The 72,089-nt window shown below is 47.2% G+C and overlaps 1 long non-coding RNA gene across 1 annotated transcript; it reads left to right on the top strand.

Annotated features, from left to right (window-relative positions):
- Window positions 1-46,965: 46,965 nt before the first annotated feature.
- Window positions 46,966-47,749, top strand: LOC138504685 (uncharacterized). Its single transcript, XR_011279899.1, has 2 exons — window positions 46,966-47,250; window positions 47,361-47,749. It is a non-coding gene; the product is annotated as an uncharacterized lncRNA (long non-coding RNA).
- The last annotated feature ends 24,340 nt before the right edge of the window (window positions 47,750-72,089 follow it).

Raw genomic sequence — 72,089 nt, 5'->3', positions numbered from 1 at the left:
CAGAACCTTCTTGAAGTTCTTCAAGGTTCTCCCTCTGCCGGGCTCGCACCCTTCTTCCCAAAAATCAAAATGTTAACCAAAAGATTTTGAGACTATAGAGTCCCAGAATGCATTGGTGTCATGAGCACTGCTCCCGAGAAGCCAAGTCAAGCCCAGCATCCCCGGAAGCAGGCTCACGACCCTCGTCCCCGGCTCCAGCAAACCCCTATTGGGGCCCTTTGGACCATGTCCTGGCGCCTCTGGTGCCAGGCTCATAAGGAACCTCAGTCCCGGCGCCAGGGGCGCCGGGCTCATAATTCTTGCAAAGGTGCTTGGGTGGACCTACCTGTAGCAGACCATGCTGCATACTCACCTTTGCAAATGCTGGCAGGATGACGTCCCCAGCCTTCTGCTGGGAGGAACTATTCCCTGAACTGGGACTACTTTCTTACCTGGGTGGGGCTGGTGCCACTCCTTAGCTCTGGAACACAGGAACTCTTTTACCTGGGCGAGGATGAGGAAGAAGACACCCAATCACTCCAACACTATTTAAACCACACCCGATTGGGAAAACGTGCTTCGCGTTATTCTGCATCTGCAGCAGGACGCTCACCGAGTCAGCTCCAGCATTCCAGTGACATCTCCAGCTTCAGCTCAGCAACCTGTGGAAGAAAGAAACGAGCACTATACTTACCATCCAGGAATCCAGACACCGGCAGAACCTGCAAGCAAAAGAAACATAAGGTTAGCAAGTTGCAACACGTTCGCAGCCGCGCTCGCTTACCTGATCCATCTGTGCTTTCACAGATTCTTCGCGGCCTTCTCTTCAGCAGCCTATCGGCACCTGTAAAGACAAAGAACATTGTTAAGTAGGAATTGGGTGAAGGCGGCCGCATTTACTTTTCTTACCTGCTTTTGTGCGCGTATTACGATCTCTTCAACCGCAGCAGCCTGGCACCTGAAAACAAGAAAAGACATTATTTAAGTGCCATTAAAGACTGCAAGAAAGCCTAACACTTACGTGTTTCCCCACGTGCATCCGCAACTGGGAAAACGCCCGCAAGGTTCCGACACCTGCAAATAAGAAAAGAACATTGTTAGAGGTGCTATAAAAAGGTCACAGATCATTATACTCACGCACTTCGCACATGCAACGGCAACGGACGAACAACGCCCGCAACATCTCAAGACCTGAAAACAGAAAACAAGGGACATTATTGAGGTGTCATTGAAATTACCATACCTACGTACAACCGCACGTGTCGCGCTCTCAGTGACCACGCCCTCAGCATCCAGGCACCTGAAAAAGACAATGCAAAGACTTCATTAAAGGTGCCCATCTCTTCAAGACTATAAACTCTTTATACCTACTGGCATCCGCTCGTGCAGTAACGGCGGCATCACCTTTTGACATCTCAGCACCTGTGCCACTTCTAAGGCCACAAAAGACTTTGAGGACCTCCAGTGACGTAACTGGAACCCACGCACCCCTGCATAAATCGCAGGTTGGAGAGCCCAGCATTTATACGCCTAAGGTGAGAGTTCACCAGGACATTGGACTTTCGGAGAGTAGGCGATTAGTGAGGAGGAAGTCCAGCCAAATGGTCATTAACCCTTTTTTCTCTTCCGCCTGCAGAAACCTTACCCTGCAAGCCAGACGGTCAATAAGAGGAAGCCCAGTCCAGAGAGTCATCCGAGCTCTACGCTTCTCAATTGAAGAGACTATAACAGTTCAGCCGGGTCCAGCGCCTCCGTGGGAATCAGGTGAGCGTTACAGAACGCGAAGCCCTCCAATAACCTCCTACCCAGGCGCTATGGAAACTTCCGACACTGATCAACTGGCCCAGTTACTAGGGGAATTAAGAGCTGAAGTACATGCTGCCCGCCAGGAAACGAATGCCCTGAGGAGGGAATTTATTATGTCCAAAGAACAAACTGATGACCTTGCCAGACAGTTATCACAAACACAAGCGGGGCAAACCCCTCTACCTAATTCAGGAGGGACCTATACCCCGGCGGCTTCAGCCAATCCTGTTCAAATCAATCTGCCCGGAAATGTGCCTTTGGCTCCGCCCGAACGCTTCTCTGGTGACCCTAAGAGGTTTGCGGTGTTCATAAATCAGTGCCGATTGCATTTTCTTTGTAGACCAGCTGCTTTTCCGACTGATCAGACTAAAGTAGCCATTGTGCTTTCGTATCTTAGCGGCAGCGCCGCTGATTGGTTGATCCCTCTGGTTACACAGGATGACCCGATCTTCCAGGCCAATATGGAAAGACTTTTCGCAAGACATTCCCAGGGGCAGGCCCTGGACAACGAACTCCTTTCCCTACGGCAGGGCAATCTGGATCTTCTGGCTTATATTGCGTCATTTAACAGACTAATCGTAGAAACTAGATGGCCCGAGGACAAGAGGATCACGCTTTTCCACAGGGGTTTGCGTGGCGATGTCATGATCTCTGCTTCCAAAAGGTCAGGGTTTTCCCAACTCCCTTGGAAGCAGATCCATAACCCAGGTTCCGAGTGCCAACCAGTCCCAATTGGGACCTTTTGGACCCAGTCCTGGCGCCAGTGGCACCAGGCTCATAAATATGCCCAGTCCCAGCGCTGGAAGCGCCGGGCTCATAATGCTTGGGTGGACTTACCTGCAGCAGACCATGCTGCTTACTTGCCTGCCAGTTGAGCCTCTGATCCTCTTCTGTTAGGAACTACTTTTCCTGTTGGGTGGGGCAGGAGCCACTCCCTAGATTCAGAACACTGGAACTCTTCTGGAAAGCAGGAACTCTTTTCTTACCTAGGCGTGGCTGTGGAAGGAGACACCTAAGCACTACAGGAGGCTATTTAAACCACACCCGATGGATGAATCTTGCTTTGCGTTATTCTGCATCCTCTGCAGCAGAACGCTCATCGTGTCTTCTGCATCTGATCCTGGGCCTAAGGAAAAAGGCTTACCATCCTGAATCCAGTCTTCAGCAACACCTATAAAGACAAGAAAGAACAGGTTAGCATTACGGTCTTCAGTGACAGCTCTTCACTTGCCTGGTCCATCGGCTGTCACCAACGCCTCGCGCTGCATTCCGGCATCTGAAAGACAAAGGCTTACCTACTCTTCGTGCGCTCCGGAAGTCTTCACACTGCATTCCGGCATCTGAAAGACAAAAGCTTACCAACTCTTCGCACGCTCCGGAGGCCTTCGGCGCTGCATCCCGCATCTGAAAGACAAAACAAGGTGCGTTTAAAGACATTGGGGAACTTTAATACTCACGTGCCATTACTCCTTTCCACATCTAACCCAGTGGGTATTCCGGCACCCTGCAGCCGCTCCGAACTTGTACCTGCAAAATAAAAAGACAGTTAGAGCGCATCGTGAAGCAGGCAACAAGCGCTTACTTACGTGCTTCCAGACGCTTCTATTCATCACACGGGCTCCATCTTCAACTCACTTCAGCCCGTCATCCGCCATCGCCGGAACCCTGCAAAACAAGAAACATCATTACTAAAGACTTTAAAGACATTAGAATTACTCGAAACTTACCGTTCGTGCAGTAAACGACGGACAGCAGTCCTCTGAAGTCAAGAGGCCTGCTCCCCTTATCCAGTGAAGAAACTGGTTACAGCACCCTGCCCCGAGGCAGATGGAGAGCACGGCGTTCACTTACCTAAGGTGAGAGCGTTAACCTTTGGGGTTGTACAGGAGAAGAGAAAGGGAAGAAGAGAGAGACATTCAATAACCCAGTTCCTTAATCCCATATTTTCTATCTGCAGACATTTTACCCTTCGAGTCAGACATACAGTGCACAGAGGTCCAGCCCAAAGAGCCAGCCGTGTGTTACACATCACCTTTGAAGATACGGTATACGCCCAGTCAAGACCGGCGCCTCTACGGGAATCAGGTGAGCGTTACAGAACGCAAAGCCTACCACAAAACTCCCGTCCAGGCGCTATGGAAACCTCGGATACCGACCAGCTAGCCTAGTTACTTGGGGAACTAAGGGCAGAAGTGCATGCAGCCCGTCAGGAAACGAACGCTCTAAGAAGGGAACTGATTATTTCCAAGGAGCGAACAGATGATCTCGCTAGACAATTGCTACAGTCACAAGCCGGACAGACCCCGTTACCCACTTCTGGGGGAAATCTTCCTTCTACATCCTCTATGAATCCAGTGCAGATCAACCTACCTGGGAATGTACCTCTGGCTCCGCCCGAACGATTTTCTGGTGACCCAAAGAGGTTTGCAGTATTTATCAATCAGTGCCGGTTGCATTTCTTATGCCGGCCAGCAGCCTTTCCAACTGATCAAGCTAAAGTAGCTTTCGTGCTTTCGTACCTTAGTGGCAATGCGGCAGACTGGTCGATCCCTCTAGTAAATCAAGATGATCCGGTCCTCCATGATTTTCAAGCTTTTCAGCTCAGTATGGAAAAACTGTTCGCAAGACATTCACAGGGGCAGGCCTTGGACAATGAGCTTCTTTCGTTGCGACAAGGTAATCAAGACCTTTTGGCTTATATTGCGTCTTTCAACAGACTGATAGTGGAAACTCAATGGCCTGAGGACAAAAGGATTACGCTGTTTTATAGAGGTCTACGTGGAGAGCTCAAAGATGTGTTAGCCCAAGTAGTGAATCCCCCACAAGATTGTTCGGACTATATAGACTTAGTCGTTCAAATAGATCACAGACTGCAGAACAGGAAGGCCGATCGTTCCAAGTTTGATGCTCGAGTATTTTCCAAACCGCCAACTCCTTCCAAAGGAGTAGACTCCGGGGAACCCATGCAAATAGGGGGTCTGAAAGGTCCTCTAACACAAAAGGAGCGGGAAAGGAGAAAACAGTTGCAATTATGCCTCTATTGCGGAAACTCAGGGCACTTTCTTCGAGACTGTCCGGTGAAACCTGCCAAGAAGGCAGTAGGAGCTGCAGTTACCAAAGTTACAAACTCTGAGCAGGGAAACGACCTCGCCCGACAAGAATAGAGGTCCTCTTGCCGAGCGTGAAAACCAGTTCCGTGACCTCGCATTTCGTGATACCTATGGTCCTCATTAGCCCTGATAATCCGAATCGATTACAAGCAATTGAAGCTTACGTCGACAGCGGTGCCATCGGCAATTATGTGGATCATGAAATGGTTTTGAGGATGAATCTAACTCTTTGTCCCAAGGCTGTAAAGGACGTCATTACTACGGTGGATGATACAGAGATAGCCTCCGGGCCAGTAACGCATACCACTCAAGAGGTGACGCTAGTAAGTCAAGATGGACACCATGAGAAGATTGTGTTCGATGTGATCAAGGCCCCTCAGTTTCAGATTATTCTAGGAATACCTTGGTTAGAGAAACACAATCCTCTGATCGATTGGCGAGCAAGAACGGTCCAGTTTCCAGAATGTGTCTCTACTTGTCACCCTCCACCTGGTGTTGCACTGGCAGCAATTTCTTCAGAGACTCCCCAGTTACCTCCCGAATACCTAGAATACCAAGATGTTTTCCGGAAGGATCAGGCTAACTCTCTACCTCCTCATAGGTCTTATGACTGCCAGATAGACCTGATACCTGGATCTACTCCTCCTTGTAGTAGAATTTATGCCCTCACCGAGCCTGAGAACCTTCACCTTCGACAATACCTGGATCAATACCTGGCAAATGGGTTTATTCGTCCTTCCAAGTCCCCTGCTTCTTCAGCTTTGTTCTTCGTTCCAAAAAAGGAAGGAGACCTTAGAACTTGTATAGATTATCGCTCCCTGAACCAGATCACCGTTAAGAATAGATATCCGTTACCTTTGATCCCTGAACTCCTGGACCAAGTCAGAAAAGCATGCATATATACAAAGCTGGATCTTAGAGGAGCTTACCACTTGGTACGAGTAAAAGAGGGCGATGAATGGAAGACGGCCTTCCGCACCAAGTATGGGCTATTTGAATATCAGGTCATGCCCTTTGGACTTTGCAATGCCTCGGCCGCCTTTCAATATTTTATGAACGATGTCCTCAGAGAGCTCATAGATGTGTGTGTTGTTGTTTACATTGACGACATCCTCGTTTATTCTTCATCGGAATCTGAACATCGGAAACACGTGAAAATGGTCCTCGAAAGATTGCGTCAACACAAACTTTTCGCTAAGTTGGAAAAATGTGTTTTCAACGTGACTGAAGTTGAATTCTTGGGATTCATATTATCACCTGGCGGAGTGCGTATGGATTCAAAGAAGGTCAATGCAGTTCTCAAATGGCCATCACCATCCTCCGTAAAAGGTGTGCAAAGCATGTTAGGCTTCGCTAACTTTTACCGCAGGTTTATCCCCGAATTCTCTCGAATAGTCCAGCCCATCACTGCCTTGTTAAAGAAAAACAAACGTTTTGAATGGTCTACCGAGGCGGAACAAGCTTTCCAGGATTTGAAGACTAAATTTATCTCTGCACCAATCTTAAAACACCCTCGCCCCGAACTCCCCTACATCGTGGAAACTGATGCTTCAAGCCTTGCCATGGGGGCAGTTCTATCACAAAAGGACCCGGTAACCAATCAGTTGCATCCCGTGGCATTTTGGTCCCGCAAATTCTCGCCTCCTGAAATCAATTACACGATTACTGACAAGGAACTTCTGGCTATCAAGTCTGCCTTTAAGGCTTGGCGGCATTATCTGCTGGGGGCCCGACACACCGTTACTGTGATTACGGATCACCGAAACCTGCAATATTTGAAAACCGCAAAAGCCCAATCCTCTAGACAACTCCGTTGGGCATTATTCTTTGCCGAGTTTGACTTCATAATTACCTATCGACCTGGTACAAAGAACGGTAAAGCTGATGCCCTTTCTCGGATGGGAGTGGAAGAACACTTGATCAACCCTAAACCTGTACCAATCATTCCCGAACAAAGAATTCTGGGTGTAATCGCCACAGAATCCATAGAGGAAGTTAAGGATAAAGCCAGGCAACTTGTAACTCCAGCAGACATACAGAATTGGCATCTGCAGGGAAAGGACTTTGCAGTAAAGGACAACTTATTGTATTTCCAAGAACGATTATACCTACCCAGCACAGATTTACAGAAAAAAGTAATCTCTTGTTATCACGATTCTTTAATGGAAGGACATCCCGGTATGGCCAAGACCTCAGAAAAGATCAAGCGCTACTTCTGGTGGCCGTCTTGGAAAAAAGATATCAGAGACTTTATAATGTCCTGTGGAGTATGCGCCCAAAACAAGAGTCAAAAGGAAAGACCAGCAGGCCTCTTACACCCTATTGACATCCCACCTCGCCCTTGGCATACGCTTTCTATGGACTTCATCACCGATCTACCTCCATGCTCCGGATACAATACGATTCTAGTAATCGTGGACTTATTCTCCAAGATGGTGCATTTCATTCCGCTCAAAGGCTTGCCAACAGCAGCAACTCTGGCCCGAGAATTTCTCGAAAACATCGTCCGACTGCACGGTTTTCCTTCGGTTCTAATTTCGGATCGAGGTAGTCAATTTATTTCTCATTTTTGGCGAAGTTGCTGTCGGTCGGCTCAAATTGATGTGAGACTATCGACCAGTCACCACCCTCAGACCGACGGACAAACCGAGAGGACCAATCAAACTCTGGAACAGTATTTACGCTGCATGCTGCAACAAACTGAAAAAACTTGGAAAGACATCCTTTGGATAGCCGAATATGCCTACAATAACTCTGTCCATTCGGGAACTGGGAAAACCCCGTTTTTTCTTTTGTACGGCAGTCACCCTCGAACCTCGGAGTTGGATCCCCTCCAAGATCTTGAAACACCAGCAGTAGACTACCTGCATTCTACAATCACCCAAGCCTTTAAGGAAGCTGTTTCTCACCTTCAAAGGGCAAAAGAACAATACAAGAAAGGAGCAGATCAACATCGGAAGGAAACCCCTCAATATCAAGTAGGGGATCAAGTCTGGTTATCCACCAAATATCTACCTCTAAAAGGGCCACGCACATTCAACCCAAGATACCTTGGTCCCTATTCCATCACTACCATAGTAAACCCAGTAGCGGTCAAGTTGGGCTTGCCCCCGCACATGAAGATAAATCCGGTCTTCCACGTCTCTCTATTAAAACCCGTGCAACCTCAAACCCGACTAACTAAATCTCCAAAACCTATCCTACTTGATGGAGAACTCAAGTTTGAAGTCAAAAGCATTCTAGACTCCAAGATCTCCAAATCTAAACTATTTTACCTAATTGACTGGAAAGGCTACGGCCCCCAAGAGAGATCCTGGGAACCTGCTGAATATGTCCACGCTCCTCGCCTAATCAAAAGATTTCACCGAACATTTCCTGACAAGCCAAAACCCCCGGAGAAGCCCGGTTTGGGAGGGGCCTTGAGGGGGGGTACTGTCATGATCTCTGCTTCCAAAAGGTCAGGGTTTTCCCAACTCCCTTGGAAGCAGATCCATAACCCAGGTTCCCAGTGCCAACCAGTCCCAATTGGGACCTTTTGGACCCAGTCCTGGCGCCAGTGGCACCAGGCTCATAAATATGCCCAGTCCCAGCGCTGGAAGCGCCGGGCTCATAATGCTTGGGTGGACTTACCTGCAGCAGACCATGCTGCTTACTTGCCTGCCAGTTGAGCCTCTGATCCTCTTCTGTTTGGAACTACTTTTCCTGTTGGGTGGGGCAGGAGCCACTCCCTAGATTCAGAACACTGGAACTCTTCTGGAAAGCAGGAACTCTTTTCTTACCTAGGCGTGGCTGTGGAAGGAGACACCTAAGCACTACAGGAGGCTATTTAAACCACACCCGATGGATGAATCTTGCTTTGCGTTATTCTGCATCCTCTGCAGCAGAACGCTCATCGTGTCTTCTGCATCTGATCCTGGGCCTAAGGAAAAAGGCTTACCATCCTGAATCCAGTCTTCAGCAACACCTATAAAGACAAGAAAGAACAGGTTAGCATTACGGTCTTCAGTGACAGCTCTTCACTTACCTGGTCCATCGGCTGTCACCAACGCCTCGCGCTGCATTACGGCATCTGAAAGACAAAGGCTCACCTACTCTTCGTGCGCTCCGGAGGTCTTCACACTGCATTCCGGCATCTGAAAGACAAAAGCTTACCAACTCTTCGCACGCTCCGGAGGCCTTCGGCGCTGCATCCCGCATCTGAAAGACAAAACAAGGTGCGTTTAAAGACATTGGGGAACTTTAATACTCACGTGCCATTACTCCTTTCCACATCTAACCCAGTGGGTATTCCGGCACCCTGCAGCCGCTCCGAACTTGTACCTGCAAAATAAAAAGACAGTTAGAGCGCATCGTGAAGCAGGCAACAAGCGCTTACTTACGTGCTTCCAGGCGCTTCTATTCATCACACAGGCTCCATCTTCAACTCACTTCAGCCCGTCATCCGCCATCGCCGGAACCCTGCAAAACAAGAAACATCATTACTAAAGACTTTAAAGACATTAGAATTACTCGAAACTTACCGTTCGTGCAGTAAACGACGGACAGCAGTCCTCTGAAGTCAAGAGGCCTGCTCCCCTTATCCAGTGAAGAAACTGGTTACAGCACCCTGCCCCGAGGCAGATGGAGAGCACGGCGTTCACTTACCTAAGGTGAGAGCGTTAACCTTTGGGGTTGTACAGGAGAAGAGAAAGGGAAGAAGAGAGAGACATTCAATAACCCAGTTCCTTAATCCCATATTTTCTATCTGCAGACATCTTACCCTTCGAGTCAGACATACAGTGCACAGAGGTCCAGCCCAAAGAGCCAGCCGTGTGTTACACATCACCTTTGAAGATACGGTATATACGCCCAGTCAAGACCGGCGCCTCTACGGGAATCAGGTGAGCGTTACAGGCGAACTCAAAGACGTCCTAGCCCAGGTCGTGAATCCCCCTCAAGATTGTTCAGAGTACATTGATTTAGTGATCCAATTGGATCACAGACTACAAAACAGAAAGGCAGACCGCTCCAGGTTCGAAACTCGAGTATTCTCTAAGCCACTAACTCACACCAAAGGAGTTGAAGCCGTAGAACCTATGCAAATAGGGGTCGTAAAGGGTCCCCTAACCCAGAAAGAACGCGACAGGAGACGACAATTGCAGCTATGTCTCTATTGTGGAAATTCAGGACATTTCCTCCGAGATTGCCCGGTGAAACCTCCGAAGAAGACAGTGGGAGCTTCTGATAAGAATTCCGAAAAGCCCGAGCCGGGAAACAACCTCGCCCGACAAGTGTAGAGGTCCGCTTGCCGAGCGTAAAAACCAGTTCTTTGACCTCGCACTTCATAATGTCAATGGTCCTCATAAATCCAGAACGACCGGATCGTTTGCATGCCATTAAAGCATACATTGATAGCGGAGCGATTGGAAATTATGTAGACCGCGAGATGGCTTCCAGGATGAACCTACCCCTTTGTCCTAAGGTAAATAAAGACGTCATTACCACAGTGGATGGTACGGAAATAGCCTCCGGACCGGTAACCCATACCACCACAGAAGTGACGTTATTAGGCCAAGATGGACATCGGGAGGTAATCGTGTTCGATGTGATCAAGGCCCCTCAGTTCCAAATAATTCTGGGGATCCCTTGGTTGGAGAAACACAATCCTCAAATTGATTGGCGAGCAAAGACGATGCAGTACCCAGAGTGTGCACCTACTTGTTATCCTCGACCCAGTATTGGCCTAGCGGTAGCAACATCCGAAGGACCGCAATTGCCTCCAGAGTATCAAGAATTCCAAGATGTCTTTCAGAAGGAACAGGCTAATACCCTGCCTCCCCACAGATCTTACGACTGCCAAATAGACCTGATACCTGGAACCACTCCCCCTTGTAGTAGAATTTACGCCCTTACCGAGCCTGAAAATCTTTATTTGCGACAGTATCTGGACCAGTACCTGGCCAATGGATTTATCCGCCCATCAAAGTCTCCTGCATCCTCGGCTCTGTTCTTCGTACCTAAAAAAGAAGGTGACCTTAGAACCTGTATTGGTTATCGTGCCCTGAACTAGATAACGGTAAAGAACAGATACCCCCTACCTCTGATTCCGGAACTCCTTGACCAAGTTAAGAACGCCTGCATTTATACAAAGCTAGATCTCCGGGGAGCCTACCACTTGGTACGGATTAAAGAAGGCGACGAATGGAAGACGGCATTTTGCACCAAGTATGGACTATTTGAATACCAAGTGATGCCCTTCGGACTATGCAATTCACCAGCCGCTTTTCAGTATTTTATGAATGATGTCCTCAGAGAACTCATAGATGTTTGTGTAGTCGTCTACATAGATGACATCCTTGTGTACTCATCTTCAGAAGCAGATCATCGGAAACATGTTAGAGCCGTCCTTGAAAAACTCCGCCAACATAAGCTTTTTGCTAAGCTCGAAAAATGTGTTTTTCACGTCACGCAGGTCGAATTTCTAGGCTTTATTCTGACACCCAAAGGAGTCCACATGGATTCGAGAAAGGTGGACGCTATCATCAAGTGGCCATCACCTACTTCCGTGAAAGGTGTCCAAAGCATGTTAGGTTTCGCCAACTTTTACCGCAGGTTTATTCCAGAGTTTTCATGAGTGGTGCAGCCCATCACCGCCCTCTTAAGAAAAAACAAACATTTCGAGTGGTCAACAGAAGCAGAACAGGCCTTTCAAGAGCTAAAACCCAAGTTCACCTCAGCACCCATACTGAAACACCCACGCCCAGACCTCCCTTACATCGTTGAGACCGACGCCTCCAGCTTAGCAATGGGGGCGGTTCTATCACAGAGAGATCCGGAAACTAACCAATTGCACCCCGTGGCATTCTGATCTCGCAAGTTCTCGGCGCATGAAATTAACTACGCCATCACAGATAAAGAGCTTTTAGCAATTAAGTCTGCTTTCAAGGCCTGGCGGCACTATCTCCTTGGAGCCAAACACACTGTCACGGTAATCACCGATCATCGAAACCTACAATACCTGAAAACCGCCAAAGCTCAGTCCTCCAGATAGCGTCGCTGGGCACTTTTCTTTGCCGAATTTGACTTTGTAATTACTTATCGCCCCGGCAACAAAAATGGCAAAGCGGATGCCCTTTCCCGGATTGGAATGAGAGATAATATTGTCAATCCTGAACCTGTGGCAATAATTCCAGAACAGAGAATCCTGGGCCTGATTTCTTCACAATCCATCGAAGATTTCGAAGCAAAAGTTAAACAACTTGTGACCCCTTTGGACTTACAAAACTGGCAACTGAAGGGAAAGGACTTCATCATAAAAAAAGACCTGCCTTATTTTCAGGGACGACTATTCCTACCACATGCCGATTTACAAAAACAGGTAATCTCTTGCTACCATGATTCCTTGATGGAGGGCCACCCAGGCATTGCCAAAATCTCGGAAAAAGTCAAGAGACACTTCTGGTGGCCGTCATGGAGAAAAGACATAAAGGAGTTTGCGATGTCCTGTGGTGTGTGTGCCCAAAACAAAGGTCAGAAGGAAAGACCAGCAGGTCTCCTGCATCCGCTAGACATCCCGCCACATCCCTGGCATACCCACTCCATGGACTTCATCACCGATTTACCCTCCTGTTCCGGATACAACACTATTCTAGTAATTGTAGATTTGTTTTCTAAAATTGCCCACTTCGTTCCACTAAAGGGCTTACCTTCAGCTTCAGTTCTAGCACGGGAATTCCTTGAAAATATTGTAAGATTGCACGGCTTCCCTTCGGTTTTGATCTCAGATAGGGGGAGCCAGTTTATCTCTCACTTTTGGCGAAGTTGCTGTCGTTTAGCTCAAATCGATGTGAGACTTTCAACCAGCCATCATCCCCAGACCGACGGACAAACTGAGAGGACAAACCAAACTCTGGAACAATATTTACGTTGTATGCTACAGCAGTCGGAAAGTAATTGGAAAGAAATCCTTTGGATAGCCGAATATGCTTACAACAACTAGATCCATTCAGGAACCGGAAAAAGTCCCTTTTACATTTTATATGGGATTCATCCTCGAACCTCCAATCTCAACCCGCGCCAAGATCTTGGAACGCCTGCCGTGGATCAACTTCACAATGCTATCACTCAAGCTTTCAAAGAAGCGACAATCCACCTACAACAGGCTAAAGAACGGTACAAAAGGGGAGCAGACCAACACCGAAGAGACGCCCCTCAATACCAGGTTGGAGATCAAGTTTGGTTATCCACCAAACATTTATCACTTAAAGGACCTCACACCTTCAACCCAAAATATCTGGGACCATATCCAATTACAGCCATAATAAACCCAGTGGCTGTCAAATTGGGTTTGCCATCCCACATGAAAATACATCCAGTGTTTCACGTATCTCTACTAAAACCTCTGCAACCTGGAACCAGACTGAATAAACCTCCAGAGCCTATTCAAGTAAATGGAGAACCTGAATTTGAGGTTAAAAACATCCTGGACTCCAAGATCATCAAGTCAAAATTATACTATCTGATCGACTAGAAGGGTTACAGACCTCAAGAATGATCATGGGAACCCTCTGACCACGTCCATGCTCCTCGTCTAGTCAGAAAATTCCACCGAACTTTTCCCAATAGGCCAAAACCTCCAGGGAAGACAAGTTTGGGAGGGGCCTTGAGGGGGGGTGCTGTCATGAGCACTGCTCCCGAGAAGCCAAGTCAAGCCCAGCATCCCCGGAAGCAGGCTCACGACCCTCGTCCCCGGCTCCAGCAAACCCCTATTGGGGCCCTTTGGACCATGTCCTGGCGCCTCTGGTGCCAGGCTCATAAGGAACCTCAGTCCCGGCGCCAGGGGTGCCGGGCTCATAATTCTTGCAAAGGTGCTTGGGTGGACCTACCTGTAGCAGACCATGCTGCATACTCACCTTTGCAAATGCTGGCAGGATGAAGTCCCCAGCCTTCTGCTGGGAGGAACTATTCCCTGAACTGGGACTACTTTCTTACCTGGGTGGGGCTGGTGCCACTCCTTAGCTCTGGAACACAGGAACTCTTTTACCTGGGCGAGGCTGAGGAAGAAGACACCCAATCACTCCAACACTATTCAAACCACACCTGATTGGGAAAACGTGCTTCGCGTTATTCTGCATCTGCAGCAGGACGCTCACCGAGTCAGCTCCAGCATTCCAGTGACATCTCCAGCTTCAGCTCAGCAACCTGTGGAAGAAAGACACGAGCACTATACTTACCATCTAGGAATCCAGACACCGGCAGAACCTGCAAGCAAAAGAAACATAAGGTTAGCAAGTTGCAACACGTTCGCAGCCGCGCTCGCTTACCTGATCCATCTGTGCTTTCACGGATTCTTCGCGGCCTTCTCTTCACCAGCCTATCGGCACCTGTAAAGACAAAGAACATTGTTAAGTAGGAATTGGGTGAAGGCGGCCGCATTTACTTTTCTTACCTGCTTTTGTGCGCGTATTACGATCTCTTCAACCGCAGCAGCCTGGCACCTGAAAACAAGAAAAGACATTATTTAAGTGCCATTAAAGACTGCAAGAAAGCCTAACACTTACGTGTTTCCCCACGTGCATCCGCAACTGGGAAAATGCCCGCAAGGTTCCGACACCTGCAAATAAGAAAAGAACATTGTTAGAGGTGCTATAATAAGGTCACAGATCATTATACTCACGCACTTCGCACGTGCAACGGCAACAGACGAACAATGCCCGCAACATCTCAAGACCTGAAAACAGAAAACAAGGGACATTATTGAGGTGTCATTGAAATTCCCATACCTACGTACAACCGCATGTGTCGCGCTCTCAGTGACCACGCCCTCAGCATCCAGGCACCTGAAAAAGACAATGCAAAGACTTCATTAAAGGTGCCCATCTCTTCAAGACTATAAACTCTTTATACCTACTGGCATCCGCTCGTGCAGTAACGGCGGCATCACCTTTTGACATCTCAGCCCCTGTGCCACTTCTAAGGCAACAAAAGACTTTGAGGACCTCCAGTGACGTAACTGGAACCCACGCACCCCTGCATAAGTCGCAGGATGGAGAGCCCAGCATTTATACGCCTAAGGTGAGAGCTCACCAGGACATTGGACTTTCGGAGAGTAGGCGATTAGTGAGGAGGAAGTCCAGCCAAATGGTCATTAACCCTTTTTTCTTCCGCCTGCAGAAACCTTACCCTGCAAGCCAGACGGTCAATAAGAGGAAGCCCAGTCCAGAGAGTCATCCGAGCTCTACGCTTCTCAATTGAAGAGACTATAACAGTTCAGCCGGGACCAGCGCCTCCATGGGAATCAGGTGAGCGTTACAATTGGACCGGTTTGCTCCCACTTCGTTGCTCATCGAAATGGCACTTCTTGTCATTGGGAGCTGCAGGAGCCAAAAGGGGAGGTTTGTAGGAGGTCTGGGTCTCTACCCGTGCCCCTCAGAGCCCTTGGTTCGCCTGCGTGGCCCAGGGGAGGAGATTAACTGTTGGTACTGCCAGGCAACCCCAGCTGCCCCTGGTCTTGCCTTCTGGAAGTACAGATTCCTCCTCCACACTGCAATCGCCAATCTGGTAGCAGAGCCAGTGTTTGGGTGGTTTTCTCCTTCTCCTTCTCCTCCACGTCTCCCAGGGTCTCTACAGCTCACTAAGGATCTCTCTCCAGCACCTTCCAGCACCTTCCAGCACCCCCTTCCAGCATCCCTTACTCGCTCACAATGCTGTTCCTGGCTCTTGATTTTATACTCCCAGCTAGAGTTAATTGGAGTCAGGTGTGAATAGTTGTCCCTCCCTGCCTGACTCTGCCTGACCTTGTTATTGGGACAACACAGAGACTGCTCCTAGGAATGCATTGCCCATTAATTCCTATGGGTAATCCTCATGGCTGCCATCTGCATCTTCTTCATCCCAGTCCTTGTGGATTTCATTAAGGGAATGGGATTATGGGATTTGTAGTGTTCTGAAGGGGTAACATTCTTATTGGGTTTTAGAGGTAATTTGGAGTTCACCTGTTGTTTTCTCTGTCTTTTCCGTAAGGGAAATTCCTGGAGGGGATGTGATTTTGGTGACAACATCCCATAAAGACTGCTGGGATATCGTTTGGGGTGCATTGGAATAAATGGGGTACCGCGTCTCGCCCAAGGGTGCTCCTCTCACAGTCTCCACTGACCCCCTCCCCAGGTGATCCTCCCCTGCTCCTCCAGCCCCAGGGTTGGGATCCAAGAGCGATGGCCCTCCCCTGGCCACCAGAACAAAGGATCCCTGGGAATAACATGGGAGAAACACCTCAGGTTTCTCACAGTAGTCGCAGTTTGGAAGATATTCTTGTTCTGTGTAACTCTGCCACTGTTAAGGGCCCTGACATAGAGGGCCTCCAATAAAGAATTTGCCTTAAAACACAATGTCGTTCCATAGTTTAAAATGAAGGGTGTGGTGTGTGTGTGTGTAATAAACATAACTTATATACAATCAATGTTATTTCAGAACAGCATTTCATAAAAACATAATGACCATTCACAAAACAGTAGCAAAAACAGATGGTTAAAAATAGACCATTCCATTAAGATTCATTAAAACTCATTGTGGTTGACATTCAACATCATACTGAAACATAGACTGCAGGCTAATCAAGCGACTAGAAACTCACTTCATAAAAACACATCAATGATTCGTAGAAACAAATGATAGTTAAGAAACAAGCCATTCTACTAACGGGCTTTGAAGCATAGATCCCACACCATATTATAACACAATTGGCATACAAGGATTATTCCATAAAGTGCAAGTGACTAGCTGTTCAATATATACAGCAGCCACACACAAGAATGAAAAAACAAATGAGCCTCATTACGTAAAAACGTATTTTGTGACGTGGTAATAACAAGATTTTCAATGGACATGGTAATAACACATACAAGATAACAATGAATGGCTGTCTCCAGACAGTACTATACCACTCGTTCATTTTCTTTTTCTTAAGAAGCAAGTAATAAATAAGATTTGAGATTTGTAAATCAAGTCAATCACATTAAATAAAACATTCCTCCTAATCAACGCCTGCCTCAGGTACAACAATAAGCAGCAGCTGGTTTTAGGTGCATCAGCCCATAGGAGGTGGGGCAAAGCTGGGCAACATGGAGTACATTATGTTTCTCTTAGCGCAGGGATCATGGTTCTTGCCCTGATAATGTTGTACACTGGGCAAAAGAGCATAAAACGCAAGAGATCTTCTTCTGGAACTTGGCATAGTGGGCATTGCTTTCCTTCAATATTGTCTGAGCGCCGTGAGGTGATTGCTCTCAAAGAGAGGGAAATGAATCTTGCTCTGGTCATTATAGTTCTTTCTTTCAGGTTATTTGCCCATACCAGATATTTTTGGATCATACCTGGTGTAAATATAACATGTTTGTGGTTAGATGATTTTAATAAGTCCAGCGATTCCCATCTTACCTTAATAAGTGATATCACTTGTGCTTTTAATTGCCATCCTAGGTTCACATACAGCATAGCTGGTGTAGTTAAGTATTTGTGTGCATTTATTTTCACAAAGAATGATCTTACCTCCTTTAGAGGAGGAGCCAAGTACCCCTACCATAAGCTCCGCCCCCATGTTGCCTATATGTTGGAAATGGGAAATTGCGACACGTACACTACCAGTCAGGGTACCCATACCACAGAGAATCCTTTAAACAAGGTATCCATTCAGAAAACCCTATATGCATGCACAAAGAAATAATGGTCTTCTGAAAGAAGTCTCCGAAGAAGGGTGATATGGACGAGAAATGAAGATTGCTGACGTTGTGCGAAGCAGAACTGATGCACCCTGAAATGGTATACAAGACAAAAGAACATTGACATTCTATAAGACCTGAAGAGGAGGTGTCGGGATGGAAATGAAGATGCCCATGTAGAGAAACATTAAAGAAAATACAAAGTCATTTTCAGGGGTGAAGTCCTAAAAAGTGAAGTGGGGGGACTCATTAACAAACGCAGATGCAACGTCACCAGAAATTAGCATATCAATGTGAAATATGCACAATTCCTTAAATTGGCTTTGCATAACCACCCAAATTGTCGGGACGAATGGCATTTGCCTTTCATAAAATCAACACACACAAAAAACCAAGAGAGGATATTTTCTTCTAATAGTATTTTTGAAAACGTTGAAAAGAAACCAATACCAATGTTTTCTCTGGAACAGGCAGTACCGAAATGGGAGATATCACCTATAGTTGTTTGTTATTTTTCACCAGGTTATGTAGTGCAGTGGTGAAGTATCTGCCCTGCGAACCTAAAGACAATGGTTGGAGCCCCAAGGTTGATGTTGTATCATACATTCAAAGAAGACACTCAATGTTTCTCATTTAAGCTGGGGGGGACTGAGTCCACCATCTGAAATAAGTGGGTGGACTCTGTCCACCCGTGTGTACCCTCGACTTGAGCCCTGGTCATTTAACATTTGTACAGATGCTGTAAACGCAAGTAGAGGAAGCAATCTTGAGGCTGGCTACATAGTGAATAGATTGCAGCTATGCACCAATGTATATGCATAGGAATGTATAGAACCTGGATGTTCCACGATGCACTTTAGCAAGGCTTGAAGCCATGTGATTGGAAAGACATTCAGTGTGGCACAGTTAGAAAATAACTGATGGTGAAGGAAGAATTCAAGAAAGGCTGACTGGCCAAGCACCCAGAGTCAAGGCCACCGTGAAGCTACATTGAACATGAGAAAGAAACAAACTTCTGTTTGAAGTAGAATAGAAAAACACTGATGGCGTCAAGAGTTCATCATTTAAGAGTATTTTATGAAACAAGAAGCTCGAAAACATGGACTTCAGTCACATGGTTGAGATCAAAGTAACTTTGGGGCAAGCTACACCGAAACCAGAAGATGAAACCATGCCACACTCCCTTTATTTTCCAGGCACAGAGAGCTTCTGCAAGGCCAAGTTCAAAGCCTTAATTGACTGCAAGACCACAAGAGTGATGATAGTTGTTGGGCTAATTGGGTGGGGAGGCATGACCATGTCGAACCGACATGCACCTGTGGTGCCAGCCTGCATGCTGCTAGCAGGTCGAATATTCCAGAAGGGTACAAGTGTGCAACCAATTGTAGAGGGCCACGTAACAGCGAACCCTATAGTTTGTGTAACCAATGAATCGCCGTGTATTTTGTGACGATGAAGATGACTTGCACTTGGGATGGGCTTAAGTTGTCCACCTAATGTTAGAGATCCAATCACTACCCTGTTAGTATGGAACGTATACTTATATGTTCCCTGTAAACCTGTCACTTTCCCATGTAGGTTTTTGTAGTTTGCCACATAGTGTGACGTCAATGATGATGAACTTTGACTTTAAAAGTTGCGTTTTTTATGAAATTCATTGAGATCGTACTATGCGATGTCCGTTGATGTCAGTTTTAACTCCCTGTTTCAGATAATTGCAAATAAAACAGCAGTGAATTTTGGCAACCTCCGGAATCATTTTGATTATTGATGTTTGAGTAACTTCTGCAAACCCATCCATCTCATAGTATTGCTGCCTCGTCTTAAAGCACCGAGATCTATGGGTTCACGTGGTAGCAGAGGTGGATGGTTAAAGGTCCTTCGACCCAGTAGGATTTCAAGGGTCTCAGAAATATTAGATGTCCTCTGCCATTTAGCTGTAGGACCGCAAAGCTCCCTGTGGAGAGCGGCCAAAACTAAGCTCTTGCAAGACAGAATGAGAAAGGTGGGAAGGGGTCCCTCTTTCACAGAATTCCCCTCTTGGTTTCTACAGGCAGCTGAGTTCGCCGAAGGCTACGGTGGCCAGATCAGGAGGAGACAATCCTGAGGTACAGGAGCTACAGATGAGTAGATTGAGAGAGGTGGCAAAAAGCGATATATATTTATATTAAGTGAGGAAAGTGATAACAGGAAGAAAGTAACAGAGGGTTGATGGGGTATTTATATTAATGACGAAGAGTGTCATGTAATTATGTTAATGATGAGGAGCATCATAGATTAAACCCATAATCCTATGTACAGGAACATCTAGAAGAAGTTATTCCACAATCCAAGTGGATATTTAGGCTACAAGCGAACAAGGGGTTGCTAAAGGGAGTAACTTACACTCCTATCGGAGTAAAATTTAAGGGTGAGAATAAGTAGCGATGAGCGCTAGAAAGATATATGTGAAGGCCGGGCAGTTTGTCTGTGTGTGTATTGTATGTATTTTATGTATACAGATAAAATAGCGAGATGTCAAAAAGCAACAAGTGATAGATTGTGTTAAATGAATTGAGAGTAAAATTATTGATTTCTTTAGTCAATGAGAATATCGACTGAATAGGTTGATTGAAGTAAAGTGAGACTTAGAGGTTTGGAAATGCGACGATTGGTACACACTCATAAGCATCAACAGTCGATTATGACTTATCATAATGGAGGATGTTACTCCGCTCATGCACCTGTGCAAACAGCTGCCAAAACTCGCACCCAAGCTTAAGCAGTACAGTGTAGAATGGGTTAAGGGAACATCAGATAAAATGTTCATGCCATGGCCACAAGGGGGATCATTGTCAAAAGCAGTTCTGCAACACATTACCACATACTTACATGATGCGTACACAGGAAAGAAATTGTAAAAAAAGGTTAGCTAGCCTAGAGGTATGGAAAATGTACCAGGAGGAATGGGAAGATCCGCCTCCTGAAGACTGGGTGCTTAACCCGTGTAAAGAGGGGGAGCTGAGCCTTCTGCTCCGCCTACAGTGCCTGAAGTAAATGGCGATAGTACGAAAGATGAAGGGGTGTTTCCATTAAGAGAGCTTAAAGCAACATCAGGATATAGTACTCCGACACATCAACCACCTGCGTTTAGCAGTGATGAAAGTCCAGAAAAAATCCAGTAAGGGATGTCATCTCTAAAGTCTTACGGGATAAAGCGAAAAGTGAACGACCAAATGTGACCCTAGATATAGAATGAGAAACTAAGAGATGGAAAGGAGAAAAAGACAAAGCTGATAAGATAGCGCTCATGCAGAATGAATAGATGGTTGGTCAGATATTGTTCAAACTTGATGGAAACAGCATTGATGAAGTGCAGCAAGGGGAAGATTAAGATGAGCAAGATAAAAAAGACAGGGAACAGGAGAGACGTTTGAAAGAAGACGAGTATAAAAGAAAGAGTAGACAAAGATGAGAGCAGATGTATCAGGAAGAGCAGTTACGAAAGGAAGAAAGTGTGGAAGAGCAAAGAAAATATGATAACAGACAGAAATCGAAGAACGAGACAGGCTAGAGAAGAAGAGGAAGAACCAAAATTAAGAGATAAAAGAGTGCAACGATGCAAAGACGAAGAGGCGTGTAGAGCAAATGAGAGAAGAGAAGCAAAAAGACAGGAAGAAGAAAGGGTTAGAGAAGAAGCAAAGAACCGAAGGGCATTTGAGGAGGAAATGGAACGAAAGAGAAGACACAGAGCACACAACATTGATCACATTGAGAAAGAGTTAATGGAACCACGTCCAGGTGTAGCATGGGAAGACATAGAGGAGTTCCTCCCATCGCAAGAACCGATTCCAAGACCCTCCAGGGTAAACCTAGAGGAGAATTTTGAGATAGGAAATATCACAGATAGAATCGAAAAAGCTTAGGAGATGAGGACAAAAAGTGAACCGAGAAATAAAGGTAAAGGTGATCGATCTGAAGTTGCCCAATCACGAGGCAAAGAGGGAGGCTTATGTAGTCTAAAGCATAGAGCCTTGTCTTTGGACATGCTGACTATAAACAGGGAAGAGAAGGATGACAGTCATACTATTTGGGAACAAGATATGTCAGACGGAGAAAGGGAGACCTTCAGTGGGGAGGAGGGAGCTAGTGCATGCAGCCCTGAACGATGTTTTCAGATAGACAAGGAAGTAACTTGGTCGGATTTAGACCACCCTAGAGAAAGGACGCCAGAGCCTATGGCGCACTCAGAGTGATTTAAAGAGTGATCTCATAATGACAGGGGGAAATCGCCACCATATGTAAGCAGTCTGAGGTCACTGCCAGGAAGGAGACAATCAGGAACCATGTCCCTAGTATGGAAAGGCAAACGATGGGAGCCAATTGCGATTTTGGGATTTCACAATTCCCTTTGTTAGAAAAAAGGTAGTGCCAGACCGCAGTATATTCCATGGCCTCAGATGGATAAGGACAATTTAAGAAGTAAATTCCCAAGTTTAACATCGGTGCCGGGAAATGGATCTATGAAATTGAAAAATGACAGGAGGAAACACATTAGCTAACGGGGACATTAAGGGTTTTCTAGCAGCTATCCTTGGGGAAAGGGCTGACGACATTTTGACGAGAGCAGGATACTCAAGTGTCACAGCTCAGAACATAGCGCATGACGGCACACTGTTTAATAATTGTAGGGCGGCATTCTGGAAAGCGCGTAGAGTACGATATTCTGATACAACAGATTGGAGCGCAATTATGGCATGCAAAATGCAGGAAGGCGAGGATCCGCTTGTTTATTTGTTCAGAATTTTCAAGAACAGTGGTCTTTGGAAACTCAAGAGCCTTGGGGAAAATCAATACCTGTATTCATCATATTCTGTGTCAGAGATTGCCAGAACAGGTACAGAGACAGTTTAAGAAGCCGGTGGGTATGGAGGCAAAGCCATGGCCAGAAATACAGCTGACCATTGCACATCTTTGCCGATTGTTGTAAGAGAAACATCGAAAGAAGGAAGATACTAGGAAGCTCAAGGAAGCTAAATTAGTTCTGAATAAGCTGTCAAAATATGCTATAGAAGGGTCAATGTTGACTAGCAGAGAAGGTCTAGGATCACAACAGACAACAGGCATGCTACAGGAGAATAACCAACGTCAGTTGGATCAAGAAGGAAACTGATTTATTCCAAGAGGCAGGGCAGGCTTTCAAGTTAGGGGAAGCTTTCAAAATAATCAGGGAGGATTTCAGAATAATCAAGGTGGATCTCAGAATGTGCAAAATGACAATCCAGGCATGCAGGGAGGGCAGATTAGGATATCCCCTCCTGTGTGTTGACCTGTGCAATGGCAAGGCATATTCTGAAGAGGAGGTAAAGCTTATCCTCCAGCATATAGCCCACAAAGTAGGGATGTGTTCGCCCAAGATCAGACAGTGTACCAAGCACCAGCACAGCAAACTCAACAGGCTTTGCAAACAGAGCAAGCACCATTGAATCCGCCGCAAAGGACAGTCACAGCACGCACCCAAGCAGATACAGCAGAGAACAAACAAAGGACAGTTACTGACTCCTAGGGTAGGGGGTGTCACTATTGAGGGTCGAAATCCTCTTACATATACGTTAATAAGTATGTACCCACAATAGGACAGCTCACAGGGTGACTTGATGTGTTCAGTACTGTCAGTGACACCAAATCCTCAAGAGGAACCAAGGGTTGATGTTACCATAAGAGGCAAAACCTTCTCTTTTTTAGTAGACACTGGGGCAACTCGCTCATGTATACGAGAGGGAGAATGTTTGTTGTCTGGAAATGCCATGAATCGTCAAGGGTTCTCTGGAGCTACAAGTAGAGTTCCTTTCCTTGAGAAATTTCCAGTCTCTATAGGAGAATGTGATATCTGTTCCATTATTGTATTCGAAGCAGACGCCAGTTAATATACTAGGCCGAAATTTAATGACAAAGCTAAATATGATGATTTCCTTCACTGATGAAGGCATAGTGTGTTCGACACCAGGAATACATTGTTTAAATGTGAGTGAATTTATCATGGCATTTACTGGGCAAGTAGCATTGCAAGGAACGCCGTTAGAGCTGGACGTTTTTCATTATGGGGTGCACATTTTGTTACTGTGGTTACCTGGTTTAGTGGGAAAAATAATTAGAATACCTGATGAATTTCTGTTTAGGCCACAGATACCTATGGATGAAGAGGGGGGACAGATTTTTCCCTTAGAATTAAAGGAAGCCATAGTGCGATGAGAATTGGCTATGCTCAAAGGATTTGATGATGAGGGTAGACCATGGAGAAAATTGATTGCTATTGGGGAAGGATATAGATTGTCTAATGTCACTGATGAGGATATGTTTAAAGATGACTCGTCAGATGATGAAGTAGTGTTCAAAATTAGCATTATGTATTGTATCAGGACAGAAAGACGAGAGATCCCACAAATAATGGTAATAGTGTGGCAGCGTTCTGCATTTTTTGATGAGGATATGGGGAAAATACCAATTTCTCTATGGACTACAGGCCGTTATGATGTAGGCCTCTTAAAAGGGGTGGGAGAAGTTAAGATCAAGTTGAAATCAGGAGCAATTTTACCTCGAGCAAGGCAGTATCCCATGTCTCGAGAGGCAAACAAAGGTATTTTCATGACCATATCGGCCATGATGGAACAAGGTATTTTAGTGACGTCAGAGTCACCATGTAATACTGCAGTGTATCCTATCAAGAAATCGAAGGGTGGGTCATGGCAGTTAATTCAGGACATGAGACTGATAAACCAGATTTTAGAGGCAGAGTTTCGAATCCTATGACGATTCTATGCAGTATTCCCCCAGAAGCATGATATTTCACGGTGATTGACTTGAAAAATGTGCTTTTCTCAATCCTATTGCATAAAGATTCCCAAGATCTTACATCATTTACGTTCCATCAGACTAAACTGAAAAGCACACAGTTGCCCCAAGGGTACTGTGAATCTCCATCGATATTTAATAGGGTCCCTCTGATGGACCTAAGCAATATTGATTTTCCAAGCATTGTGTTGCAATACTTAAAAGATATTTTGATCTTTAACATAAAATAAGAAGAGTGCAGACAAGACTCGATTCAGTTAATGATTATCCTAGCAGACAAAGGATATACAGTGGAGAAGGAGAAATTGCAGTACTGTCAGGAAGAGGTTTTATACATTTAATTTTGCATGAAGGAAAGAAAGTTACACCTGAAAGAGCTGAGGCGATCATGAAAAAATGAAAACCACACATGATAAAGCATATGCAAAAGTTTCTGGGACTATGTAATTATGTTAGAGCCTGGGTATTTTATTATAGTTCATACAGAAGACCCTTGTTGCAGGCCCTGAAGAAGGCCCAGGTGAATAAGGAAAAAATACAATGTACTGAGGAAATGGAGGAGGGATTTGATGAATTAAAAAAAGCAATTTGTAAAGCTCCAGTTTTAGGAATTCGCAATTATTCTGAGGTGTTCTTTTTATTTTCGCACACAAATGGAACAGTCATGACAGCAGTACTCACAGGGAGAAATACATTGGGTTACAAACCCTTAGCATAATACAGTGGTATTGTGGACCCAGTATTGCGGGGCCACTTCCCTTGCGTACAATTGCTGGCAGCAGCCGCGTTCGCTATCGATAAATCTGCAAACATAGTGATGGGGTATTCCATTACTTTATTTGTTGAGCATGCATTGTTTGCTGTTTTGGAGAAACCTAAGGGTACATTGACATCTCAAAGAGCTTCTGCTTATGAAGTAGTTATATAAAATCCAAAGATCAAAACACTCAGGTGTAAAATGGTGAATCCTGCCATTTTTGTAGCCGAACCACTGGCAGTGGATGAGCAAGTACATGATTGCTCGAACTATGAGGAGTTCTATGACGAGATCCAGAGAGTGAAAGAAAATGCTCTAGCAGCAGGGGAGGTTCTCTTTATTGATGGTTCTCCGAGGATTGATCAAACTGATGGATAAAGGCATTCAGGCTCAGCTCTGGTAAAACACACAGCCAACAGGGAATTCAAAGTAGTAGCAAGTGCGAGACTACAATCTTATTTTTCAGCACAGGCTGCAGAATTGGTGGCACTTATTGTCGCGCTCGAGAAACACGAAGGGCAGGAGGTGACGGTGCACAGTGACTTTGCCTATATGATGTCAACCATGCACACAGGGTTAGCATGTTGGAAAAGGAGGGGCTACTTCTGAGGGGATGGCACTCCAGTGCAATACGCTGCATTATTGGATAGACTCATTAAGGCACTACAACTCCCACTAGCCATCACAATAGTTGAATGTGCAGCGCATACTAAGTGAACTGACTATATTTTGCATGGATTCCAAGTCACAGACGAGGAAGCCAAAAGAGTCACATATACACCTGATATTTTTAGTTTTGATACTCCTAATGTGAAAGAGAAAATGGTTGCAATGATGGTTGTGAATGAAAGCTTTAGCTTTTGCTCGGGAGGATAGCTTAGGGGCAACGTTCTTGCCTTGGAAACAAGATGACATGGAGCAACACAGGTTCGATCCCAAGTCCGCGCTTAGAAACCTCTGGGTATTAAGCGCGTTATAAATAATCTATCATATCATATCATTTGTCACAAACTCAATTAATGGAAATTTAAGGTGGAGCTCCACGGGATGAAAAAGAATTGTGGACACGGAGAGGGTGTTCTTTATCCCCTTCGGAAGCACTGTGGTGACAAGACACCACTGGTAAACTGGTGATGCCTGTAGCCTTATTAAGGGTGGCCTTGGAACAGCTACACTACTCTGCGCATGTAACCAGGGAGAGCCTTGCAGCAACCATTGTGGAGAACTGCTTTGTACCAAACATGTCAGAACACATTGTTTTTTATATAGTTCATTGCATCTATTGTAAAAAGTTTACTGCTGGCGCACACCACAAACAGTAAGAGGAGTAATTCCTCTACCAAATGGTCCTTTCCAGCATTTACATATTGATTATATTGATATGCCACATGTTTGTAATGGATTCAGGTATATGACAGTGGTGTGTGCCCGTTTTTGAGATGTCTTGAAGCTGGTCCATGCACACATCGTATTGCCACTTGCGCTGCAAGGGTTTATGGGGAATATGTGAGGTGCTGAGAAGAGATAATGGACCCCATTTTGTAAATGAGGTATTCAAACAGATTAGCTTATATCTTAGCATTAAACATAAGTTTTCTTCTGCTTATCACCAGCAAGCGAACAGATTATGTGAGAGACTCAACGCTCTGCTCAAAGAAAAAATAGCAAAGTTGAAATTGATACTAAAGAGGGGGTGGCTGCATTGCCTACCCCTTGCTTTATATGCATTGAGAAATCAGCCTTGCTCTGACCTCCAGCTCACACCCCACAAACTAGTTACAGAGAGTATCATTGTCATTTCAGATCCAATCAAGTGGACGGGGTGTCGGTCTCAGAATACAGATGAAGACCATACAGCAACCAAAGCTAAAGAACTATGTTTACCTGAATTATCTGTTGGAGATAAGGTTCTAATATAGAATTTCACAAGAAAGTGGCACAAGCGTCGATTTAGTGGCCCTTTCATTATGAAGGACATTACTCCGCCAGCAGTTAAGGTCCAAGGAAGATGAGCTTGGATACAGCAAGGAGATGTAAAAGTCTACGCTGGAGATACCATTGCATCCCCAACCCATTCCGAAGCAAGTCAAGGAGAAGATGTTCAGCACAGCATGTGCAGACTAGATCAATGACAAGGAAGAATGACGCAAAGACTGTCTAGCAGATAGAGGAAAGTGTACATTTGGACTGTGGCTCCCCAGAAACACTATTTGTAGTTGCTATAGCAAGGAGTGAGAAAGCTATGTTTTTGAGTCACAGGGGATTGCTGACTTTGGATTGTGGAGTGCGAAACTAAATGAAAAATGCCTGATTTGGATTTTCTATTTGACGACTGGAAGATGGAGCAGTTTCCCGACTCGTTTATCACTGAATTTCGCTTTGGAGGTGCCTATGGTGTTAACTGATGCCGATGTACACAGACTACTTTTTGCTGTCTTCATTTTTATACTCGGAGCGTACCAGTTTGTTGTTGGGCACCGCACTGACTTGCGTTCTTTTATCCAAGATCCTAAAAATGGCTCAGCAATGAGATGTTCATTGGCAGTGATTATAGAACAGATCTGACAATTACCTGAACATCTCTTTGAGCTCACGAATGGTCCTATCTAACGATGAGGCCCAGAAATGACTTGCCATGGTCTTTTACTATTTGCTTCGAGTTCATCCGTATCTTGTTTGGTGTAACACTAACAGTTATGTGTTAATGAGAGATCCTATAAATCGGCCTGCAATCAGTCAATTACTTGTGGAGATTGCAGAGCAAATTCCACAACTACCGGAGCATTTACTGAGATTGCCTGAATAAAGAGTTCTTCCTTCCTTAAAGAGTAATTACAGGCAATCATGTGGTCTATTGAGCACATTGCAATTCCAGAGACTGAGCATGGTCAACGACGTATGGAGAGGCATTGGTGGTGGAGCCTAATGCATTGGTGTATAATATATGCATGTTCAGCATTTATCATTGTCTTTCTGATTTTATTGATTCACACTGTGCATTTTGTTGGCCGTTGGCCCTAAGAAAGAGAGAGTTCTGTTGGTTCTTCCTACTCCAGTCACTATTGCAGAACTAGGCACTATAAGAAGGCTAAGGCCTTATGTGATTGTTCCTACTCCAGTAGCTCATGTGAAGAAACCTATTTCTGTGACAAATATTTCTAAAATTCCTATTGTAGGAAGGACTCTTTTAGATATCATTACTCAATGCCAGATACAGGTTATTTTGGCAAGGCAAAAACAAAGACCTAAGAGAAGTGCAAGGGAGGATGTTTATGAATTAAATGATTATTATTCAATTCCCGTATGCATTAAAACTAAGTGATTAGATTTAGGCAACTTTTAAATATCAAAGAAGCTGGCTATTATACGTCAAGTATTGATTGAAGATCGATTCGTATGACAGACTTCTGGGCTTACATCATATATTTTATGAATTGTAAATTTTAAAACTTACTAATTTTAGATATTCAGAATAAAATTATGTGTTTTTAAATTCAAATTTGTGAACTATAAATTGTGAAATTTTGTGTGTAAAGAAGAAGCTTGTTTAAATGTATAATTGTGTCATGGCCACAGGCCTTAGAACACAAAAACCACACCATCTAGAGATGGGGGAAATGGCTTACTTGACTCACTTTTGTCCCTTTGGGACTCATAAATACAGGGGCCCTGGCTGGACTCAGTCCAGGCGCTTTTGGCACCAGGCTCATATAGAGATGTGAGCAGGAACACTTTATTTCAGTGCAGGAGTGCTTTTATTTTACAAGAAATGTCCAGGTGCTGAAAGCCTGTATTCCAGAGAACATCCCCATGTGCTGACTCATCGGGTGTGGCAGGCAAGCTGAACCTGGTGGGAGTGGCTTCAGAAGCTCAGCTATATAAGCTGCTCCATCCTTAAGGCCGGTGCTTCGCGTTACTGTGCACTCGTGTGCAACGTGATGCTCACTGCTGCTTGGACCAGTTTACTTATCTTTGAAACCAGGCGTTCTCCTGCATACTCACCTCCAGGAAACCAGTGCTTCATCCCTTTATCTGCAGACTCTTCTGCTGACACCCTGTGATCATGATCCTGATGCCGCAGCAAGGCACACTGCATCCACGAACTTGGACCCTGTGAAGAACAAGAAAGACAAGGTTAGAACACCTGTCCCAGGGCTGCACCGCTTTTGAACCCGCACTCCCCCTAGTTAACAACTTACCAGCTACTGTACCGTTGCAGCTTCGTTCATCTTTCCCTCTGGCTGCTGCGTCGAGCTCCGCAGCTTCTACCGGCCGGCAACATCACCTGCAAGGGAAGAAAGCAAAAGAGCAAACATCAAAAGTGGAACCGACAACAATACAAGACAACAAACTTTACAATTCAACAAAAACAGACGAGTAAAGACAAAGGCAAACAGCAACACTTACCTGAAGTATAGTGGCTTAGTTGTAGCTTGACTGGACTACCACGTGCAAGGGACCAGTGAAGGAACTCAGTCCAGATCATACAAGCACCCCTGCCAGAAGCAGCAGGACAGAGTGCTCGCCAAAGCTAATCAACAGGAGCAGTCCCGAGCAGCATCACCTATTACCACCAGTCACCACATAAGCGCAGAGGTCGAAGTCGGAGACCAGGTGAGCGTAACAGAAAGCAAAGCCTCTTTGAATCTCTGCCTGGGCATTATGGAAACTTCTGAAACGGACCAGTTGGCCTAATTACTGGGAGAGTTACGAGCTGAAGTTCATGCCTCAAGACACGAAACCAATGCCCTAAGGAGGGATCTAATTGTGAACCGGGAGCAGACAGATGAACTAGCAAGACAAATGCTCCAGGCAAAGGCAGGCCAGGTCCCACTGCTGGGGTATGCCCCTCCTGCCGCACCTCCACAGCCCACGCCAGTACAGAGGGTTCTTCCAGGGGGGATCCCCCGGCCCCACCAGAATGATTCACAGGCGATCTGAATAAGTATGCCATCTTTATGAATCAATGTCGCCTACATTTCTTGTGCAGACCTGGGGCATTCCTCAATGATCAAGCAAGAGTGGCATTTGTACTCTCATATTTGGGAGGTAGTGTAGCGGACTGGTCAATACCCTTGGTAAACCAGGATGATCCTTTGCTTCGAGACTTTGGAGGTATCCAGTGTGAAATGGAGAAATTATATGCACACCATACTCAAGGGTGGGCTCTGGACAATGAGCTGTTATCACTACGGCAGGGTAATTAAGACCTACTAACATATATCGCTTCCTTCAATGGTCTGATAGCAGAAACTAAATGGCCAGAGGAGAAACGAACTACGCTATTTTACCAAGGCTTGCGAGGGGAACTTAAGGACGTATTAGCCCAAGTAGTTAATCCCCCGGAAAGATGTGCTGAATACATCAATCTGACAAAGCAGCTCGATCACAGATTGCAGGATCGGAAGATGGATAGGGCCAAGGCCGAGGGGCGGTCGGTTTATGTGTGACCCGTGAGAATCAAACCAAATCACATGATCAGTCCGAGCCAATGCAAATCAGAGGCTTGCGGAGGGCACTCACCAAGGCAAAAAGGGAGAAAAGGAGACAGCAGCAGCTTTGTTTGTACTGTGGTAAGGCAGGTCACTATCTCTGAGAATGCCCGGTGAGACCACCCAGGAAAGAAGTTGGAGCTACTGACAAGGGTGAAGAAGAAGAACAGGACTCAAGAATCTCCAACTCGAGTGGTGAAAAGGAACCTATGCAGACCTCACATCTAGTCATCCCTGTGCTCCTGGTAAACCACAAGCAACCATCAAAAATACATGCCTTGGAGGCATACATTGACAGTGGGGCTGTGGGAAATTACATGGACCAAGATCTGGCTACCCGGATAGGCCTTCCTCTCTGACAGAAGCAGGTTTTGGAAAACATCACAGCAGTTGATGTATCTCAGCTATCATCCGTCCCAGTGATGCATTACACTGAGAAGGTCACACTTCTGTGTCAGAACGGTCACCAAAAGGACATCACCTTCGATCTTATCAGCGCTCCTCAGTTCCAGATGATATTGGGAATGCCCTAGCTGGAGACCCACAATCCCAGGATTGACTGGCGTAAATGAGTTCTGACCTTTCCCCAAGACTGTGCCGACACCTGTTATAGCAAGGGATTCTCATTAAAAGGTCTTACCAACCCAGGTTCTTCGAAGAAAGAAACCATATTGGGCCTCACCAGTTCACTACCACCTGAATACCTGGATTACTAAGTTGTCTTTCAAAAAGAGAATGCAAACTCCCTACCACTGCACAGACCGTATGACTCCCAAATTGATTTGATACCTGGAGCTTAAGTTCCCTGCAGTCGGATGTATGCCCTAACAGAACAGGAAAACCAGCATCTAAAAACCTACCTCGATCAGTACCTGGCAAATGGCTTCATTCATCCATCCAAGTCCCCTGCATCCTCGCCCCTCTTTTTTGTGCCTAAAAAGGAGGGAGATTTCAGAACTTGCATTGACTACAGCACTTAACAAGATCACGGTAAAAAAACTGGTGCCCGTTACCATTTATCCCCGAGCTCTTGGATCAAGTCAAAAACGTGCAGATGTATACAAAACTAGACTTACGAAGGGCCTACCATCTAGTAAGAGTCAAAAGAGGAAATGAGTGGAAGACAGCCTTTTGCACGAAATATGGCATTTATGAATATCAGGCTATGCCCTTTGGACTATGTAATGCCCCGGCGGCGTTCCAATTTTTCATGAATGACGTGCTCCGTGAACTGTTGGACGTCTGCACACTTGTCTATATTGATGACATTCTTATCTATTCGACCACCAAGGAGGACCACGTCAACCATATCAGGGTAGTTTTGTAGAAACTGCAGCAACACCGGCTACATGCCAAATTGGAGAAATGCTTCTTTCATGTGACAGAGGTAGAATTCCTTGGCTTTATTCTCACAACACGGGGCATACGCATGGACACGTGCAAGGTAGACACTATCCTTAACTGGCCCTCACCGATATCCATAAAGGGAGTACAGAGTGTACTCTGGTTCGCCAAGTTTTATCGCTGGTTCATTCCTGGGTTCTCCAAGATCATCCACCCAATCACCTCTTTACTATGGAAAATAAACAATTTAATTGGTCCGCAGAGGCAGAGAAAGCCTTCCAGGAGCTAAAACAAGCATTTACCACAGCACCAATTCTACGGCATCCTCGACCAGAACTACTATATGTGGTCAAAACTGATGCTTCCAACATAGCAATGGGAGCAGTCCTGTCAAAACGAGACTCTGAAACAGATCAGATGCATCCCGTGGCATTCTGGTCTCGCAAGTTTTCAGCCCCTGAAATGAATTATGCGATCACTGATAAAGAACTGCTAGCAATTAAGGCTGCGTTCAAGGCCTGGAGACATTGGCCCTCATTACGACCCAGGTGGTAGGGTGTTAACGGCGCCGGTAGAGCTGCCAGCGCCCTTAACCCCTATGGCCTCCTTACGAGGTCTGTTTGCGGGTCCCGCTAAGGACTTCTGGTAAAACCTGGCATCTTTAGTGGAACCCGCTAGCAGACCAGGATGCTGACAACAGGCCCATCATTAATGGGCCAGTTGTTAGCATCCTCCCCATTCCCATGGGAATGGGGATGTACCGGGTCTGTGTTCCAGGAAAGGGAATTACCGGTCCCTCCAAGGTCAGAATGGCCCGGTAATTCCCCTTTGCTGTAACCCAGACCCGGTACCCGGTATGGGGGTAGCCATGCTGCTAAAAGCGGCATGGCTACCTCAATACTCGTAATAAGGCCCATTATCTTCTTGGAGCTAGACATACAGTCACCGGCATCACGGATAATCGCAATCTAAAATATCTGAAGACAGTTAAAGAGCAATCATCACGCCAACTCCGCTGGGTTCTCTTCGTCATCACCTATAAACCTGCAGTACTCAATGGAAAAGCAGACACCCTGTCTTGCATGAGTGAGGGAGAAGAGGCATTCACTACACCCGATCCCGTGGCCATCATCCCTGAAGGACAAATCCAAGACATAATTGCCGCAACCACCACTCTAGACATCTGACCTGAAACACTTGATGAGTCCACCAGCGCAACAGGAATGGCTAGGGAAGGGAGACTGGTATACTATCATGGACAACCTACCATACTACCAAGGATGATTGTGCATCCCGGATAAGAAATTACAGAATCAAATCATTGCAAACTATCACGATTCATTAGTAGAAGGGCATCCGGGAATAGCCAAAACCCGAGCTAAAATAAAGAAAAATTACTGGTGGCCGACTTGGCGAAAGGAAATTTTCCAGTTCATCGTGACCTGTGCCAGCTGTGCACAATACAAGTCCCAAAAACAAAGTCCTGCAGGTCTGCTACAACCTTTAGAAGTACCCCAGCAACTTGGCATACACTATGAATGTATTTTATTACAGACCTTCCCTCCTGTAATGGATACAATACCATCTTAGTCGTCATAGATCTATTTTCCAAAATGGCCCACTTTATTCCCCTGAAAGGTCTCCCAACTGGTTATACTCTGGCTACCATGTTTTTGGAACAGATTGTCCGGCTACACGGGTTCCCATCAATATTGATATCAGACCGAGGAACTTAGTTTGTCTCTGCATTCTGGAAAAGGTGTTGTAAAATTGCCAAAATCGACCTCTGTTTATCTACAGGCCATCAACCGCAAACTGACGGTCAGACCGAACGGACTAACCAGACCCTCGAGCAATACAAAAGGTGTATGCTGCAACAAACTGAGGATATCTGGAAGGACATACTTTGGTTAGCAGAATATGCATATAAAAACTCCATTCACACCTGTACGGGACAAAGCCCATTCTACATAGTGTATGGTCGACATCCAAGGACATCCGTTTTCGACCCACTCGAATCATTAGAAATGCCCGCTGTAATGACCTTACACAAAACCATCACCCAGGTTCTTAAGGAAGCAGCAGAGAATCTTGCCAGAGCCAAAGAGAAACAGAAGCAGTTTGCGGATCGACACCGAAGGGAAGCTCCCAACTACCAAGTCAGAGACATTTGGTTAGCATCCAAAAACATCCCCCTGAAAGGACAACGGGAATTCTGTTCCAGATATCTGGGACCCTACACTATCAAAGCTGTGATCAACCCTGCGGCCATGAATTTAGAATTAACGGCTCACTTGCGGATCCATCCGGTTTTTCATGTCTCCCTCCTAAAACCATTGAGACCAGGTACGGATCGATACTCCATCGGGTCCTGAAATAGTTGAAGGAGAACCAGAATACAAAGTTAAAAGGATCCTAGACTCTAAGATGGTCCGGTCAAAGCTATACTACCCTATAGACTGGAAAGGTTATGGACCCCAAGATCAGACCTGGGAACCCAGTGAGCATGTCTACGCTCCACGATGATTCAGGCAGTTCCACCACAATAGCCCCACTAAACGAGGGCCACGGGGGAATCCGCCCTTGAGAGGGGCCTTGACGGGGAGTGCTGTCATGGCCACAGGGTATAGAACACAAAATCCACACAATCTAGTGATGGGGCAAAGGGTCACTTGACTCACTTACCTCCCCATGGGACTCATAAATACAAGGCCAACCTGGACTTTGGTGCCAGGCTCATATAGAGATGTGAGCAGGAACATTTTATTTCAGTGCAGGAGTGATTTTATTTTACTTCAGTGCACGCTTTATTTCAGTGCAGGAGTGCTTTTATTTTACAATAACTTTTCAGGTGCTGAAAGCCTTTATTCCAGAGAACATCCCCATGTGCGGGGGGGGGGGCGCTGTGGAGCAGCCCAGAAAATGGCTGCTTAGCTTGTGAGCTCTGTCTCTGCCTGCCTTTATCCACCAAATATCGATGCTCATCCACAGTGTTCCTGACCATCCAGCTACGGTCTGATTGCTGGCACCCTCCTCTCCGTGTGCCTGCAGTTTGGAGGAGAATCCGTGCTTGGGGCCTGAGATACGGCACCCGATCCTCCACTTGCTGTGTGGCCTCTTCTGCGGGGTCTCGCGGATGAGACCTGCCGCTGCCCTGCACGCGGTCGCATGGAGTGGCCACCCGCCTGAGATCACTGCCCTGTCCCCTGCCCCTGCGGGACCAGTGCCATGCAACCCGAGGTGCCTCCCGGCTGGGGATGTCGGGCCACCTTCCAGCGTCCGCCAGAGTGACTCTCCTCAGCCATCCATCGGCTTGCCTGGCAATACGCGGGTGCTGCGGCCCTGCACTGCCTGACCACCAGCTGCACCACCCGGAATGCTGGGCCGGTGAACTCCCACATCCGCAGGGCAGGCTTGTGGCCCCTGCGGCCCTCTGCATACGCAGCCCCTGGGGTTCTCACGGTGACCAGGAGGCCGCTCTCCCCACACTGCACCGCCACCGGAGCGGCGCTGCACGAACCTCCTGACTGGTGTCCTTGGCAGCCCGCTGGGCCTTGCGCAAGAGGGGCATCTCTACACTGCCCATCCGGCGCCTTCTCTACCTGGGCCACCGGACCGATGTCCTGCAACACCCGCGGGGCTGGATTGTCCCCCCTGCGGCTCTCTACATGCACAGTCCCTGGTGACCTCATAAGGATCCGCCATCTAACTCCCCCTGCACTGTGCCACTGCTGGAACGGGTGGCTGCCATCAGCGCATTGCCCTGCTGTGGGGCACAGACTACTGCCTCGTAGCCAGCCATTGCTCCTACGAATCACCGACCCGAGGGCCGGGGACCAGGCTCAATGGAGTGGGCATGGACCCTCTAGAAGCACCATAGGATGCCACGGGACACACGGGTATTGCCGCCCTAACGGCTACAAGGTGGGTGCTGGGGGTTTCCCCATATATCTCAGCTGGCGTTCCCCCCAATTGTGCTTCCACACCTCTACGGCACGGCAACCAACCCACATGGCTTTCATCACCAGGCAGGCCAACTGACCAATGCCCCTGCTAGAGGCTACCCACAGGCCAAGACTATCACTCTCTCCTAAGTGGAATTTGACCAAGGGAAACGGGCCACAACCCAACAGCTCGCAGCGCCCATTATTGCTGTAGCCCGTGCTGCCCCCATCGGCCTCGGGCCATTGCGGAACGCCTGCCTGAGCTAGTGGCAGTGCCTGTGTAGCCCGCCTCCCACCCGACTGGACCACACCTGCGCTACCATTTCCCCCGCCGGCGGGCGTACGCAGCTGCTGGTCTGGCTCTTTGTCACCCACAACACATCGCTAGAACTACTAACCCCGCTCCTGGGGGGCACATAGCCAGCACATCTGCTCCATTCATACACTGGGATTTGGGGATTTTTGTGTGGCGCTCCGAGGGCCCCAATCAACGTGACCCCCATATACCTGTTGGGCCCCACCCGCAGCCCAGCACTGCTTTAAGACCCAGACATCTGCCAGCGGCAACACCTCGCATCCACCTACAGTGCCATGTCCAGCAGATCTCGTGGAGCCAGCAAGACAGGGGCAATGGATAAGTGTGCCAAGGCAACCCCCACATTCGATCAAGGACAAGCATCTTCCAGTCATGAGGACTCTGCCCCCCCCTCTCCCACAATGACACCCGACCTTGTGACGATCTTGGACTCCATGACGAAGAACTTCGCCGCTTTTCACGAAAAGCTATACAATATCAATGCCAATGTGGCGTCGCTCAAATCACAACTAAACTATGCTGGCACCAGAATCACGGAGGCGGAAATGCGAATAGGCACCAACGAAGATAATATACTCAGCCTTCAGGACACCGTTACCTCTCTTAGCCAGGACAAGAAGGCAATAAAGGCCAAGTGCGATGACCTGGAATGAAGTTCCCGCAGAAACAACGTTCGTATAATCGGAGTGCTTGAAAATGCCCTCAAGGGCCGCATGGAATTGGTGGTGGAAGACCTACTGAAGGAGCTACTTGACAACCCCGCTCTCTCCCCGTACTTCACAGTGGAGCGTGCCCATAGAGCCCTATCAGCACAACCCGCACCTGGAGACTTCCCCAGGCCCAGTATCTCAATTACAGAGATAGAGACCTCATCCTACGTTTATCTCGGGGAAAAAGGAGAACTGCGCCTGGGGCCCCAAACCATTAGAATCTTCCCTGACTTCTCTGTGGGAGTGCAGCAAGAGAGACACCAATTTTTGGTTATCAAGAAAATGCTACGTGAACACAACATCCCATACGCAATGCTGTTCCCTGCGTGCTTGAAGCTCACATTCAAAGGGAAACTGTACTTTTTTACGGTCCCTGACGAAGCGGCAAAGTTCATTGAGGCACCGATAACGCTCAACGAAACTCCTGAGAATCGCATGGACATACACAATGCCTGACCCCCTCTTTGTCGCTTCTCTGGGTCTCTGATGCATCATCGACATATACCTTCCTCACTCGTCCCGCTATGCAGTGTTATCTGCTGATGGGGCCGCACCCCCTGCCCGGCTCGACTACGGGGTGGCATGGGACTGTGTAACACCCTCGCCCTCTGGCCCACACACTCATCAAGGAAACAACACAATCAACATACTCATAACACCGAACTCTCGTACCCTGGTGGTACTCTACATTCGACTTAATTCTCCTCATTGGCAACATGGCAACGGTGCACCCCAATGCAGTTGCAAACTCATTTTGGAATGTTCGACTGTTGATGGCCCATGTTGGGCCAAAGGGGTGGCTGGTCCAGGTTGGGATCGGCCAGCTGGCACCTGTCCTTTGAGGGATGCCGGACCTGGACGGGAAAGGGTGGGAGTGGGTGCTGCTGGTTGTTATTGGCCGGCGTGGGTGGGGGGAGGGGGAACTGGGGAAGTTATATTGGAAAAGGCAGAGGCGAACTGACGAGGTGCACAGTGTTTGGGCGATTTAAGAGCGACTATACAGGATGCAAGCCATGTCAACCAACATGGGATACACCCTAGACAAGTGAAATGCCCACTACCGTAATGTCATGGAATGTCCGGGGGCTAAGCAATCACACCAAGGCCCGTAAGATCATGACGTACGCCAATAGACATGGCTGTAAAATATTGTTGTTGCAGGAAACCCACTCCTAGGGCCGCCTGGACGAAAGTATGGTACCAACATGGGGTCCCAACAGTTACTTCACCTCTTACTCTACTCAAGCCAGAGGCATATTGACACTATCCAAAAATCCATCAAATTCAAGCTACACAAAAATTACACTGACCCTGAGGGCAGATATGTCATACTACACTGCACCATAGTGAATAGAGATTATCTCCTGGTGAACTCCTATGGGCCAAATGTGGACCCCCCGGAGTTTGTAGACACTGTGGCCACCATTCTACTATGCTATGTGTGTGCTCAGACTATATGGGGGGCGTATGAACTTTGAGCTAGATGCAGATCTGGACAGGACGGGAGTTGCCACTGACCCCTGACCGCGGCTGCACGTAGGCTACTCAACTATGGAGTAACACTCGACATCCGTGATGCCTGGCGGACACTACACCCCCAGCAGCGCGAATACACCTACTACTCCACAGTACACAACAGCTCCTCCAGGATTGATCTGTTTCTAGTATCCAGTGAGATAATGGGCAGGGTGGAGCGGGCACAGATCCTGAATTGCACACTATCAGACCATGCCCCGATCACTATATCAGTGGAACTGGGAATAACGGTCCCGTCACTCAGTACATGGCACTTTAAATCCTCAGCCCTCAGGGACATAGTGTTCAAGGCGGATATACTTGCTGATATTGAGTCCTTTTTTTAACACAATACCCTCCAGGCCACCCCTCTAGGTGTCAGGTGCGAAGCCTTCAAGGTATACATCAGGGGGATGTCCATATCCAGAGAAGCAGGTGTGCTAAAAACAATTAGGGCCGCTCTCGAGCGATCTGAAGCTAAACTATGTAGGCTGGAACAAGAGTCTTCAACCGCAGCTGATCCCGCCAAACTTGCCTTAATTGCAGACGAAGTTCAAGCATACAACACACTTGCAACCAGAGAGATCCAATACTTTCTCCGGCCCCAAGCTGCCAGGGAAAACACTCGCAACCCTTATGAAAAGAGAATGGGGACAGGCCCATATAGCCTCTATTAAAGATGACCAGGGCACTCCACAATGCTCGGACCTCCAAATACTGGATGTATTCACTAAATTCTATACGACCCTGTATTCCCAACCTCCCGAGCATACTGAACAACACATGCGAGAGCTACTAGATCAGATCCCTACAACGTGCTTCTCCGCTCTTACCAGGGACCAGACTAAATCCCCAATTACACTGGACGAGCTGGTAGAGGCCATCTCGGACCTAGCCAAGGGCAAATCACTGGGCCCGGACGGGCTCACAGCAGAATTTTATCAGTTAAATATAGCCTTATTAGCCCCTAAACTCTTGGAGGTCTGGGATGAATCGCTCCATCCATCCATTCTCCCCCCGTCTCTACATGAAGCTGTCATAACGGTTTGTTGAAGCTGGGCAAGCCTGATGACAACTGTGGATCATACTGGCCCCTCTCCCTTATGAACCTTGATAGTAAGTTCTTCGCCAAGGTAATAGCAAACCGTTTCCTCCCACTCATGACGCATCTGGTCCATGAAGACCAAGCTGGTTTCGTACCGGGAAGATCCACATCATATAACATCAGGCGACTGTTCAATGTGATGTCATGTATTGACCAGGCCGCACACGCGGTCGCGGTCATGCTGGACGCCCAGAAAGCGTTTGACATGGTCTCTTAGAGGTACATGAAGCTGGTACTGGAGACAATGGGTGTTGGCCCCAACATGATAGGATACATTAAATTACTATATATGTCTCCGGTGGCAAGGGTGCAAGTTAACTCCCTCTCATACCCCTTATTCACACTTTGCACGGGCACCTGCCAGGGGTGCCTGTTCTCCCCGATCCTATTTGCACCAGTGATAGAGTCAATGGCTGACTATACCTGGGCGCGCCACTCTCACAAGGGGATAAGGCTGAAAGATACTCCAGAAATTATATCCCTCTATGCAGACGATGTGTTACTGTACATCTGAGACCCAGACACCCACCTTAATCCCATTCTACGGGACCTCACACGCATAGGCACCCACTCAGGTTTTACGATTAATTATTCTAAGTCTGAAGTCCTCCCGCTCACTAACTCTACTCAACAACCTGTCACCGAATACCCACTCCGTTGGTCCCCCGGGGGAATTAAATACCTCAGAGTCACAGTGTCTCTAACCAAGCCCACCCTGCTTGCTGACAATTATCTGGCTGCAGCACAGATAGCTGAGACGAAAATTACACGCTGGCGCCCCCTTCCTCTGTCACTGGCCGGTAGGCTCTCTCTCATTAAGATGGTTCTACTTCCCAAGCTGCTCTATGTCTTTACCAATGTACCCATATGGCCTGGGGAAGAATACTTTATCAGATTGCACAAGGCGTGTGCACAGTTCCTGTGGCACTCCGGTGCAGTGCGCAAGAAATGGTCCGATATGGCCCTCCCATATAAACAAGGGGGGTTCACCGCCCCCGATTTGACTCTCTACTGGACAACAGCTCAAGCCCAACACGCCTCCCACTGGTATCCCGGCTCCCCAGTCCACCCACATGTCAAACTAGAAATCCTAGCAGCATCCGGCGTAAACATAATGACCTTCATACTACATCAATGCTATCTGCCCGACTCTCCCATCAACCCGATCAGCGCCACCCTGCGCGCCTGGAAGCAATTGCTGTGCCCAATAGGGGAGTCCCCTCCTTACTATAAATGGCTCCCAGTGTGGGCCTTTCCTGGATTAGAGCCAATGCATGACACTGCCCTTGCCCGGCACTGGGAGGCCCTAGGTTACCAAGCTCTATCAGACTTTTACCCTGAGGGTAGGTTTATTGACCCCCAGATGTGGAAACCGGGCCACATTGCCATCCTTCCCCATCGAACCCCCTGACACCCCGATACTTGCATATATTGCCAACTCGGGTGGGGCTCGTGACGTTGTCTCCTCCTTATACAAGCTGTCACAAACTAACGCCCCAACACAGGCCCTTGGGGTACATGAGGCTTGGGCTGATGAGCTGGGCCGGGAGATTCCCGACCAACTGTGGTAGAAGATGTGCTTACATACTCAAAAGGTTTCCCTTAACTTCCGATACCGGGCCATGCAATACAAGCTGTTGAACAGGGTGTACTACACCCCCAGCAGGATCTCCAGGTTTGGTCGTATGAATCCACAATCCTGTCCCCGCTGTAGAGAGGAGAGCGTGGATCACCTGCACATGTTCTGGACCTGCCACAAACTGCAGGAATTCTGGAGCAAAATTCTAGAGACACTCACCGGGATAACTGGCATTACAATAGGTCCCTCCCCACTGGGGGGTCCTGTGTGGTGTTTGGGAGGCCGACGATACCAAATGCATGGCTAAATTCCTCAGTATCAGCTGCATCGTAGCCAAGAAAAGCATACTTCAGAACTGGAAGAGCTCCTCCCCCCGACGATCCAGAAATGGATTAACTTGCTAAGATGGTCTCGAAACTGTGAAGAAGAGTATATTGGAATTCTCCATACCCACTGCCGTCCAAGGACATCTGATGGCATTCAGTACCTATCTCAACAGCCAAGAGGAGGGGTCAACCGAGGGAAGAACACCTCCCTCCCCACCCGTGATTGCTTGACCACTCTGTATCGTTCTCTCCCAACCCCCCCTCTACGTATAATACTATTGAGTTTGTGGGTTTGTATACTGTATTCATGTACTTGATGTATGCTCCATTGTTCTAGCATGTGTGTCTCTGTTGTAAACCTCTGCCAACAAAAATAAAAATAAAAAAAATAAAAATCCCCATGTGCTGACTCATCGGGAGTGGCTCCCTAGGCCTGGTCTTCAGGTGCTGACTCATCGGGTTTGACAGGGTGTGGCAGGCAGGCTAAACCTGGTGGACGTGGCTTCAGAAGCTCAGCTATATAAGCTGCTCCATCCCTAAGGCCATTGCTTCTCGTTACTGGGCACTTGTGTTCAACTTGACGCTCACCGCTGCTTGGACCAGTTTACTTACCTTTGAAACCAGGCGTTCTCCTGCATACTCTCCTCCAGGAAACCGGTGCTTCATCACTTCATCTGCAGACTCATCTCCTGACATCCAGTGATCTTGATTCTGACACCGCAGCACTGCGCTCCTCATCCACAAACTCAGACTCTTTGAAGAAGAAGAAAGACAAGATTAGAACATCCGTCCTAGACCCGCGCCGTATTTGAACCCGCGTGCCCCCTAGCTAACAACTTACCATCTACTGTACCACTGCAGCTTCATTCATCGTTACCTCCGGCTGCCGCCCCGAGCTCCGCAGCTTTTGCGGGCCAGCAACATAACCTGCAAGGGAAGAAAGCAAAAGAGCAAACATCAAAAGTAGAACGGACAGCAATACAAGACAACAAACTTTGCAATTCAACAAAAACAGACGAGGAAAGACAAAGGCGAACAGGAACACTTACCTGAAGTATAGTGGCTTAGTCGCAGCGGGACTGAACTACCATATGCAAGGGACCAGTGAAGGAACTCAGTCCAGATCATACAAGCGCCCCTGCCAGAAGCAGCAGGACGAAGTGCTCAACAAAGCTAATCAACAAGAGCAGTCCCGAACAGCATCACATATTACCACCAGTCACCACATAAGCACAGAGGGCGAAGTCAGACCCGAGCAACCTCACCCCCGGGTGGGCTGCCACCATGCCCCAACGCCTCTGCAGAGACCAGGTGAGCATAACACATTGCTTGTATTGTGAATTTTATAGATTGTAAAGTTGATTTATCAGCTAAAACAATATAAAAAGAAAAATTAAATGATTATTTAGACAGTACAGCACGTTTGGGGAATAATATGTGGCGTCAGCACATCAAAGAAGTGGGAAAACGGACATCCAAGCAGGATTGCTGTGTCTGTGCACACCTGCCTTATGCTATTGGTAAGTCTAAAATATTCAAAGCTATTGAAATAGATGTTCAAACAGCTCATTGCCTGTCTCCCCTTGTACTCTGTCATACAAGAGGTCAGTTCCAGGGCCGAACGGCATCCTTGGTATGGGTGACTGAATGATCAGCCCCCGATGAAGATGATTATGTTCACGATTTAAAGACAAGAGAAAGTGTGCAAACCAGAAATCATGTGATAAGATACCAACAGTCTGGAATGAAAGGAGCTGGAATCAGATGGGAAGTAAATAGAAGACTCAATTGTCAATGAAAGACTGATGAAGAAGTTTGAAGCTGCAAAGAAAGAGGCCAGATGAGAATCTGGGAAACAGTACTTTCTCCAAATGGTTGGGAAGAAGGCATAGTTGTATGCAGAGCTGTGGCAGTAACTGGTCATCATCAGCCAGTTATTGAACAAGTGGACATGGATGCAAACCTCTCTGGCTGAGACTTGCAAAGCTTCTAACATGAGTCGAAGACAAAGGAGGTCCATTGCAGATAGTTCCTCTGGCTAGTGCAGAACTTTGGTCCAGAAACAATGGTACGAGAAAAGATGGAGATAATCAACAGTGTGGTCACATTTGCGATGTGTAAAGAATGAAAGATGGAATGTCAGTGATAATGGATCACTACTGGGCCTGTGGATCCAGTGGATCCAGAGCTTACATGAAGCTACCCAGACATTGGGGAGGACTTTGTTCTGTAGTGATCATTCATGTTCCAGCATTAGTAATTCCAAAGAGTGACCTGAATATTGGCGAGTTTCTAAAAGCAGATGCTCACCTGAGGAAAAAGAGATCTGCTGAACTCCTAAATCAAATAAAGATGGAAGACCATGTCTCAGCCAAGTCGATGGAAGCCTTTGATGCTATTCCATATGAACACAGATTGTTCAGTCAAACTTCAGCATTTTTTGTTCTGTAATTTTTATGGCTGAGATTCATACAATGCCAAATACCAGTGTCATTTTACAAGTGTACAGATGCTGTAAACGCAAGTAGGCAAAGCAGTCTTGAGGCTGGCTACGTAGTGAATAGATTGCGGCAATGCACCAATGTATATGCAAAGGAATGTATACAACCTGGATGTTCCATGATGCACTTAAGCAAGGCTTGAAACCCTGTGTTTGCAAAGGAGTTCAGTGTGGCGCAGTTGGAAAATAGCTGATGGCGAAGGAAGAATTCAAGAAAGGCTGGCTGGTCAAGCACCAAGAGTCAAGGCCACTGTGAGCTTGACTGTCTGTTTAGTAGCTACAATGTACATGAGAAAGAAACAAACTTCTGTTTGAGGTAGAATGGAAAAACACTGAAAGCTTCAAGAGTTCGTCATTTAAGAGTATTTTATGCAGCAAGAAGCTCGAAAACATGGTCTTCAGTCACATGGTCGAGATCAAAATAACTTTGGGTCAAGCTACACCGAAACCAGAAGATGAAATCATGCCACAATACCTTTATTTCTCAGACTTATAGTGTTTCTGCAAGGCCAAGTTCAAAGCCTAAATTGACTGCAAGACCGCAAGAGTGATGATAGATGTTGGGCTAATTGAGTGGGGAGGCATGACCATGCCGAACCCACATGTACCTGGGGTGCCAGCCTCTGTGCTGCTAGCGTGTGGAATATTCCAGAAGGGATTGTCATCAAGAAAGCAGATAAAGGTGGAGGTATTGTGGTTCTTAATCGCACCGATTATGTCACGGAATGCGAAAGACAACTTAGTGATAACCACTATTATCGCCCTCTCGCTCTGGACCTGACACCGGAACTCATGGCACTCGTTGCAGATAAAGTTTCTAAAGCTAAAGACCGAGAGTGGATCTCGAAACAAGAGGCGGATTTCCTCATCAATAAAAAACCAAGCATCCCCACTTTCTACACTCTACCCAAAGTGCATAAAACCTTGGTGAACCCTCCAGGTCGACCCATTGTGGCAGGGATTAATTCTGTACTTGAACCCCTCTCTACTTTTGCGGACCACTATTTGAAGGGATTTGTGCAAAACATGCTATCCTATGTAAAAGACTCTCGAGATGTTATTAACAGTCATGAAAACTTGGCTTTCGATACAAATACCCAGTTGCTACTAGGTTTTGACATCGTATCCCTCTACACCAATATCCCCCAACAAGCATCCCTTGATGCGATTGAAGAAATACTTCTGGGCAGCATTGATAATGATCCGGTCCCTACTTCGTTTATCCTTTGGTGCGTTGAACTAGCATTAAAACGTAACTACTTTGAGTTCAATGGTAAGATTTTCCAACAAGTTGAAGGGACCGCGATGGGCGCCACTATGGCTCCGAGTGTTGCTAACTTGTACGTAGAGACCTTTGAGAAAAGCAACGTCTACAGCAACCTCAATCCCTATAGTAATAACATCGTGAAGTGGAGTCGCTACATTGACGACATCTTGGTCATATGGAGAGGCACCTTGACTGAAGCTAACAATTTTTTCAACTGGCTTAACAATCTTAATCCTCACCTTCAGTTTACTATGACGTCTAGTAACGAGTTTATTAATTTTCTCGACCTAACCATTTTTGCAACCAATGGAGTCTTGAAAATTAAGCCTTATCATAAACCCACCGATAAAAATTCTCTTCTTGATTATTCCAGCCATCACATTAAACATCTTCGTGATAATCTTCCCTTTGGCCAGTTTTTACGCCTTAAAAGGAATAGTTCTACGAAAGAAATATACGAGGCGGAGGCGAACACTCTCGTGAAAAAACTGAGACAGAGAGGGTACCCTAATAAACTGGTGATAAAATCAGCCAAAAGGGCTTTTAATAACAACCGAGAAGCACTATTGGAACCAAAACCTGTTAAACCTAAAGATGATCGTATTGTGTGTGTGAATACCTTTTCTAACCGGAGCTTTGAGATCACCAACATCATTAAGAAGAATTGGAAAATCTTTCAAACGACCTCCCCCTCTATGAGTGTGCCGATCTTTGCTTATAAAAGGAGCACGACGATAGGTAACAGGGTTAGTAACAGCAAACTTAAACCTATCCCTATCCAGGAACCCAGATTAACCACCCTATGGGGTCTACCTGAACCTACCGGTCACTATCCTTGTGGCTCGTGCGGGGTCTGTAAATTGACCTCTATAACTAAAAATGTAGATGTTGGCCTGTCAAAGCTCTCGACACAGAAAAACTTGACTAATTGTAACACCGAATTTGTGGTGTACCTGATCACTTGTAAATGTGGACTGCACTATGTAGGGAAAACAACCCGCAAAGCCAAAACTCGTATCATGGAACACCGGAGCTGTCTCAAGAACAGAACTGAAAATGCCCCCATGGTGAAACATTTCAATCTTCTGAAGCATCATCACGAGGATTTCAAATGGACAATATTGTTATCACTTAAAGGATCTAACTATGCCACCCGGGAGAAAAAATTGCTTTATATGGAACAAAAGATGATATATACTCTGCGGAGTGACATCAGGGGTCTTAACGAATCTATTGAATGGTACAACATATAATCGTTTACACTCACTTGATCCCTTACCATCGTTTTTTGTAGACTGTGTGCTACCTAGTGTACTAATTCCTTGTCCGGTCTGAGCCATTCCATGATGGCTGCCATGACTAACCACATTGCTCTACATCTCTTTTCTCTTCCAACATAGTTGTAGGACTACTGTATTTCCCTGACTACCACTCGCACATCGGTCGCCCAGTCCTGCTGCACTGCTGCCCGCATAACAGACGGCACTCTCCGTACTATCCACACAGCACTAGCGCTGGCGGCAGGATTATATCCTGGGGCTGTCGGATTTGGTCACGACTGACACTCTTACTGCCAACTTGAAGGTATTGCCTGTGGGATAGGTGTTTACTTTTGAGTGTTACTAGCCGCCTTCTGTCTCCTATAAACACACGAGATTAGAGACTATACCTTGAACTACCTCTTTAGGTTCTAGTCACCGACTTCTTCTCAACTTCTGGAATTATATGGGGCACACTGTGGATAATTCGTTTTGTCTCTCAGCACTGGGTTTCTCTCACCCGGACACCTTTTCATATTTTTTATGCGATACTAGTTTCGCTATTTGCTAAGCCTAAGCACATATCCTGCTTTTTTAGTGAGCTACTACTCAGCGCTCATTTGGATGTTTTTTCTATATCCTAGGTAGAGACGACCCTCAGTTCTACACCGCCTACTACCTTTCGAGTAGAGAGCACCCACAGGCATCAGTGGAGGTATTTATTTCCCTCTATTTAGATGCCTTGGTTCATGTATTTTGAACATGCAACAATAATGGCTAATTTGAAGCTCATGTTTTGCGCTTTTTTTGTTCTTTACTTTGCAGATGCTACGAATACTTCAAATGTCATCATTTCGTTTTTAAATGTTGTCTTGGTTACGTGGTCACCTGTATATCTCCTGATGAATGTTCCATAATAACTGTAGGAACTGAAACATGTCGAGCTAATACTCTGTACTGGCACCAGAGTTATTAAGTTTTTTGACATACTGATTCTAATTACTGTAGAGTACGTTGCACTTTCTGTAAAGCGTACCTCTTGATGTTGAGTGTATCCCTGTTTTTGATACACTGTCAATTAGCTAATTCTAGCTTATCACGTAACGACTGTTTGATATATGTTTAAATGTTTATGAATTGTATGTACTGTGGACCACACTATTTAATCACTTTTTAGGTCATAATTCTATTAAATCTGATGTTTATCATTTTAACTACGACTGGTCCTTTTGTGGCTCAACCAATGGGAGCTCTTTATATGTGTGGCATCTACACTATAGCTCTGTCTCCTCTTTAAACACGGATCTTTGTCCTCCCGGACTTAGACAGAGTATACGTTGCTAACCTATCTTAGTTAAACGTATACCGGGTTTCCTCCCCATTTAAGTTAACCAATTGAAGAGGGCCACGTAACAGAGAGCCCTATAGTTTGTGGAACCAATGAATCGTCGTGTATTTTGTGATGAGGAAGATAACTTGCACTTGGGATGGGCTTAGGTTGTCCACCTGATGTTAGAGACTCAATTACTACCCCTGTTAGTATGGATCGTATACTTAAATGTTCCCTGTAAGCCGGGTTTGTACTATGCGACGTCCGTTGGTGTCCGTTGTAACTCCCTGTTTTAGATTATTTCAAATAAGACAGCAGTGTATTTTGCCAACTTCCTGAGTCATTTTGATTATTGATGTCTGAGTAACTTCTGCATCCCCATCCACCTCTAAGTATTGCTGCCTCGTCTTAAAGGTCCCGGGTGTATGGGTTCAATACCGCAGCCACGGCATCTCAAATGCTTTGTTTTTAGCTAGTAGTTCCTTAGAGAAAAAAATCATAATTTATTTGGTGTTAGCCATTAACATTTTTAAGAACAAATTGTTCTGCCCTGGGTTTTGGTTTCTACAGATTCTTAACCGGTGTATATCATCCTCTAAAAATGATGTCCCCCAACTCCATATGAAAACCATAATTTTATGCAGACTGTGGCAGACCAAGAATTTAGTTTTTAAAAGAATATTCTCTAGCACGTGCAAATCATTTATGTTCTCATAACCCCATATAGAGCCCCATATGTGGCCACTAATCCCACTTTACTGAAATACACTTTTTAAATTAAGGGGGTAATTCATAGAATTCAGCGCACAAGTGGCGCACGCGGCTGGCGCACAGTGTGCACGTGCGACAATCTGTGCCATCCGCGTGTGCCAAAATCCATTTCTGCGCACAGCGTATTCGTGGATTTTAACATCCATTACCAACCATGGCGCAGAGACGCGCAGCGACCCTGCAGCAGCACCAGTTATGCCCCAACCCCTCCCCGTGCACCATTTACAGCGCACAAATCCCATACATGGCGCACAGGCCAGTGGACCAGCATACAGGCCCCCAACCATGAAAACGCCTGTAAAACTGCCTGCGCACCCCTCTGAATACACGTACCCCACTGCTTGGGGAGAATCACACGCGATTGGCCCTGTGCGAGCGCGGTACATCTATTTCGGGGGTGCGCAGGAAGTTTCACATGCGATTGGCCCTGTGCGAGTGGGGTACGTGTATTTCGGGGGTGCGCGGGAAGTTTCATACATGATTGTGCCTGTGCGAGCGGGGTACGTGTATTTCAGGGGTTCACGGGATGTTTCACATGCGATTGGCCCTGTGCGAGCGGGGTACATGTATTTCGGGGGTTCGCAGGAAGTTTCACATGCGATTGGCCCTGTGCGAGTGCGGTACGTGTATTTCGGGGGTTTGTGGGAAGTCTTGCACGCGATTGGCCCTGTGCGAGCGGAGTACGTGTATTTCGAGGGTGCGCGGGAAGTTTCACATGCGATTGGCCCTGTGCGAGCGGTGTATGTGTATTTTGGAGGTGCGCGGGAAGTTTCACATGCGATTGGCCCTGTGCGAGTGGGGTACGTGTATTTCGGGGGTTTGCGGGAAGTTTCACACGCGATTGGCCCTGTGCGAGTGGGGTACATGTATTTTGGGGGTTTGCGGGAAGTTTCACATGCGATTGGCCCTGTGCGAGTGGGGTACGTGTATTTCAGGGGTTCGCGGGAAGTTTCACACGTGATTGGCCCTGTGCGAGTGGGGTACGTGTATTTCGGGGGTTTGCGGGAAGTTTCACACGCGATTGGCCCTGTGCGAGTGGGGTACGTGTATTTCGGGGGTGCGCGGGAAGTTTCACACGCGATTGGCCCTGTGCGAGGGGTGTATGTGTATTTTGGGGGTGCGTGGGAAGTTTCACATGCGATTGGCCCTGTGCGAATGGGGTATGTGTATTTCGGGGGTGCGCAGGAAGTTTCACATGCAATTGGCTCTGTGCGAGCTGGGCACGTGTTTTTCGGGGGTACGCGGAACGTTTCACATGCGATTGGCCCTGTGCGAGCGGGGTACGTGTATTTCGGGGGTTCGCGGGAAGTTTCACACGCAATTGGCCCTGTGCGAGCAGGGTACATGTATTTCGGGGGTGCGCGGGAAGTTTCACACGTGGTTGGCCCTGTGCGAGCGGGGTATGTGTATTTTGGGGGTGCGCGGGAAGTTTCACATGCGATTGGCCCTGTGCGAGCGGGGTACGTGTATTACTGGGGTTCGCGAGGAGTTTCACATGCAATTGGCCCTGTGCGAGCGGGGTACGTGTATTACTGGGGTTCGCAGGGAGTTTCACACGCGATTGGCCCTGTGCGAGTGGGGTACGTGTATTACTGGAGTTCATGGGGAGTTTCACATGCGATTGGCCCTGTGCGAGTGGGGTCCATGTATTACTCGGGTTTGCGGGAAGTTTCACACGCGATTCGCCCTGTGCGAGCGGGGTACGTGTATTACTGGGGTTTGTGGGGAGTTTCACACGCGATTTCGCTGTCAGAGCGGGGTACGTGTATCCAGTGGGGTGCGTGGGGAGTCCCACACGTGAATTGGCAGTGTGGGTCCTCCCAGGTGTGCCCTCTACCCCCTTCACGGCCCCTGCAGGCAGCCGACACCACAGGGGACTACCCAGCACCCCTGCTCATGTCCCGCTCACAGCCCATCCACCATGGGCATGCCCCCAGCCAGCCCACATGTCACCTTGCACTAGTGATCACCAACTCATGTCCCGCAGCACCCCCGCCCCCAGCAGTGAGGGGCAGCTGCCAGCAGGCCCCGACTCATGTCCCCCAGCACCCCCACCCACCCAGCAGTGAGGCTAAAGCCCCGACTCATGTCCCCAGCACCGCCACCCACCCAGCAGTGAGCCTCAGGCCCTGACTCATGTCCCCCAGCACCCCCACCCACCAGCAGTGAGGCTCAGGCCCCGACTCATGTCCCCCAGCACCCCCACCCACCCAGCAGTGAGGGGCACCTGCCAGCAGGCCCCGGCTCATGTCCCCCAGCATTGACGGGCACCTGCCAGCAAGCCCCGACTCATGTCCCCCAGCACACCCACCCCCCAGCAATGAGGCTCAGGCTCCGACTCATGACCCCCAGCACCCCCATCCACCAGGCAGTGAGGGGCACCTGCCAGCAGGCCCTGACTCATGTCCCCCAGCACCCCCACCCACCCAGCAGTGAGCCTCAGGCTCTGACTCATGTCCCCCAGCACCCCCACCCACCCAGCATTGACGGGCACCTGCCAGCAGTACCCGACTCATGTCCCCCAGCACCCCCACCCCCCAGCAGTGAGGCTCATGCCCCGACTCCTGTCCCCCAGCACCCCCACCCACCCAGCAGTGAGTGGCACCTACAAGCAAGCTCCGACTCATGTCCCCCAGCAACCCCACCCACCCAGCAGTGAGCCTCAGGCCCTGACTCATGTGCACCAGGACCCCCACTCCCCAGCAGTGAGGCTCAGGCCCCGAGTCATGTCCACCAGCACTCCCACCCACCCAGCAGTGAGCCTCAGGCCCTGACTCATGTCCCCCAGCACCCCCACCCACCCAGCAGTGAGCCTCAGGCCCTGACTCATGTCCCCCAGCACCCCCACCCACCCAGCAGTGAGGCTCAGGCCCCGACTCATGTCCCCCCAACACGTCATCATGATCCACAATCATGGGCCTCATGGCCTCCCAAATCCCACTGCACGCCACCCCTGTGCAAAGACCCAACCAAGTATCCCATCCACCCACATTGAAATGCCCATTACATGATACAACCAAATGGCAAGAATGTACATCAACACATGTCTGTCACACACACACAATGGGTGCTGGTGATTGTGAAAACCTACACCGTGACATGCATGAAACCAATGAGAGAATACCACACATCAAAGTAATAAACCAAAATGTATTGAACACAAAAAGAATGTAATCAAATGAAAACATGAAAAAAATGTTTGAAAAAAAGATGAAATGCAGCATGTCCAAAACACAAAAAGAAAAACATCAAGTCTGAATCCAAATAAATCGAAATGAAAATGTGTCCAAAGTGTCTGGCCACCTAATCAAATCCAAAGGAAACGGAAACAGTAAAATCCATTGCTTCATGGTGAGAAAAATAATAATAGATAAATCCACTGTTGAACTATGTACAAAGAAGTAATCCAGGGTCCATGAGCCCAACGAATGATATGAAACCTAGCAAAAAAACTACCTAATAAAGAACTATATACAAAAAGGCGGGGCATAGTCCAAGCGCCCCAAATGAATGAAAAAGATAAAGGAAACCTAAAACTCCAAACTATATACAATGGCGGCGGGCTATTCCGACGGCTCACTTCCTGATTTCCTGGGCCAGGGTATCATCGAACTCCTGCTGGATGTGCTGGAGGCGGTCCTCTTCCATGGCCCCGAGGGTTTGCAGGGATGATGCAATGTTGGACTCCAACTCCATGCGAATGTCCTCGAGGCACTCAGCCTGCCTCAGTGCCCTCCGCATGGAGTTCTCCGTCCTGACCATTGTGAGCCGTGCCTCTTCTGCCCGCCGCTTCTCCGCATCTATACGCTGGCCCAACTGCAGCCACACGGAGACACACCCATTCCAGGGTGCTCCTGCCCTCTGGCCAATGCCAGCCCCTCTGATGTCGATGGCCCGAGCCATCATTGATCCCACCTAGAGCCTGCTGCTGCTGCTGCTGTCCAGGTGCCCTGTCCGATGTTGCCTGCACATCCTCCATCAGCTGGTCTCCAGTTGTTGTGGTGTCCACCCCTGCTGGACCGCCGACTCCCGACTCTGGCAGGGATGGGATTTCCACCAAGCTGGCGGTGTTGGTCAGGCCAGGTCCACAGGGGGCCCTGGTGGAATCTGGGCCGGAAGACGGCAGGGAGAACGACTGGCGCATAGTCTCCACAGAGGAGGAGAGGTCCGCCAGAGTGCACGACACATGTAGGAACCCACTGACCAGGGCCCCTCCCAACAGTGCCACGTCGCAACGCTGCTGTTCATGATGGCGTGCGTGCTCCACCCAGGAAGCACGCACGTCATCATGAATGTCATGCATGCGCAATGCGACACCAACCAGGACGGAGCCCATACGGTTGTGGGACCCCTCGTCCGCAGGTAGTGGAGAGACAGATGATGTGGCACTCCCCCCTACCTGCGGACGGGCCTGGGACAGGGCATCCCTGCTGGTGCATGGTGGTGCAGTCACAGGGTCAAGGACAGCGACATGCACAGGCCCCTCTGCGGTGACCTGTGCTGCCTCCTGACCCTGGCCCTGGACTGCACCACTTGCACAAGTGGTACTACCCCCACCAGACCCCATGTGCGGCTGAGTAGCAGGCTCCTCCTCCTCTGTGGAGACCACCAACCTGGATGTCTCCACACCGTCTTCTGCCATTGCAGTCCCCTGTGGGAGCTCACACGGCCCTTCCGCTACAGCCGTAGTGGCAGACGCGGCACCAGTCCCCTCGCTCCCGGATGATGGCAATTCCTGGAAGGGTGGCTGGGCCTTGCGTCGCCGCCCGGTGGAGGCATCCCCGCCGCTTGGCTGCACAGCGCCGTCTCCGCCCTCTTCTTCACTTGACGCTGCGTAGAGGGAGACATAGAACACAATCATCAGGGTACAGTATAATATTCCCCTAGGCAGGAAGCAATAACACATGAGTGGCTCTGTCAAATGTCACTTCCATCCTGTCCCTCCACAATACATGGGTGAATGCACACAACACACATTTAGAAACAGGCACGGCACATGGAATCAACATCAGCATCCGTGTATAAGGGCCTCTTTTAACCAAAATGTTGTCTTCAAACTCACATGCCTCATGGCTCACACTGATCCCATGCACACACATCACCGGAGGGTCATGCATCATGGCTTGTACACAACAGAGACAGTGGATAGACACAGTGGATACAACGGTGACCGCACTGCATGAGTGATCTACACATTATCACGGACATGTGTCATGCATCCATGGCGTTTGAAAGTCACACACACACTTCTCAGACACACACATATATGCTCCATACATGTACATGTGAGCAGCACCCATTCCTCACCCCCCTCCATGTCCAAGAACTGAGACTGGCATGCATTCATGTGTGCATTCCGCATACAGCTCCCCATGTTGCATTGGAACACATGCACCATCCATGTGGTTCACACATTACTGGTCTCACATGCATGACCATGATGTCCCTGCACACACACATCCATACATGGCCTATGTCACACATACAGGCAAGTATCAGACTACCAGCACACTGCAACATGCCCTGTCTCACACAGCAATGGGTCTGCCTCCGAATGATCTGGGTGTGGGGCGCTGGGCCTACGCATTCCAGGACCCTCATCTGGATGTTGCTCATGCTGACCCGGCCCCCCTCCGCGAGGCGCAGGGCCTTGTAGAGGGTCCTGACCTGAAGTCCTCCCAGCACTTCCGGACGTGCTTGATGTTGTGGGTTGCTACCTCCTCCACGTTGATGGCAACCACTGCGTCCTCCAAGATCCTCTCTTGTCCTTCCTTGTTGGCGCGTGATGTTCCGAAGATGGCATTATAATTCCCCAGGACATGCTCCACCAGGACACCAACTTCCTTCTCACTGAAGCTGGTGGCCCTCTGCCTCTCTGGCTGGGGGTCGGCAGTGGTCTCAGATGGTGTTTGCCCCAACATGGCGACCCCCGAGGCAGGCATGGGTGGGCAACTGGGTCCTGGGGCTGGGCTGTGGAGCGATGGTATCCCAGTTGGGAGTCTTCTGTTCCAGCATGGGTGGACACAGCAACTGGACCCCTGCAGATGGCTGACATACAGGCACCAAATAGCAGGGCACGTGGGCAGCAGGCAGGCAGCAGCAGATGGCTGGTGGGAGCGTGCTCGGGGGTCTTGGGGGCAGGAAAATGGCCTTTTAGGCAGGAGCCTGGTCTTCCGTGTGTTTTTGCGTGGCCAGCATGATACGGAGTGATTTGGCACAGGAAAAAAGTGTACGTCAGCATGAAATCTGAGGAAAGGCCCTTAGCGCGTAAGCGCATAAGTGACATTACATGCGTGGGAGTTCCCACAACACGGGTGCATTGTGAATCAGCACGTGAGAAAAAACTGCACATCACTGTGCTATTGGAGGAAAGGGCCTTAGCGTGTAAGCCGTAAGTGACGTTTCACGTGTGGGCTGGCTTAAAAGGTACGAGTATCACATTATTTTCTTGTACATGCTTTTTGTGGAGAGCGAGGGGGTGTTTCTTGTACTTCTTGGTGGTTCACACGTGATTACTTCACAACGTTTCCAGTTCGTATTCCCCGTTTCCTCAGACTGCGTTCTTTTCTTCTTTTGGCGGGGGTGTTGCCAACGTGCACACATGCGTCTTTTTCACGTTCTTTTTCAAGGCAGATGGTGCGTCGCGCATGGATTTTCCAACTGTGGTTGCCCCTGTGTGTCGTGCACCCCAGGCTGCGTGTAACACGCATATGCTTAGTTTTGTGTTTCTGGGTGCCACAGCGTAGTACAGATTCATTTTTCCACGCACGTGGTCTACCAGGGGTTGCGTGCACGTGTACATTTGTGTTTGGGGTGTCTGTGCATTGCGTGACCCGTCATCTTCCCCCAGGGGTCACATACAGCCTTGCTAGAGCACTAGGGTACGAATTCCATCTAGTACCCTACCCCTTTCACCCCAATTGCCCAGGACAATTGTTTACTGCAACTCCCATACTCACAACATCAGTGCCATGGTTGGGAGGCGACCAAGCAGTAAGGGAGGTAAAGGTGGCCGACATCCAAAAGGTGGGCATGGTGGGCCAGGATTTGCAGGGTGCCGCTAGAGCCCTGTGTTTGGAGGACCAATCGGGGACACCTATGCCCCCCCCAATGGTTGTGGGAAACATAGTTGACACCATTCCAGCTCAGCCCTTGTTGGAACGGCCCATTTTGTCACCTGAACCGGCACAGGATAACTCCCAGGCTGACTTCCAGGTCAGCAAGTCTAATCCACGTTTGGCGGTGAAAGTTGCTGTCACCAGGCCATGTGGATCTGGGGCAGCAATGTCATCTGCTGCCCCAAGTAGCCAGGGTGGGGAGGCTGCAGGTTCAGCTGCAGCTCAATCCTCCCCAGCTCCGAGTCTCCCAGCTGGGACAGTGTCGGTCCAGGTCCATCACACCGATGTTGGCCCTGCCGACATCACCCTGCAGCCAATGCCAGCACCAAGACATATGATCATTGTGCCTTTACAGGCTTCTAGTATCCAGTCCACCTGCGCTTCTGCCCCTACTGACCAGAGCGGCATAAGCCACTCAAGATCCGCACCACCTTACAAGAAGAAGAAGAAGGGTGCCCTTGCACTACTGGCTGAGAACCCAGACACAGCTACACACTCCGGCACGTCAAGGAAGCCTAGCTTCAATGACGCCAAACTTGATGCACTTGTGGCCTATGTGTCGGCACATAGCCGCAAAATGTTGATGACTGCAGGCTGTAAGACTATGACTGCTCAACGTAGGGCCCACTGGCCGACCATCGCGGAGCACATTAGTGCCCTTGGATTTGTGAGGTGCACATCTGATGATTGCTACAAGCGGTGGAATGACCTGAAACGCAGAGCAAAGAACAAGCTGGCTTCCAATTATGCCTCTACTCTGGTGACTGGCAGTGGGTCTCCACCAGAGGACGACCAACTCACTGAACATGAGTCTGTTGTTGGAACCTTCATCACAGAGTAACAGATCCAAGGCGTGGGAGACCTACCAGATTATGAGGCATTGTCCGGTGAGTGCCCATACAAGTGTGTGTAATCCATGTGTATGTTTCTTGGGTGATGTGTAATGATTGAGTGCCAGGTGAGGGTGTGTACTCCTGAGTGGTATGGGTCACCCAAGTGCTTCCTCCAATCCATTCACCAGCCTTGGGCATGACAGTATCCCTTCTGACCACAGTAGCCAATTAGCGCCACATTACTGCAGTTGCCCTTGAACTGTCATCTTGCAACAACATTGTTCTGATTTTTCAGTGTTCATTCAGCCTGATTGTTTCAATCCTCCCATTTTTGCAACACATGTTTCTGCCCTAATGCCACATATGTGACATGCTTCTGTCATAGATTACAACCCACATTGGCCCACATTTATTACCTTGTTATGGGAATGATTTGACCATTCAGGCTGATTGAGTAAGGGCCTGCTCACATTAATTTTTGGGGCCTGTTTGAATGTGGAACATGATTGTTGTTTCCTGTCATGTTGAAGTGACCAACCATTGATGTATCCATCTGCCTGCCATCACTGTATTATTGTACACTGGATGTGTTGCAGTGTGTGTGCACATGCGTATTTTGTCACACTATTTTGCATTTTTCATCTCATCATGTTTATCTCACATCAGTGGGTGACAATACTCATTCACTGACATATGGCTGTACTTGTCAAATGTACTATGGCCATGCTACATGCCATTTGTGTGCTGGCATGTGTCATGTATTTGTATTGGACATGCCACTCATAGGCTAATGTGTGATGCCAGTGCTATCCAGCATGCAGGCAGCAAATGTGTTGCTTTTCCATCTTGGTGTCCTCAGTGTCTGCTTTTTGCCTCTCCTTCCAACTCATTGACACTGCATGCATGCCAGGGTTGTAGTCATGTGGGAGATGTGTAATTCATGTACTGGATCTCTGGCTTGTCAGGCCTATGAGTGTGCTATGGTGCTCATGCCTGTTTCCATTTGTTGTCTTTCATGTTTTTGCAGGTGATGACGCACTTGATGCTGTAGAGGTGGAGGAGATGGTGCAGACCCAGGAGGAATCTCAGCCACGACCGGGCACCAGTGGAGGATGTGGTGTGGTTGTGGGTGAATACCCAATCCTCCTGCAGACCATATTGTCCAGGGGTGTCTCTGGGTGCACCCCCCCAGACCTCTATGATTCAGGTGCTGAATCAGATGATGAGACTTATGTGCTGTCGCAGGTGAGTGTTTCTGGCAGGGATGTTTCTCTGTCCAACCCACCTGCACCATGTGTAGACCCCTCTATGGGGATGTCAGTGTTGGTAACTCTGCTTTTGGCAGTTACGGATGCAGGGTCACACTCCACAACATCTGATCCTTTTCCTGGGCCAGCAGATCAGAGGGGGAAGGCAGTCCTGCAGCCTCAGGCAGAGCCAGCACAGCAAGGTGCAGATCGCCTTGCCCCAAACAGGTGTGGTGCCCGCTGACGCGGTGGCCGTGCGCCTCCAGGCAATACTGCATGGGAAAACTCCATGTACGGTATAGCAGCACAACAGGGAGCATCGGTTGAAATGATGGCTCAGGCAATGAGAAGGTGGCCACTTCCATTCTCCCCCCTGAAAGGCAGATGGAGCTCCAACAGCAGGCAACAGAGTCCATTTGCCAATCACACAGGGAGGACATGTTGGCGTCCAACAGGGACCGACGGGCGGCACTGGAGACTCTGCGCGAAGCCATATCTATAGAGTCCCAGGGCCACAGGGAAGCCCTGAGGTTAGAACTCCATTTCCTCTCGGAGAATCTGGTTGAACTTGAGACTTCCCGAAATTTTAGGGCAGAACAGCAGCTGGAGCAGCTCACACTTTTGCTCTCAGCTGAGCTGCAGGCAACTCGTGAGGAGATCCGGGCATCACGCGAGGCCATGCGTGCAGAAATGCAGGCAACCTGTGAGGTGCTGCATGGGGATCTCCGTACTATAATCCTCCAGAACCAGACCTTCCACACCCGCATGCTTGCTGCCATGGAGGACCATACCAGGGCTTTGTGTGGGCTGCCTCCCATAGCACCACCACCTCCTGATGTAGCAGCAGAGGGTGAAGAGAGCAAAAGCAGTTCTCCCACATTGGCGTAGCCGTGCAGGCCATGATCCCATGGAGGTATTTTTTTTTTCGCAACATCCACGCAGGTGGGTGTTGGTGTGCACCCTGTCTTCACACCTCCTTGGTGGCCTCCCCCACCCCTGGCCCATACATGGCCATTTTTTTTTTTTACAATGTGTTGCCTTGTGTGGCTCTCGTGGGCATCCACTGTGTATTCCAGCTGGGCACATGCAGGCTTGTCCTGTGTTTGGGTTAGATGCTTGGATTCCTTACACACAAACCCCTCCTGCTTCCCCTTTCCATGGGCTTGCAAAGGGTGTGACCAAGTGACAGTGACTTACACAGTGACATTGGGCTCCCATGAGCTTTGTGGGCAGTCTGTGGTCAAAACTGTGTGGACATCCCTAGTGGGGATTGTTGCTGTATTGAACACTGCATGGTGTATTGATATGTGCTTGTGCATCCACGTCTTCCTCCTTATTCACAGGTACCTTCTTCATGTCTTCACAAGGATGTCTCCTTTGAAGATGCAGTTCATGTTGTATGCAGTACACTGACACATTTGCCTGACAGCAACCATCTGCAGTTGGAAGGGGTCGATGTGCTGGCTTATTCAGGTTGTAAGACTTGCGCTACTTTGATTTTGTACTGTCATATTTTGCCACTGTTTCATCCTGTGTTGCTGTATTATGTTGCTGGTAAGTATTTGTTCATGTGTGCTGTTTGTTATTGATTACCTGGAGAATATTGTCTGTGGCCTGTTTCCATTTGGGACAGTGCACTTTGTGACACTTGTGTCATGTGTTTTGCATTCATGTGTTTTCTTTCACATTGCATGGAATGCCATTTTGTGTTGGGTAGCTGAGATGGGGAGGGGTTGGGTGACATGGCACTATTTTCATGTTGTATTTTGCAAGGGGGTAGTCATTCATGCAGCATACATGTGTGCCTTTTTGTGACACAGCATTGGTTGTCTTTCAGTAGGTAGGGATGCACACAATGTAACACTTCCAGGTGACCAATCTCAGGCTAGTATGGTTGTGACAGTTGACTGTTCCTTATGTCATCATCATTGATTGTCAGCTGGTATGTGCCAGGGCTGTGTGCACTCCACAGGGGTGTGATTTTAGGTGAAGTAATTAGCCACCAGCTGCGTACAGGCTACCTCACCATGTGCCCTTTCCCCTCCCATGTGCAGCGGCCGTGTATGTGGTTGGGGATGTGGGGGCACTACCATGTCCACCTGCAGGCCCCGGCGTGTTGCAACGTTGTGCAGGACACATGTTTCCACTATGATCCTGCACAATAATGGGGGCGCATATAACAGCTGCCCACCAGAGCGGTCAAGGGAGCGAAAGCGTGACTTGAGCACTCAGAATGTGCACTCCACTATGCCCCGGGTTGCAATATGGGCTGTGTTGTATCTTACCTCGGGTGGTGTGGTGGGGTTCCGAATTGGCATCATCATGTGGGTGCTCAGAGGGTAGGCACTGTCCCCTGGGGAGGTGATGATGGGTATCATTAGTGGGGTTGTGACATTACTCAGTATCTGACATGCATGCATGTGCAGAGGCATTTATACTCACCAAGCAGCAATGTATCGCCATGCCGCCCAACTTCTAGGTCCCGGTTTAGGGGTGACATTCTGAAAAAGAAACTGTCATGGGTGGACCCTGGATAGGTGGCATATACTGAGGTGATGATTCCCTTCGCATCACATACTACCTGCACGTTGATGGAATGCCAGTGCTTGCGGTTTCTATAGATATGCTCAGTTGCCCTGGGAGGATGTAGAGCCACATGGGTGCAATCAATGGCACCTAGCACTTTGGGGAAGTGTGCCACCCCATAAAAGTCCTGGACGGCAGCCTGCCTTTCTGCAGGTGTTCTGGGCATGTATATGGGCCTGCGGACTGAAGAGCGTGCAGTCATGATGGCCAAGACCTGGTGTAGGCAGCGTGACTGCGTGGCCTGTGACACCCCCCCACTATGGCACCTGTCCGCTGAAATGAACCAGTGGCCAAGAAGTGCAGTACATTGAGCACCTTTTCCAAGGGGCTCAGTGATTGGGAGCACTGGGTGGGTGATGTGAGGTCATCCTCCTACTCACTCACCTGGTCGAGTTTTATATGTGGTGGGAACCTGTACCTCCCATACACCTGGTCATCAGGCACCCCAAAAAGGCTGGTCCTGGGTGTAAAAATTCTGGGCCTGGCTATCCTCCTCCACCTGCGGTGTCCCACGACCACTGCTGCGAGGAATGGTATATTCATCGTAGCGTCTGAGCTTGTTTGTTGTTTGTGCACTTTTATGCTGTGCAGGGCTGTGTACGCCTGCTTCCTGCTGGCGTACGTGTTTCCGGATTAGTGCATCTTTTTTGGCGCACGCGTTTCCCCTGTTTGATTCCATGAATACGTGTTGTAGGCGCACGTGTGGGCATTCTGCGCATTTACCTCCTGTAATTCCCCATTCCGCGTGTTACGCCCCGTGATCCGCCTACTTTTGTTGTGTGCACCACGCTATGTGCGCTTTCGCTGTGCGCATAACGCACGCCGTTTGATGACGTGTGTGCCCACGTGTGCCACGCCGGATTTTAGCACACATCCTAGGATTTACACGTGCACGGACTTCCATGAATCGATGTGCGCAAATTTCGCACACGCTTGCGCTGTGATTCGCATACTTATGCACGCTTGCGCGGCGCACATTAATTCCATGAACCGGCCTGTCAACCTACGGGCTAGGATTTCAACAATTTCATAAATAGTCTTACCCCCTCCACTATAGTGTGCTTAAAACTATTAATTTGCTTAACGATGCACAATTTCATGGTCAATCTTGTTGAAACACTTTGCCCCAAGTAATGAAACTCCTTAACCAATGGAATTAGGCTTTTATTGCTACACATTATTGGCATCTTGGTTGGGGGTTTCTCAAGTGGCAAACCATGACTGCCAGTTTGCCTGTATTTACCTGAAGATTTAAGTTATTCATAAAAATGGGTATGCCGTGATTAACCCTTGACGTGCATGAGGTGTACAGGGTTTTAACACTGTATGTTAATGTTAATGTTAATGTTAAAGGTCATTTGTACCGCGCACTATCACCACCGAAGTGGTCCCCTGGCGCTCTGGCGGCTCTGAAAAGGGGAGGAGGGGGGGTGGGTTAGTAGGAATAAGCTGGAAAAGTGCAAGAGAGCAGTGATGTGCTGTTGGCAGCCTCAGCCCGGTGGGTCCGTCGGCTGGGCTTGGGGTGTTTTATGGTCCGTAGTCGTCGTGTGCTGTTGTGCAAGTCTATGTGTGGTTTGTTTTGTTGTTGCATTGTTGTGAAGTTTGTGCGGATTGCTGCGTTTAAGGCTTGTGGTTGTGTTTGGTTATAGTTTGAGAGGTGTATGCAGAGGGATGGAATTGTTAGTTGGTTGGTTAGTTGGCATTGCTGTCCTTGCAATTGTGGGATTCCATCTAGGTCCGGTACATGCTAACAGTCACATTTCTATCTAGATGTCGCGCAAGCTAGGTTCATAATTCTAAGTCATTGGCATAGGCTAAAACAGACAAACTCATTTTGCCCAGCTTTTGTACATCAGGACTAATGAGCATCAACATCTCAGGAAACCTGTTACTGAATAGAGAAATCAGTAAAGAGGCCATATCATATCTCTATCTATTGCCTTTTATTCCCACTTCTAATGCAAGCTTTGGTATCCTTTTGTAAATGAATCAATGGGTTTACTATTTCCACCTTGCACCCCAAGGACCTGAGCACAAGACACAGTTTTTTGCTGATTAACCTTGTCAAACTCTGTGCTCAGGTCCATATAGGCCAATTAGATTGGTTCCTGTTTCACAAAAACTGAGTTAGCAACTATCATGTTCAATTTCAGTGCCTGTTCACTTGTTCCCACTCCCAATCAAAACCCCAACTGTATGTCAGAAAGTATGCGATTAGTATCTGTCTGCTGTTCTATTATGCCTAGGCGTTATGTTATGATAATGGATATTTATACCGTGCACTATCACCACCATAGTGGTCTCCTGGTGCTCTTGCATGGCCAAATAGTTTAAAGAGCTGTCCCAGTAAGGAAATCGGGACATAGGATGCAGGGCTTTCCCCTGGCTCTTTTCTTGTACATTTTCTGAATTATGGCCAACTTTCTACAAATTGCATTGTAACTAAGAGTCAATAGAGGGCTCACAGATTAATCTCATCCTGGAACAAGTCCACAGGGATGCTGTCATGGCAAGTACAGTAATTGTGTTTTCTTGGTGATTATAGCATTGCTTATCTGCATATTACAAAATAGCAACGTTTGTAGTTCAGTGTCACCACACCTGATCATATTGCAATAGTTGGTTCCCTTTTGGGAAACAAGCTCCCTGCTCTGCTGATTCAATTATATGTTATATGGAATGGCAAAATGGATGGCCCGGTATTACCCAGGACATTTGTCTCCATCCCTCTCTCTCTCCTTTAAATTTGGGGCCCAGGGTCAACAGTACACAAAATGCCTTTGCATTATGTTCCTTTGCTGCGTCAACCAGTTGTTGATCAAATTCTTATACTGGGTCTGGCAGCTCTTATATGAGGTGTCAGGGTAGTCAAATTTTCAGTAATAGGCGCAACCTCCTTCTTGCACTGCTGCGTTATTAAACCACCCACCTTGGGATGAATTCCCTGGTTTAACGTAAACAGTCAGAAATTGATCTGAGATATTACACCACAGATTGTTGAATTCCAAAACCACAAGCAGCAGTTCTACTTTCTTCTCAAGAAAATAAGTAATTAATAGAATATTATTATTAATTATGCATTGTTGTGTCGCCTTTTTGTCACCAGCAGTTCATCTCAAGGTCTTTTTTGTTGGATTCATTTCTGCCATTATCGAATGCGGGTTATTCATACTATTCCTCCCTGTTTGCTATTTGAATTTTAAAGCTAGGGGATGGTGGTCACTTAGTGCATCCTCCTCCAAGTGAAAATCTTCTATTGAGCCACAATGTTCTCCTAAATGTATGCTTCCTGTGTCTATCGGTCCCTATTCACCATCTTTAAGGGCCTAAGGCACCATTCATACAACCAGGAGAATACCTTAAACCCAGTCGCACACATTCAAGGATCCATCATTAATGGGTCAAGTATGCTTTGGAGCCTGTCCTTAGTATGATCAAAGAGGTCAATGGGGGGACCGTTCTCGTGTTTTATATTAAAATCCCCTGATAAAATTACAGTAGTATTCCCTGTATGAAATGTAGACAGGGATTCTTCAACGCATTGTACAAAAAGGACAGACAGCTAGTCTCATTACATTTGTGTAGCCTGTTATAGAAATGGAAAATTGTCAGTTCATTGATTAATCTTTCCTGTTTGTAGAAATGATTTACTTCGCTCTAGTTCCAAAAGTTGGTAATCAAGAAAAGAATTAACTAATATTATAATTCCACCAAAAGATCTGCCCGTTGGCTTCCTTTGGACTGAGATTTAAAATGTCTGATATTCATCTATTAAAATATCCTCAGATGCCCATGTCCTCTGTCTCGCCTAAGCAGTTTCCCGAGCTGAGCACGGAAACAACTACCAATAGCGGCCACCATCAGGTGGAAGCCGGCCGCTCGACAAAGAGCCACTGATTAAGGGCCGGTCTCTGCCACAGCTTCAGTACCAGCATCGGCACCCACCGGGGAGGGCAGGAGCCTTCTCCACTCTAGGACCGCCACCTCGACGACCTCCCAGAAGCACCCTGCATGCTGTGCCGTGAATACAGGAAGAATCACCTCACTCCGTTTTGTTTCATATCACATGCCGGAAGGATCATCCACATTCATCCATTAGCCTACAGCACCTTACATTGGTGTACTGTAGCTTTGTGCTCTGCGTCCGACACAGCATTTGCCTAGCCATCAGGTGACTTCAATATGGCCGCTCTGCAAATCTGCTGAAATTCAAATTTGCTGCTTCCTCCGTCTCGCCTAAACTGTTTCCCGATAGACTGAGCGAGGAAACAACTACCAATAGCCGCCACTGTCAGGCGGAAGCCGGCCCCTCGACAAAGGGCAGCTGATTAATGGCCTGTCTGTGCCATAAAACTAAAAGAGGACTGGGGTTGTTTTTAGGTGGATAGGTCAGGACTATGCCCCAAGCGTAACATACTTTCTACAAAAAGAATCCTGCCACCTCTCGGGCACTCACCCTCAGGGATCTGGGATCAACTACCCAAAGGCCTTTTTTCAGAACTGCTTTCCTTATTTGCAACAAATGGCACTTACAATTGTTTTTTGAGAAAATATATATAACTATTTTATTACAAAAAAAATTCTTAAAAAGTTTTAAAAAAAATATTTTGTATAACGACCACAAACAATTTTAATGTGTGTACAAAAAGTGCCCCACATTTTTTTTAGGTCATTATATTTCTATATTAAGACCAAAAAATAAAGCTCAAAGAAAAAAAAAAAGAATTGTGCTACAAATAGATATGAATGTATCCAACAGTATTAACAACATTACAAAACATTACATCCAAATCAATACTAAACCAATCAGGTGACATAAAATATATTGTTAACATCTATGTCGGTATAAAATTATAATGTCTAATCTAAAGTCTCCTGTATGACTAGTGGGACTTTTAATAGTTCTAAGTACAATGCAGCTTCTAATGCCTTATTAAGACTGTGATAACATTCTCACAGTTGTATTAACCCGACATGTTTCATTCCCATTTTCCTTAGAAATTCATCAGGGGAGTACTTTTTAGTCAATAATTGGCATGTCCATAACTGAATGTGTTCTGTATTCTGTGCAACTTGGTGCAAATGGAAAGGCAGTTCTTTTTTAGGTTGCTTCTAATTATTGTACAGCGTAGACCTAAAGCGAGGGGGAGGAAACAACAGAACAAATCAGTTGTATTATTCTAAAGCAAAGAATATTTGTTGCTTCAGTCATTAGCCTACTTCCTGAAATGGATTCAAAACATGGAGGCTTACATCTCTGCAACTTATGAGTAGTTGCAGGGGTAGTGAAAATTCTTCTTATGTGGAAGGTCTGTTATCTGCAAAAGTGAGGCGACAAAAGCACACAAACGATCACAAAGGGGGAAAAAAAACACACAATCAAGTATGTGTTTCAAATTTTGTCAAACAGGTCCCACTACAGCTGTGGTCCTGTTCTTACGGCTAATAACCAACCAAGTATTTTTTTAAAACAAATTTTATTGAGTGGGCATATGTCAGAACGATATTCTAAAAAAGGTTTCTCAAGTTTCTAGTTGTTTTTTATCATGCTCCATATGTGGTTTTACAAATTCTTAGTTCAGATACCTCACAAAGCAATCTGTCTTCAAAGAAACATACATGACCATCGGTCTCGTGAGAAAACTTTCTGGGAGAAAGTTCTAGTTTTATGACGTGAACAACGGTCGAAGGAACACATACGTTGGAAATGCATAATGTTCTTAAAATTAAACCTACCGCTGCTAGCTTTTATTAGAGCGCCGTTCGGCGTATGCGCTGGCTCCAAAAGAAGAACAGCTGGTTGTGAACATTTCCTCTGACAGAACACTCTTTTAGAAGTCCTGCGGACTACTTCTAAAAAACCAAAGCAACAAAAGACTGCTGTGAATGTAGTCTGATTTAAGGAACGCTCGATTGCTAACAGTTGTTGATTCTTCTACACTAACGTTATTTATAATATAGATCTGTCACGCTCTTACCAGCAATCTAGTGCATTATAACCTCCAGTTCTTCCTGGCGTCTCCTCAAAGTCGCTACCGTATTCAGAACACGTAACTATTACGCATGTCGTCTTATCTTTGTTGTTATTATGAACACGTGGAAGAAATACATAGGCACAAATGACGGGCAACGCCGCTGTTGCTCCGTGTTCTCTAGTTGCCATATGGTGCTGAATCCAAGGTTTTTCCATTTACAAAAGACTCGAACTCTGGTTAAATATATGTGTAAGGAGTGTAATTGAGACCACCCCCAAGCATAATGACATGCTTATATAAGGTATCCATCCTCAGTCGTACGTTGTATCAATATGAAGATTTTCTAAGTTGTTTCCATCTTGTCATAACAATTCCATAACTTGGTCTGGAAGGCTCAATATTGGAGTCCCCATTTACTCTGTGTGTGAGGCCTTGTAAAAAACATATATACATATCAGACACAAATTTCATTATCCACTGCATTTTTTAGTTCTTACTGTAGGGCCTTTTCTCCAAAAATCACCCATACTAAGTTGTTATTTATTAAAAGGTATAGCGCACAAGGAATGGCATATCCATGATTTCGAAATGGATGACTTGCAGATTAAGTTCTATTGGTACAGACCCCAAAAGTTATTTATAAAACCACATTAATAATGTAGGGTCCATTAAGATTCTGTGAACTTGATATCTTTCTCATTAATGTTTAAAGTATATTCCAATCTATACATTCATTAAGTCCCAGTTCTACAGTATTACAGAGAAAGATTAGTCTTTGTTCTTTGTCAAATAATCTTTTCTTGTTTGAAGCTGTGTCTTCTTTCTGGTCCAATTGTAACAATACACTCCATGTTAAAGATTCTGGTGCGTGATCCATGGCCAAAAAATGCCCTACCAAAGGGGCCATTATGTTCTTATTCCTTATACAGCTTTTATGTTCTGTGATTCTTGTTTTAATTTTCCTTTCTGTCATTCCAATGTAAATTTTCTTACATGGACACCAGATCACAGAAACCACCATTTGCGAGTTACAATTGGTGAATTGACGCTGTTGCTAAGGCTTTCTTAGACCCAGATCTACCTCTTTTGTATGTTTTGTACTTGAGCAACAACTGCAACTTCCACACGGTGTGTGCCCAGTTGCTTTTGGCATCCCCCATGTCTCTGAGAAGAATTGAAAGAAATGTCTTTCCGAGTCACCAAATCTTTTTATATTTGGGCCTCTCTTAAAGGCGCATAAAGGTTTGTTAATCGGACACTCTCCAGTTACACTTAATAATGGCCGTCACTTTATTTTAAAGTGTGTTGAATGTACTAACAAACACAATTTGTTCATTCTCCTTTGGTTTAATGCAGTATTCTAAGAGGGCTTCCCTATTTTTATTCTTTGCTTGTTTACAAGCTCGCTTTACAATTTTTTCTGCTCGTAATTTTGAGCTTAGAGTTATTGCTTTTTGTTCAAAGATTGTCATATTAGAACTATTACTCTTCAGGTGCAAAAATTGTCCCACTGGTAAATTCTGTCTAATATGACCCGGGTGGCAGCTGTTAAACTGTAGAAAAGAATTGCAATCAGTTGCTTTATGATACGGTCTCACTTTTAAAGTATTTTCATTAGTATTTTCATTAGTGTCCACCCAGATTGTGATATCGAGAAAACTAATTTCTGCAGTGCTCGTTGTTGCCGTGAATTTCAGGAATTGGTTTTGTATATTGAGCCAATCATTGAATTCTTCAAATGTTGTTATATCTCCATCCCATATTAACAAAATGTCATCTATAAACGGCCTCCAGATCTGGAGGCGGTGTAGAAATGGGTTGGTAGTGTTGTAAATTACACTTTTTTCAAAATATTCAACAAACAGGTTAGCAGCAAAGGGGGCAACTGACGACCCCTTTGCTCTCCATAACCGTACGTGCTGTCGGCCAGAGACACTGCTACATCTACCACCCACCATATCCATGAGTGCCCCCTCTTTGAGCCCTATCCTATGGCTCCTACACTTTTGCTGGTCGCTTACTACCGTAACCCATATGCACCCACTCCCCACCACCTCAGCTTGCTAGAAAAAAGTACTCCACCTCCCAACTTTATCTTCATTTTTGAGGCAACAATCACTGGAGCCTAGGCATGCAGCGGAGCCGAAACCACCCCTCCTGCATCCGATCATGTTTGAGGTATGCCCTAACCTCCTAGTCTCTGCCCATACAACTTGCCAGTCATGCCCTAATACTTCTTGGTGGTGCCACACTGTCCGCTGAACTGTATTAGCCTCACTGTTATTGCTTGCATTTTGTGCTTACCACTTGCCGCTGATACACTGCCCGCTAATCTTTACTGGCCTTACCTATTGTTATTGTTGCATTTTGTGCTCACCACTTGCCGCTGATACACTGCCCGCTAAACTGTACTGGCCCTACTTATTGCTCACCAATGTATCCCACTACGCAGCCACTGGACTCATATATGCACACGCATCAGAACACACTTTGCACGGCCCCAACCTGGCATCTCCTGCTAGCGCCAGTACTCACTTTATTCACTTACCCGAACGCTGCTCCATCTATGATGCCTACTTCCAAAATGATCCATTCCCTTCACACTCCCCATCAGTTCGCTACCCCAGCTGACATTGCCTCCCTGAGGAGCCCCACGGCATCACTCTGCTCTCATGCTCACTTAGTATCCAGGATCACTAGGCTTAGGCCACGCACTGGATATCACTACACCCCAGCCCCCCCAGGCCTCCCAGCCCCACGACTAAGAGGAATCCCAGACTGGGCCCTTGCACTCTCCACACCTATGCAACTACATGCACCACTATGGTCAAGGACTCTGATGTTTTGCCTGAAACATTACGCATAACACCCTCCCAAATGACCCCCGACTTCCCTACCAATGCCACCTGCATGCTCAAAACACAAATCACTAAGCAAATACACTTGCTCTCCCCGCCGGTGACCCCCTCACTCCACCATTTCTACTCCCCCACTCCCCTCACTAAGAAGAACACTCCCTCTCCCGCTCTCAAATGTGCACTTATAAATGCACGCTCTCTCCCCGCCCATGCCCTGGAGATTAAAGACCTCATCACCATTCATGACTTAGATCTACTTGCCTTCACAGAGACTTGGCTCCATGAGGCGTCCGGCCCCATATCTCTCTAGCTCTCCCATATGGATACTCTATTCTCCGACAAGACAGACAGCTCTTGAAAGGAGGAGGTGTAGCTATTCTTACTAAAGATGCGCTGTCCATCAGGCTGTGCAACCACCCCTGGGAAGGTAACAATGACCTTCTCCCAGCCAAACTGTCCTTGTCCCCCAATTGCACTATACATTTACATATCTCATACAGGTCCCCAGGCCCAGACTTCTAAGAACATCTCCTCCACATACTAGGTAACAATTTTAAAAGTTCCCCTAAAACCATCTTACTCAGAGACCTTAATCTAGGTTTTAGTGACCACAAAGACAGACCTAGCTATGGAGCTCAAATATCTAGGGTTCCTACAAAAAGTTACTAGCCCAACGTACTGCAAAGGCCGCACCCTTGACTGGGTGGCAGACCACAACTGCTCCACCACCATCATCTCCAACTCAGCCGACCCATTGACAGATCACAACTGTTGCAATTCACCATTCCCACCGAACCTACCACTAAAGCACTCTCATATTCTCCTCCAGCTCAGGTTAGAAGCTCTAAAAAACGAACTAAGGATAACCTCTGTCCTTTCCTGGAAGTCCCTGAACTCAAACCCCCCTTCACGAGTGACCCCAGCTCACTTGCAGACATCTATGCCGACATCCTCACCAAAGCCATTGACGCCGTAGTCCGGATTGAATACAAAAAAGAGAAAATATCCATGCACACTAACTCATGGTTGATGGATGGACTACTAGCCTTACGTACCAGTAAACGTAACGCACTAGCTAACTGGCTTTCCAGACCTAGTGATTCCACTAAGGAAGAATTCAAAAGGCTATTCGCTCAATATAAAGAAGCGATATTCCAAGCCAAGTCTAACTCTTTTAACCTACAGCTCTCCAAGGCAATCCAAAATCTAAGTAAATGTTCTCCATTTTTAAAAACCTTATCGCCCCTTTCACCAGCCCCAATGAGATCACTAAAGATGAAGCATGGTGCTCCAGCATTCAGGTAGCCCTGCTTAGCAAAATTGAACTACTCCAAGAAAAAATACATGCGCAATTCAAAGCGCTACCCAAGCATGACCATCTTCCAGTGCCCAGTATCCCATTCCATAATCCGTCCAAGCTACTGTTCTCCGTCAGAGACATCACAGAAGTGGAGGTCATTGAACTCCTCCAACATCTTAAAGCATCTATGTGCAAAGGAGACATCTGTCCGCCCAACATTATTAAAGAATGCACTAATTCCTTGACTCTTCTCATCTTGGCATTCATTAATGCTTCATTTACAACAGGTATTGTCCCTTCCAGCCTAAAACAAGCCTGGTTTCGCCCCCTACTAAAATAAAAACACCCTAGTTCCCACATCCCCCAACAACTACCGTCCTATCACCACTGTCCGATTTATCCTCAAAATCTTGGATAAAGCAGCCCACAACCAGATCCAACACTTCCTCGATTCCAATGCCATCCTCTGTAAAAGGCAATCAGGATTCCGCAAAGGCCACAGCACCGAAACTGGCCTCCTGGACCTTAAAAACCAAATAACTGAAATCATGGACAGAGGCAAACCAGTTCTGCTCCTACTCTGGGACCTCTCAGCCGCTTTTGATATTGTTGATCACAAGATTCTTACCTCCCATCTCACCCATTCAGCGCACTTCACCAAACAGGCTTCCTCATGGATAACATCCTTCCCAGAAGACAGAGCCATGAAGGTTTTATCTGATCAGGCAAATGAAGCTACCTCCACCATCCACCGTGGAGTTCCTTAGGGCTCATGCACAGCACCCACTCTATACAAAATGTTCACAAAACCGCTCTTTCACAAACTGGACTCCCTCGGCATAGCTTATACCAACTATGCTGATGATATGAAGGTACTCTTCCCACTCTCAGGCTTGTATGACCAAGACGTTGCAGCCCTCCACCAGATATACACCACCATCCAAGCCTGGATGGCGGCCAATGGTCTGTGTCTCAACAGAGACAAAACTGTGATTATCCTTATAGGGCCCGACGAAACATTATCTAAACTTGACCAAAAATACTGTAACTTCACCATTGACAACTCCATCATCCCTGTCTTGTCCTCGGTGAAGACATTAGGGGTTTCCGAGATTCCACTCTGTCTATGGCACGATAGGTCAGTGCCATTGCCTCTGCCTCTGCCCCCACCACTAAACTAATAAATGCTGTAATACACTTCTTATCCAACCAGAATTGCCTTACCTAAACTAGATTATTGCAATGTTCTCTTAGCAGGCACCTTGGCTAAAAATCTAAATAGACTACATATAGTCCAAAAATAACGTGCTCAGAGCAGCACTCAATATCCCCAAAAGAGGCCCTATCAAGCAGGCTAGGTGAGCTGCTCACTGGCTCCGCGTAAAGGAAAGAAGTACCTTCAAGACCCTCACCTTAACGCATAAATGCTTAAGCCTCTCTGCCCCTCTACACCTATCAGAGACGCTAGCCAGAGACACTTCTTCACATCCCAAAAGAACCTGCTATGTAAGCCAACTGCGCATCCCACCCATCAAA

Source organism: Ambystoma mexicanum, chromosome 11 (assembly GCF_040938575.1).
Source record: "Ambystoma mexicanum isolate Mex_15411 chromosome 11, UKY_AmexF1_1, whole genome shotgun sequence".
Lineage (NCBI taxonomy): Eukaryota > Metazoa > Chordata > Amphibia > Caudata > Ambystomatidae > Ambystoma > Ambystoma mexicanum.
The sequence above is the reverse complement of the archived record's forward strand: the minus strand, read 5'-3'. Positions and strand labels throughout refer to the sequence as shown.